The sequence below is a fragment of the Thalia democratica genome, unplaced genomic scaffold, assembly GCF_965202585.1.
Source record: "Thalia democratica unplaced genomic scaffold, ktThaDemo2.hap1.1 HAP1_SCAFFOLD_677, whole genome shotgun sequence".
Classification (NCBI taxonomy): Eukaryota; Metazoa; Chordata; class Thaliacea; order Salpida; family Salpidae; genus Thalia; species Thalia democratica.
Genome location: NW_028139671.1, coordinates 1 through 52,058, shown reverse-complemented (window position 1 = coordinate 52,058; position 52,058 = coordinate 1). Strand labels below are relative to the sequence as shown.

Genomic DNA, 52,058 nt, shown 5'->3' with positions numbered 1-52,058 from the left:
CAACTAGACTTTCTTCTGATTGCTCCTCTAGTTCTTTGATTGACCATGTTTATTCTAGTTTTGGGCGTGAGAAGCTAAATGTTAATGTTGTAGATTATGATATATCTGACCATATGCCTGTTGTTTGTGAAATTAAATGTTTAATGAATAAAAATGAATTGTGTTATCAAAAATCAGTTCAAGATTTCAGTAAGTTTGATGTTGGAGTTTTTTTAAATGATCTTAGAAGGAACTTGGGTAAATTGAAAATGAGTATTACAAAAGGTGAGGATATAAATGAGTGTTGGAATGAGTTTGAGAGTGTGTTTGGTAGCACAGTGTTTTATCATGCACCAATTAAAATTTTAAATAAAAAAGATCAAAAACTAAAAGCTAAACCTTGGATTTCAAAGGGGATTATTGTTTCAATTAAAAAGAAAAATCTAATGTTTAAGTCTGCCATCAAAGATAAAACAAAAAAATTTTCAATTACATTCAAAAAATATAGAAATATTCTGAATCGAGTTATTGAACGATCTAAAATACTTTACTTTAAACAGGTTGTAAACAAAAACAAAACAAACAGTAAAAAGTTGTGGAAAATAATTAACAATATTGTTGCTACTAAACCTATCTCTCATTCAAAAATCAATGGTGTGCTTGATGTGCATGGTAATGTTGTTGTTGAACCAAAAAAAATTGGTAATGTTATGAATAAAAATTTTGTGTCAATTGCTGATGATTTAATAAAAAAAAGAACACATGTTGCTTGTGATTATGATAAGTTTTCTATAGGTTCTGTAAAAAATGGTTTTGTTTTTAAGAATATATCAGCGAGCGAAATTGAAAATTATATTAAAACAATGAACCCTAACAAGAGTGTGCGTTCTGATGTCCCTAGTATTCGTTTTGTGAAGCTTAGTGCAAAAATAATTTCTCCCTATCTTTCTATGTTGTATAATAGTTGTGTTGAGTATGGTGTGTTTCCTAATTCTCTTAAACATGCTGAGGTAGTGCCGATTTATAAAAATGGTAAAAAAAACAATGTAAATAATTATAGACCTATTTCTCTTTTGTCTCCATTTTCTAAAATTTTTGAGTCATTGGTGTGTGAGAGACTGAGTGGTTATTTTCTGTCAAATAATTTACTGCACTGCAAACAATATGGGTTTAGAAAAAATAGTACGACTGAGTTAGCAGTAAATCAGATTGTTGAGGAACTAATTGAGGCTGGTGAAAAAAGGTAAATTGTTCTGTTTTTTTGGATCTTGCTAAAGCTTTTAACACTGTTAACCATAAAATTCTAATATCAAAACTTAAATGTTATAATATAAAATGCTCTATGTTAAATTTTATTGAAAGTTATTTAAAAGATAGAAGTCAGTCTACTGTTGTAAATAATGTTGTTTCTGAGCGTGAAATTTTGAATGTTGGGATACCTCAGGGTTCTTGTTTTGGTCCATTGTTGTTTCTTGTATATATAAATGACATATTTTCAGCTACAAATATTAAATTGAGATTGTTTGCAGACGATGCTTGTCTGAGTTATCAACATTGTGATATTGACCATGTTAATGTTGTTATAAATATGGAGTTGAAGAAAATTGATGAATGGCTGTGTAAAAATAGATTGTTTATTAATTATTCAAAGACTAAGTTTTTGCTGTTTAATAGAACTGCAAAAAAGAATGATTCAGTGTTAAGGTAAATGGTTTTGTGATTGAGCAGAGTGAAAATATTAAATACTTAGGTGTGGTATTAGACGATAATTTAAATTGGAAGGCACATTTAAAGTACCTTAAGTCTAAGCTTTCAAGAAGTTGTTTTATGATGTCAAAATTAAGATATTATTTGGATACGAGTACTTTGAAAATGGTGTATTATAGTTTGTTTTATCCTCATATCCTGTATTGTATATCTGTTTGGGGTGGTGCTGCTAGTTGTCATTTGAAACCAATTGTTTGTATGCAAAAAAGAATTGTAAGATATGTTTGTCGCGTACCTGCACTGACTCCTACAAATTCATTGTTTTTAAAAACTGGTATACTGAAATTTAATGAGGTGTTTAATTTGCAAGTTTGTAAGTTGATGCTGAATACTTTGAGAGGATTTGAGGTTGACCACAATTGTTTTACTCCAGTAAGTATGGTTCATACACACTATACAAGACATTCAAAAAATAATAATTTTGTTATTGAAAGACCTAGAACACAACTTGGCCTAAACTCCTTCAAGTATTTGGGCCCTAAGTTGTGGTCTAGTGTTCCAGAAATTTTTAAAAACCTAAAAAAAGATCAGTTTAAATATAGTTACAAAAAATTCTTGTTGAGCCAGTATACTGAGTAGGTTTAGAGTGCTGTGGTAGAATATTTTGTGTTGCATGCAGATTTTGATTAATTGCTTTTGGTTGTTATTTTTATCTGTTTCTCTTATTATATGTATGGTCAATTTTGTTTGTGTCTACTCTGATCATGATTGGCTGGTTTTGGTCTGTTGATGGGTATTGTATGGTTGTGCGTGATTGTTTTTTTTTATTGCTACTATCCAGTTTTTATTATATTTTTGATATATTTATTGTTAGCTGTATATATTAATTATTATTGCATAAATATTTTTTTTTTTTTTACTTTTATTAGACTAAAATTATTCCACCAATACAAGTTTCAGAAACTACATTTTTCTTAATAGTTTTTGTTTAATTTTTATTTATTTATTTTATTTTTTTTTCTAATTTAGCTTAATTTTTAGATTTTTTTTTCTGAGTACCATTTCAGTAAATTAGTTAATTATCAAGCTTTAAGATAGTTATTTAATGCTAATGTATTCATTATAATACTAGTTTTATGCATTTGCTCAACAGCTGATTGTGAGTTCACTTTGGTGGCGGTGATTACATGATTGGATTGTTGGTGTGATTTTTTTGTTGTAGCGCCGGTGAACACTTACTTGGGGATTTGAGCTTCATGATTTTCCCACACTTTGTGGTTTTTAGTGTTGAGATTTTAGCCTTGTGAGTGTTCTCCAAATGGCGTGTCACCAAGGGCTTTTATTTGTTTAAAAGATAGTTTTTTGTTTATTTTATTTTTGGATAGTTAAGTTAAATATTAATGGGGCAGGTAAATTACATATGATGTAAACACTCACTTTTCCCAGAAAACGTTTATCGTTGCAAGGGGTAGAGTTTGAGACTGATGTTTTTTTACGAGGGCATAGGAGGAGTAAATCACTTTTTTCAAAATTTGGTCGTATTTAACAGAATTTTAAATAAGCTACAAGATACTTTTTACAGATTTTTAAAACTCAAAATAATTTTTGAGATTAGCCGTCAAAGTTGGAGACTACAATAGGTTACTATGGGAGGCACAAACTAAAACAGCAAATCACTAAAAATCTTTCTTGTTTTATGAGATAAATGCCTCAAACTTTAAGGAATTGTTCCTTGCAATGTTTATAAAATTCATTTGGAAAAATATTTAAAAGATAAAAAAAATTTGACAAAAAACAAATTTGTAGTTATTTTAATAAAATTTTCATTTTTTTAATTCTTATATTTTGAATAGTTATCATATATATACATATATATATATTTAAATGTAACATAAAAATAAAGTTTAGAAATATATAGATTGGTTTGTTGTAAAGCTGTAGAACCTTATCTTATCTTTATTTTTTTAATTAATTTTCATTTGTTTAGACTTATTCTATAAAAATATGGCTCATTGGTTTCATAGAAATCCTTACAAAGCAACCGCTCAGCAAAAATTTGATGTCAGTAAAATTTCCATAAAGAGTGACTTCTTGAAAGTTATATAGTATGTGTTCTTTAATTATTTTTAGTAATATTTATTAATATTGTGTTATATTTAAAACTTCTTAACACTATAGTTATTTATATAGTTTTTTTTTACAAAAGAATTTGTGGAGTCTATGATATGAACTTTTTTGAAATAAGAGTTAATCTTTTTATAATCTTTTTAAAATAGTTTTTTTAAACTTTCTGTTTATTTAAATTTTAAATTGTGTTTTAAATTTTCTAAATAACAAGTAAATTTAAATATTTTAAACTCCCTAGTGATGTTAGAGAATGCTAGGATAGAACTTTTAAAAGTTCTCCAACTAACAACCACAACACCAGAACAAATAGAGGAAGTCAGTACTAAGTACATGTCCCTTATTCAAGGCTTGTTTGAGGTCCCATCAGAAAACCAACCAAAAGAAGCTAATACAACTTCAGATGACCAAGGCAATGCTAGTGATAGTAAAAGTTTGTTTTTAAAAGTTATAAATTTTATTTAGTCATTAAGACATTACCATATTTTAAGACAAATTATTCTTATTACAAACTATTTTAGACACTACTGTATTAGAATATGAACCACAGTTTTAAAATCTATTTTGGGTGAAACTCAGTAACTGTATAAATTTTTCAGTGAAATTTTTAGTCAAGAAGTCTAAAAATAATTAACTTAAAGAGTTATGTTATCAAACAATGTTTCACTCGATTAGAGACCTTCAGTAATATTTAAGTTACGGATATTAAAATAATCCATAAATGTAGAATTCTTTTAATTTAATGAAATTTTTGTATTTATCTCTTTGAACCCAGGTTGATAACTCTAATTGTGAAACTTAAAACAAAAAATTAAAAAAAACAAAAGCTATATAGATAAGTTCTAACTTAAACTATATTTATATATTAGAATGTATTTTAATTTAAAACTACAAAAAAATTTAAGTTTCACCTTATTAAATTTTAAACAAAGCCATTAGTTTTTTAAGCTATATACTTTATTATACTTATAAGTGTTCCACTTACTTCTACAAGTAATAAAAACAAAAAAGAAATTTAATTTCTCTAAAAATAGTAGGATTCATTCACAAAAACACAAGTTTTAAATCAAAGCATAGAAACTTTAAAAAACTTATCTCAGGACCTTTTTTTTTACTAAACCTAGTTACAATAGACCATTTTATACTGGGGTAAATTTTACTAAAATAATTCTTGATTAATAGTAGTCAATTTTATTTAATATTATAAAAATTTTTGGTACTAAACTTCTATACTAGTTTTAACAATTTTTAACATATGAAGACGATGATGCTAACGTACCTGCTGGTCAGAAGCAGATGTTGAATTCTTTCTTTAAGTTTAGATGGACCCAGTCTCTGCATGTTGACAAGCCTCCTTTGTAAGTTTATTTATTTGCTACATATTATGTTGTTACAAACTAAATGCTTAATATACTACCAGTTTTGTTGGTTTATCAAGTTAGACCATTTGTTTTAACTCATTTTATACACTTTGTTGTTAAAAGTTATAGAATACCAAATAATAGAAAATATTTTACATATTAATTGTATTATTTGTATATTTCCTTTTAATTACTTAAAATACTACTACTTGTAAAATTTTTTTGTTTAAGTAGTATTTAAAATACTATTTTATATAAGTTTTAAAAAACTAAAACATTTATTTGTCTATTAATTATATGGTTGCTACACACTCATATTACTAAGGATAAATCAGGCTAGTTTGAAACTTTGAATAACTCAGGCTGGCTCTGGCTAGAATTAATATATTTTAAATCTGAGACTAGTTTTTTATGACTTTAAATTTGTTCTTATATAATATGTTTTTATAGTCTTTTTGTTATCATTTTGGTGTTTTTAGGTATTTAAGCTTGAGTATTAATATTTTTTTGAAAACTTAGGCTCATAGTAGTTTTTTCAATTTTCCTATAAACTCAGGGCTGAATCAGACAAGTTTCTGCCAGATTTTTTATCTGGAGTGACACCCTGAAATTATAGTATCATGGTTGATAAAAAACTATAATCCTGAAAAACCTGGAATTTGAGAAATTGAGGAAAAACATATACTTTTGAACAATAATCACTATAAAACAATAAAAAAACCTAAATATTAAACAATTTTTACATGTTAAGTAATTAAATTTATAAAAGATACAAAAAGTTAATGATATGCGATACTTTATTTTTATCATTTAGAATTTTTTTTTACAATCACTTTTAAAGAAGCATTACAGTATACTTTCAATATTTTATACTATTTAAGACAATTTTTACTTTAAATTTAGTTTTATGCTAAAAATTGACAACAGTACTTTCAGAAATCCTGGACAAATGTTTCAAAAAACCTTTGGCAAATCTGGTAATACATAACCTTTGATAACAAATGTAGGTCAAAACTTTGTGACCATCAAAAATTTAATTTTTTTCTTTGCTTAGTTTGAGACAGACTTATTAGAAATTAAGTTTATAATTTTGTTAACATTGCCGCCTAATCTTAATAACTAGGGCTAACAAAGTTTGTCCAAAGTTTTTCTTTATATATAGTTTTTTGATAAAATTGGTCTAACTTAGGGGTGGGCAATGTACGGCCACGGGCCGGATCCGGCCTGCAGAGTGAAAATGACCGGCCCCCGAGCGTTTTTTAAATTTTTATAGGATCCGCCCTGCAGATGAAAATGACCGGCCTGCGAGCAAAGTGACACGCCCGCAAAGGGTCAGTATTAAAGTATATTTTTACAAAAATATACTTCAAAAATTTGATTTTAAAAAAATGTTTAAAAATAGCTATTCAATTTAATGTGTACTAATAGATAAACCATTTGTCATGATATTTTATATTGTTCTATTTAACTAAAAAATTAAACATAACTCATTCATTTTTGAAAAAAGTTTATTAATTAATTTCGTTTAGCGCATCCTCAGAATATTATTGATAAAAACTCATAATATTATAATGTAATTTTAGTTGTATACAATAAATTTTGAAAAGTCTAGCTAAAAATAGTTATGTCGAAAATATAAAAGTCTGTTTAGAAAAAGTTTAAAATAGAATTGAGTTGTACTAAGCTAATTTGAAGTAATTTATAAGACAAAATTGCTAAAACGAAATCATTCAAAATAGTATAAATTTTTACCTGACTCTAACTAAGTTGGGATATCCTTTTGTCATATTACCATAAGTAATGTGTTTATTTAAGTATGAGTTTTACGTACCTACTTTTGTCAATTATTATGTCATTTCTATTTATAGACATTATATAAACATCTAACGTGTTTCAATCTACATCTTAAGATGTCAGACTTCAGAAAGTTTTGTGAACTAAGAGGATTCAAAAATTGATCAGTATCCATAAAATTAGATTACAGCCGTATTCGTAACTTTTATTTAATTAAGAATCCAACCGGATTCAAATTTTGATTTAATTTAGTTTCCAGTCGGATCCGGATCAAATTAAGATCCAGCCGGATCCGAATCTAAAAAGTAATTGTCCATCTGAATGCCATTACTGCAAAAAAGTCATTATCCGGTAAACCACTAATTTGAAATGTTCTGGCCCGCCAAAGACTAAATTTTTCCAGAACTGGCCCGCCGGTTGAGGAACGTTGCCCACCCCTAGTCTAACTGATAGTAACATTAAAGTAAACAGTGCAGTAATTATATTTTTTAGTAAAAAATATTTGTAGGTAATCAGTCAAATTTTAGCTAACATAAATTAAAGTTTGCTTCAAAATAAGATCAGCCTTAATTTATGTACCATTCAAAGTTTTTTGATACAAATTTGAATTCAATTAATAATTAACAATCTATATAAGATATTAAACTATATACGACAGGGATGATTCAAATGCTAAGTTTGATATGGTGAACATGATTGTTAACGTTGGTCTTTGGTATTCTAAACATGCTGCAAAACTGGCTGCACAATCTGAGTTTGTTTTTGGTTTCGTTTTATTAAAAAAAAAATTTTAAGTAAAGGTTGTTTCAAAACAAATACATTGATTAATAAAGATCTAAGTAAATAAGATAATAAATATTTTACTATTATTTTCAAAAAGTTTTTAGTAATCCATATATATTTTATTGAATGATATTTAATTAGTTATTGTTAATCAAATACAGTTTTTTTTTTGACAAACCTAACACTGTTTGTAAAAGTTGTTTTTAATTTAAGTTTTGTTATTGCTTAAGGTTTTTTTGTAAGCTACGATAAACACATTTCTGTATAACTAAATTTAAACATTGTTCTTAGTGTTTTTAAAGATCAAAAAAGTTGTTTAATTTTATAGAATAAGTATGGAAGATGCAAAATTAATTCACACTTGTTTAAAGAAAGCAGCAGGAGTTTTTAAAGCAATAAAGGTAACTAATTATCTTTAAAATTAAATTTTAGATGGAAATTTGCTAGCTAAACATAAAATTTTTGATTTTAATTTGAGTTCAATTAGTGGAATTTTATAATTTGTAATTTAACTTAATGCTAGAAATTTCAAAACTTATATTTTGTTTTGTTCTGTTAAAAAAAATTTAAAACAAAGCTCTAGTTGGCTAAAGAGAAAAATTATTCTCACATAAAGTTATAATTACAGACAAATATGCTAAGTTTATTAACTCAAGAAAGACCAAAATCTTCTGATTTGGACGACCTTTTTTAGATGCTTACATATTTTCATCTCAAGCAGAGGCTCAAGAAGGTTTTTTAGTTATTTTCATGGATAAAGTTTGAATAATTTTATCTAAAAAGTTTATATTTTTCACATGGAGTACAAAATTTTTATTTTTTAAATTGGCATTTATAAGTTTATATAATAGTTGCTATCACAATTAGTATTTTTCCTAAATGAATTTATATCATTTTTATTTATTTATACTTCTTTAATCAAAATTAACTACTGTTAAAAAACTTTAATTCATTCTTTAAAATTTTATTACTTGGTTTTTAACATGATAAATAATTGTGTAAGCGGTGCGAATATAAATAAGTTTGTGATTGTTAACAGATTTGCTTAACTTAAGTACTTATGAATTTATATTTCAGTTACAATAGCTAGAGCTGTTGAAAAGAAACACACAGCAAAATTGATAGCTGGTTTGGCAAATGAAACATCAAAACTTTTTCAGCAAGCAGGTTTATCTTTCACATCATAGAATATTTTTACTTGTTTTAATTTTATTTAATCAGATTAAGTTAGTTTTTATGTAGCAAATGTAGTTTTTATAAGTTATTTCTTGAGTAATTGTTAATCAACTTAAAAACATTATAAACTTATATTCTTAAAAATTGTTTTGGTATTTATGCTTGTTTAAGTTATTATTTTCAAATTATCATTTTGATTTTTATAGTTCATTGCAAATTTTTCTTAAGGCAAAATTTAGTTTAAAATTTTTCCTATGAAAAAATCTATTGCAATTTTATTCCTACGAAAAAAAATCCTGCGTAAAAATTTTTTCATAAGCTATTATGTTTGTTTTTAAAAATAGTATAAACCTAAATAATATTTTAATTTAAATTCTATTTCTAAACTACTACTTATCTAAAATAATAAACTTTGAGAGAATAAAATTTGAATTTTAGGTGAACTAGGTGGATGTTTAAGGTTTAAAAGAGTTGTTTTTTTTTGGCTAAATTTTTGAACAAGAGTAAAAACCATAGATTTTATGATTTTTAGCAATAAAATATAAATGAAGTTTTGCAATTATAGTGTAAAAAAAATAAAAAGCAAATTAAATCTTTTATTTTCAGTTACAAAAGCTTGTTCAATATTATTTGCCAAGTTATCCCAAAAAAAATCTGGTGTCTAAGTTTTCTTTATAAAAAAACCTAGTGCAACATTAGTCCCATGAAAAATGTCAAGTTCAAAATTTTTCCCGTGTGGGTAAATTTTGCACTTGATTCAAAAATTGTAATGCTATGAATTAGTCTACCACTTCACAATGTTTTCAAAAATTTTCTTTAATCTTGTCAGTATGTGTTTGTATTATCATTTAAAGAAGTTCTACTTATTTTGTACCATTTTTAACATAAAGACTTGCTTGTTTTGTTTTTAAAAATCTGAAAAACTGAGCACCTATCAATAAATTAGATAAGTTTTAAAATAACATCTATTGTGATAAATTATCGGAAATAATGCGCTAATTTACACTTTATAATGCAAAAATTTAGATCAAAATATTTATGTACCAATAACATTTTAACTAAAAATCAGCTTTTTATATTCTTGGTTTTCTTTTACATTTTTTAACATGTTTTACATTAGTATTCCAGAAAATATTAGCTGGTATATAATTTATAAATCTAGTTGGAATAATTTGGTTTATAACAAAAACAGAGCTTCTGAATAATATGTACTTAATTTACTATAACTATACTTACTTTTTGGTTATTTTGTGGCTCAGTCATAAGAGCTTTTGTTAAAATTTGTAAAAACTCTGTATATATAACGCTATAAACAGCTGACAGCAATTTCAAAATAAATTTTTGTTTATATAAACTAAATGTTTCACTCTGCAACAAAAGATGCATAGAGAACTATGACAGTACTTAATTTATATACATAAGAGCATTAAAATAAAGTAAAGATTTAAAAAGAAAATTTATAACATGTTGCATTTGTAGTATCATGCTATTTTTTCAACAGATGATTCCTTAAAAATAAGAGATCAAAATATTGTTGGAAAATGGAGAAAGTATCTTCAGTTGAAACAAGCATTTTATCGTTCATTTGTAAGTAGTAGTTAGGGCTTAAGTATTTTTTATGAACTAAGTTTTGAAATCCTTTAAACTTCTAGTATACTTACTGCTTAAAAAAGACATACTGCAGGGTTGCCACAAGGTCAGGAAATCAGGAAAAGTCATGAAACACTAAAAAAAAAGACAAAAGTCAGGAAATTTAACAAAATAAAAAAAAAAGTCAGTTTTTGTCATTTTAAATTTACAAAGTTCCTTATTAAAAGTTCCAAATTATTTTCTAAAGTCTTCAAATGGTAAAAAATTAATTAAATATCTTTTAAAGTCAGACTAAAATTGCAAAATTTTCCTAGAAATTGACAAAGTTATTTAATTTCCAATGCCTTCATCTGGTATAATTTAATAAAGTATCCTTTATAAAACTGCAAAATTTTCCTATTAACATATTGAACAACTACACTACTTGAACAAGCAGTTTTTTTAGGGAACGGGTAAAAATTGCACGAAGACGAATTTGCACAAGGCCACATTATTGCACGAAGACAATTTTGCACCAAGGGGTCAATTTTGCATGAGTTAAATTTTTGCACGAGAATAAAAAAAAATAAACAGATAAAAAACTAAATGATAAATTAATAAAAAACGAAAAGAAATAAAAAGTTACTGACTGATGGTAAGGCTTAGGGGTAACAGTGATAGTGAAAATATAAATAAAAAAATAACTAATAAGAAATATAATTAGAAAAAAGAAAACAATTGTTAATTTAAAAAAAAGCTACTGACCGAGGGTAAAGAGTAAAAGTGATAGTAAAAAAAAGAATAATTAAAAAAAAAAGTTACTGACCGAGGGTAAGGGTTAGGGGTAACAATGATAGCGAAAAAATAAAAAAGTAAATAAATAAAAAAGATTTAAAAAAATTTTGCTCGTGCAATTTGTACGCTCGTACAAAATTTGACAGCTATTCAGTTTTTGTAAGCCTTTAATTATTAATTATCTGTAGCAAGGACACTTCCATAGTGAAACTGATATATACGGAAAGCTTATCTAGCATAAATTTAAAATCTAAGTGTTTTTGTTTAAGTAAATGATTGAGTTCTTTATAATTAAGCAGTTAATTTAGTATTTTATGTAACAAGTTGATGTATATACTTAACCTCTTTATATTTTTTTCAAAGTTGTTTAAGTTTCTAAAATAAGTTATAAGAGAGGTATATAAGAGAGATAGGTATATGCCATGAACTATATCTTGATTAGATGAAGAAGTTGAAGTGTCAAAAAAGAGACAGAGAAAATAAATTTTAGTACATAAGTTAAAAAAAAAGTTTTTGATTAAATTCTTTATTGTTTTAATATTTTAATTGTAAAAGTTCGTTATTATTTTAAGGTGTTGTTATTAATTTAAGGTTTTAATTGTAAAAGTTCCTTATGTGTCCTTTCGTTTGTTTATGTACATTTATGTTAGGAAATACTAAAAAAATGTGTCTTTTTTCTCACAAGCTGTATTTATAAGGTAAATATTACAAGTATTTTGCTGATAGAGCTGTTTATTGCAAATATCAATCGTACACAGATGGTTCAAGTGATGTAATGGAAGTTTGATGATTGAGTTCAGCAAAAAAACTGTTGTTTTAACCTGTAATAAAATTTGTCTGAAAGCTTTATATAGTTTCTAGTGTTAGATTATGTATTTTAAAATGAAATTAAATTAAGAGTTTGAGTTTAAAAGTCAGGAAAAAGTTAGGAAATTTTTCTTAGCTTGATCTGTGGCAACCCTGATATTGTATGCATATTTTTCTAATTATAAAGATCGAAGACACATTAAAAAAATCTTCCTTATTTTCTAATAATGTATATGATTTTTTCTAACTTTAGGAAAAAATTAAGACAAGTTCAATGTTTTTTTAAATCCTCAGTTAAGCGTTCTAAAACTATTAAAGATATATTTTTAAAAAATAAAAAGTGTTTAGCTTCAAAAAAACGATAATCTAGAAAGGTTTTTCTAACTTTACTGCACCTTGAAAGTCAAATCAAATTTTTATATGGTTTAAGAAAGTTCATTCTTACATTTTTAATCTAAGTGCATGTGTTAATTTTTGTGAATTATAATGCATTTGTCACTTATTGCCATAGCAATAAATTTATTTACACCTACAGTAACCTCTCGCTTATTTACGCACATTGTGTTCACAGAAAAAAAAGCGTAAAGATACGAGAGATCGTAAAGATACGAGAGGTACCAATATACTTACTATAATGGCTGTTTTTTGACTTGCTTCTAGTTAAAAGCAGACTGGGACTTTCCCACTTTCAACAATTTGTTTATTTCATTTATAAATTTAAAAACAAAAGATAAATCTATACATATATTAAAAAAAAAGGTTTTAAAAAGTTAATTAAGAAAATCAGTTTTAACGCGCAGTTGTGTTCTTCCAAAGCTGTAACTGGTGCTGGTGAGCATTACGAAGAATTGAAGGCAACGTGCGAAAAAATTCAACGCTTGCTGTGCAAAGCAAGTGTTACAGAAGAAGAACTTAAACTAAATAAAAAAACGTTAAATGAAAATTAGTGATATGTTTACTAAAAAAACAATTGAGATTTGTGTTAAGTGTAAGTTTATATTTATTAAGTATCACTGCTACTATTTGCAAGGGAATTTTATTTTATTACTTTTTAGATGTTTATTCATATATAGGGCAAGAGTGTTGTATTATTCATTTGTGTTTTAAACTCTCATTATTTCATTATACTTTCATTATTTAACACGGTCATGTTTCTTTCAGAATTTTAATTTAATCTCTTATTGTTAACAAACTTCTGATATACTGAGGTATAACTAAATGTTTATCAATTAATCAAGGAACATAAGTTTACAGAGTCTAAAGATATAGAGAGGTGAGTTAGCATTTAAAAACATGTTTTAAATTAAAATTAAGGAATAAACCTACTTTGTGCAATAAAAATTAAAAAATTTTGAATTTTAAAATGCTTAATTAAATGAGAGTGCGTAACGTCACGAGTGCGTTAAGATGCGAGAGGTTACTGTATATTATACTAATATTGTTTAGATTAGTATTGCTATTAAAAACTATACCTTGTATTGATAATTGTACTTGAAATATAATAATAATTTACATATTTTTCTATTTGATAAAACTACTAGTTTCCAACAATAATTTGTAATAGAAACTAAAGTTGCTGATGAATACTAATTTGTTCAAAAGTGTTTGTCAAAAATGTTTTCAGAAAAAAATTGGTACGGGTATGTATATTAAAAACTAAATTTTCCAAATTAATTTAAACTTGCAACTAAATAATAAAACTAGTATTTTATACCAACACATGCCTTAACTTGTGTTGAGATAAGAACTTAAAAAAAATTAAATATAAAATTATAATGCATGTTTGCAATGGAATAAAAAGCATGTAAAGTAGTACTTTATAATTCAATTAATTTAAATTTGTTAAAACTAACTGTTAGTCTTAAGTTAAATGTATACTAAAAACAGACAAGAAAAGTTGTACTTTAAAAATCATTAAAAAAATAATTGAAAGAATCTGGAAGAAAAACAAAAAACTTGAAACAGTTTTATAAAAACTTTTGCGAGCCCCTGTTATTCAAATTGTAATAAAGACTTTTAAACCTCACATAATTTTATTTGTTATATTTTATACTTAATGGGTGTTTATTCGGTAAAAGAATAAGTATAAAATGTTCTTTGTTTTAGTTCTTTTACTTCTAAACTTACTATTTTCATAATAAGCAGGGTTGCCACTCGGTCAGGAAAAGTCAGGAAATCAGGAAAAGTCAGGAAAAATTTGAAAAAATTACAAAAGTCAAGGAAAAGTCAGAAAAAATGGGGGGTTTTGAAAAAAGTCAGGAAAAGTCAGGAAATTTGATAAAATAAAAAAAAAAAGTCAGATTTTGTCAGTTTAAATTTACGAAATTCCTTGTTTTCCAAAGCCTTTAAGTGGTAAAAGTTAATTAAAAGTCCTTAAAGTCAGAAAAAAATTCCAAAATTTTCCTAAAAATTTACAAAAAATATTTAGTTTTATTTCCAATGCCTTCAGCTGGTATAAATTAGTAAAATATCCTTTATAATACTGCAAAAATTTTCTATTAACATATTGAACAAGTACCCTACATGAACAAGCAGATTTTGTAAGCTTTTTTAGTATTTATGATCTGTAGCAAGGACACTTCCATAGTGAAACTGTGATATATACACAAAAGTTTATCTAGCATAATTTTAGAATCAAAGAGTTTTTTGTTCAAGTAAACAATTGAGTTCTTTATAACTAAGCAGTTAGTTTAGTATTTGATGTAACAAGTTAATGTGTATACTTTACCTCTTTATAATTTTTTCAAATTTGTTTAAATTTTTTAAATAAGTTATAAGAGAGGTATAATATGCCAAGATTAAATTTACTTATTATTTGTATTTTTTGGAGAGTAACTCAAGTTTTTAAAGTATATAAGAGTATATTTATTTGTTACAAACTTTATACTAAATGATAAGAGGAAATATTTTATACAACAGATATATAGTTTACTTTTTATGTCTTTTTTTACAGTCACTTAAGTATATTCTTTTTTATTCTTTATTTTACGATTTTATATTAAATATTGGGTGTATTTTATTGAACTAAATGAACAATTTATATAAGTAAAACATGTTTTAAGTAAATACTTTTTATTACTAGATATTTTTAACTTAAACGCTAAATTTTTATCACTAGATTTATTTTACAACTTATATGCTGAATCTGACTAAAGTTTACTTTTTAGTTTAAATAAATAGCTTATTACTGATAGAGAGTAAATTTATTTTTTGTATTAAGGTGTCAGATTAGATTTATTTGTACAGAAAACTAAACACTTTATGTATTGGGTTTTTAAACTCAGACTAACCATTGTTATTTTTTTCAGATCAGCATTTAATTGTTTTTTTATATTTTAATTATGCCAAAGTTTACATATTTCAAGAATTCTTGGCTTTCTGAAAAAGATTTTTCTGAATGAAAGTTCCTTATTAATTTAAGGTTTTAATTGAAAAGTTCCTTATATGTCGTTTCGTTCATTTAGATACATTTATACTAGGAAATTCTAAAAAAATGTGTTCTTTATTGTTTTAAGGTTTCAACTGTAAAAACTTGTTATTGTTTTAAGATTTTAGTTGTGAAAGTTCGTTATTAATTCAAGGTTTTAATTGTAAAAGTTCCTTATATGTCGTTTGTTTATCTAGATACATTTATGCTAGGATTTGCTAAAAAATTGTTTCGTTTTTCAGACAAGCTGTGTTTATAAGGTAAAAATACAAGAATTTTGCTAATAGAGCTGTTTATTACAAACATCAATCATACACAGATGGTTTAAGTGATGTACTGGAAGTTTGATTATAGAATTCAGCAAAAAACTATTGTTTAGAACCTGTATTAAAGTTAGATTGGAAGTTTTATATAGTTTTAAGTGTTAGATTATGTATTTTAGAATAAGTCTAGTTTAAGAGTTTGATTTAGAAAAGTCAGGAAAACTTTGGTAAAAAGTCAGGAAAAAGTCAGGAAAAGTCAGGAAATTCTTCTCAGCTTTTTGAGTGGCAACCATGAATAAGTATTACTCATAACTAATCTCCAACATATTATTTTTGACAGAAACAAGATATAAAAAATAATACCGGCTTGTTAATTTAATGTCAGTATACATTTTCAACCACTATTTTTATATCAACTCAAACTTATATTATTTAGTTTTGAACGGTTTTCTTTAAAGAATGAATAAAAAACTGTTCATTTTATACTTTTTTAGACATCTTTGTTGTTAATTTCATGCTAACTAATATGTATATGTACTTAAATTAAAAAGGAAATATAATAAAAAAATAACTGTCATTGCAGGGTTGCCAAAAAACCTGGAACCCGTGAAAAACTTGGAATTTTACAATTTAGGCAAAAGAAAACCTGGAATTTTAAACAAATTTTACATGTATAATAATTAGATTTTAATCAGATACGAAAAAATATCAAGTAAAATAATTTTATTTGTATCATTTAGAAATTTGTTATGGAACACTTTTAAAGTAGATTTACAGTATATTTTCAATATTTTTAAGACAGTTTTTTACCTTAATTTAGTTTTAATTTAAAATTGACAAAAAAAATTACTTTTAGAAACCTGAAAAAAATTTGGCAACTCTCTTATTTTAATTTTAGTTTATGCATATTTTATTACATACATGATAACTAGGCAATTTTTTATCTTTTTTAAAAATCATAAATTTTTTTAAAGTTTTTATAAGACAGTGTTACAAATTAAAAATTGTTAGAAATTGTAAGTCATAGCTCTGCAGTTATTTTTATTAATTTGTTTTAATTGAATGAACAAAGCATACTATAACTTCTAATTGTTTTTATTTTTATTTTTTTGACACAAATTAAAAGTTAAGTATTTTTATTTTACATACTAAATAAAGGCATTGTGTTACTATGGAGTTTCATTGCTTGAACAAGAAAAATGTGGTGATTCGGTTCGTATATTTCAAGAAAGTTCTGACAGTAAGTCACTAGTTAATTTTTTATATATTTATCTAAGATTTTAGCAAAAGTTTTACGACTCTTGTAAATTAATTTTATAAATAATAAATAATTTTACTGTTTATACTAAATATTGGTGCAAAAAAATTTAAAACATTTATTTAAAAATACTCTAGAGATTAAGATTAAGCTGTTTATTAAAATAAAAAACCTAACTGATTTCTTAAACTTTCATCATTTATTGACATTTTCATCGAGTGAAACGGATTTTGCCTATGTTTTTGCAATTTAAGTATTTATAAAAATTAGAAAAGTCTAGATCATTTATAAAATGTAAAATATTTTTTATTCAACTTATTTATTATTCTGTAAATTTTAATTGCAAATTATTTTTTTTAACTCAAACTTAATTTACTGATGAGCTCGCGTTAATTTTTTTAAAGGCATTTTAATGTTTAAATTTGTAGTCATAATGTAAAACTCACTCTAACTACTTAAATATTTTAAATGTTTATTTTCAACGAAAGTTAACTTGATTAGTTAGTTATGCGTTTATAGATTTTAGTTGTTTAAAACCAGGGGGCAACGTGCGGGCTGGATCCGGCCCGCATAGTGAAAATGACCGGCCACCTGACGTTTTTAAAATTCAATGGAATCCGGCCCGCTAGGATCAATATTACAAAATTTGTTCTAGTATATTTAATATTATTGCTGAAACACTCCAGCTAGGGATTGCCAAAAATAGATGATTCCGAAGATTTAATATAAAAAGTTATTTGTTTTCCCTTAAATTGTTACGCTCGAGTAATTTTTAGTAAACAATTATTGTATTTATAAACCTATCATTAGTTTGGCCCAGGGTTATAATACATAAAAAATTCTGACTACTTAATAAGCACTTAGAATGTCATACTTCAGAAATTTTTGTTAATTAGATGAATTCAAAATATAAATTAATCGGATCCATAAAGTTAGTTACCGGCCGAATCCAAGTCTTTTTTTAATAACGGATCCGAAAAATATTATCCGGTAGGATTCGGTTACTGAGTCCGGTATATCACTAATTCTAAGTGCTCCCGCCCACCAAGGATACATTTTTCCGCATCCGGCCCGCCGTTTAAATACATTGCCCGCCCCTAATTAAAACCATGCCTTAAAAAACTGTAACATAATTAAGATCAGCATAGTTGATTTTAAAATGTTTCTACTTGCTTGCAGAAGTCAGAAATATTTGTATAAAAGTTACAAACCATATAACTAATAACAGGTTTGAATGCAACACACAAGTTGTGTTCGGAATACAAGCAAGCTAAAGGTGCTGGCTCTACAATAAAACCCAATGAGCATGCTTTTTATCTTAATTTCACTAAAGATATGACGAGAAGGTTTGAAAAAGCAAAACACGAAAATGGATTTATGTAAGTTTTTAAAAGTTAAAGTTAAGTAATTCTTTTAAGTCTTTTGATTAATGAAAATTTTAATATCATCAGTTTTAATTGTATGAATAAGGTTTGTTTTTATAAAAACCAGAACTTTTAAACCACACCTTATGGAATATATTGTTTCTTTATTATTTATTCTGCTTTATTATTTAACATTCATATTTACTTCAAATGTTTGACATAAATTTTTCTCTTTAATAAAGATATCACCAAAAAGTACCGCCAGTGTCACCATCAATGTCGTTTCAAGCAACTCACGGGTTAGTTGAGCCAATTGACTTTGAAGTTCCTGCTAAATCTTCCATGTGGAATTCTCAAGCATACGCTGGCTTCTCTATCAGTAAAAATGTGCAAGATAAAAAACACGTTGGTTTCGATATAGTTCTTTATAATTTATAACGTTAACAGTTTTTATTAAATATCTTTAAAGCTTAAATTGTCCTTTTTACCTTAAAAGTTCAGTTTTATGTGTTATAAAGATTTTTGAATATATCTTAAAAATAATAAGATAAAAACGAAAGCAAAATAAATATTTAAATTAACACAGAAATCACCTGAAAAGGATGCACCCGTGAAACCAGTGAAGGAGCCAGATATCAAAGTTACCAAGGATGCTTGCGTCATTTCTTAAATTTGAAATATATCTAACCTAATAATGTACACTTTACTTGATAAATTACAGTTTAAAATTGTGTATGGCACACTAAGCTATTATGTCTAAAAATTTACACTATTTCCAAATTATTTTTAGTTTATTATTATAAGTTTAGTTGGAAAATTAATTTTAGTTGTTAAAATGTTATAATATTTTTATTTTCATTCAACGAATATAATGTTAATATAAAATATGTATATGTTTTTTAAGATTTCAACCTTTAAATCATTTCAAAACACTTATTTATATGCATTTTGTAATGGAAGATTTTTTGTTTCGAAATCCATCTGAATTTCTTTATTCTACTAAAGGTTTTATAGCAAAACCTATTTTACTTATAAAAAATACTTTTAATGGTTATATATAACTAAAAAAAAAATTTTCTTTAACAAAAATAAAATATAATTTTAGTTATTTTGATAAAAAATTCTACTTCTTCTGAATGTTTTTAAAGCTTGTATAGGTATAATATATTCTTTTTAAACTTGTTAAAGTTTTTTTTGTGTCATCAACGAATTAGAATAGTCGATTGATGAATACATGAGACATACTTTTGAATGAAAAAGTAAAATAAAAACTTTTTTTTTCTTTTTTAAGAATCTTGATGATTCTAAAAAAGTAAAGTTAAATGTGTTTTAAATTATATTCATATGATTTATTCCAATTTGTTTTTTTTTAAGTATTTTGTCACCATTCTTTTCAATAACCACTTTCTAAAAAATATAAAGCTTATAAGTTTGCAAATGTTTTTAATAGTTTATCATAGACAAGCTAATGAATACTATTTATTACGAGATCTCCACAGTTAATTTTCTACAAAAAAATAAATGAAATTTAATTTAAAAGTATTTTAGTCTTTAGGTAGTATAATATGATATTGATGGACTCTAATATGTAAAACTGCTCAATATTTTTACATTAAGTTTTTGCAGTACATCTAGTCTTTAAATATTTACTTCTATTTAATTGACTTACTGTAGAAATAAAGTTTTTATTACCTAAACCATGAAAAGCTCATTTTTTAACCCTAATGATAGACCCTATGTAATGATTGATGCAATAAATTAACAGTTGTTTAGTATACATAGTTTGCTTTGTGAACATATATTGTAATATAAATTTAAAAACACGCTTTTAAGAGATTCTTACAATTGATTTAAATGTTTTTATACTGAAGTACTTTTTTTTCAAATACGGTAGGAATTGTGTATATTTTTATAGGTTAATCTTGAAAATTAGTTAAACATTTTTTTCCACAATCAGGATTGCCAAAAAACCTGCAATTTTAAACAACTTTTACATGTTAAGTAGTAAAATTTCGATTTGACACAAAAGATCTATCGTATAGATTTTATAAACACATTTAAGTAGATTTACAGTATCTTTTCTATATTGTTATACTATTTAACACAGTTTTTTACCATAGACTTAATTTTTGAAGTAAAAGTAGACCATAAAACGTGTTATTTATTTAAAAAATCTGTAATAAATTTTGAAAGCCTGAAGAAAATTTGCCAAACGCATTTGTCAACCCTGCTTAGTATTGTATAAGTGATTTTAAACCTATGCATATAATTTGCTGGGGTGGTTTATTATACTGATAAAATCTAGTTACAATTTAATAAAAAAAAAGTTTTATACAAATTTCTCACATACCATTTTAATACTCCTGTTTAAAATGTAAGCAAATAAAAAAAAATTAAAAGACCACTTTTTCTAAACATTTGCTCAAAAATAATCAAAACTTAACTTTTTATCAAATATTGTTTTTTAACTTGAGTTGCAATTATAAGAAAGAATTTTCAGTCAACATTTTTTTTTGTTCAAAACTTTATACCGTGCACAGCATGTGTTATAACTATTTATAAGCTAACTTTAAGAAAAATTCATTTGAAAAATATAGTTTTATAAATTCCTATATTTTATCACGAAAACAGGAGCATCAAAAATTCTCTAAGTAATTTTAAATAAAACTTAAAAACAAAATTTTAAAGTAACTAATGTTTGTCAGTATAAAAAAAAATTGTAATGCATGGTTGAAAACTTTAAAAAAAGATCTTATGCACTGTTTTTAAAGTGTGCAGTGCATACATATTGTAATGGAAGTAGTGAATTTTTATACATGGATGTTGATAATGAATTTTCTGTAGGATTTTTTATTATTAAAGAGAATTTTTATTATTTATAACAAACACAAATAATTGATATATGTTTGTATGCAATGAACTATGAACCAATAAAGTTATACAAATTTTTGTAGTAATGAAACTAAAAGGATTTATAGTTTGTTATAAAACAGGCTTAAACACTGTCGGGAAATGTTTAAAACAACTCTGCTAGAAAAGAGCTTTCAAAACTTTAAAAAAGTTGTTTATAAAAATAAAACTTACTTCTTGAATAGTTTTATTGTAAATAACTTAATGTTTTTTGAATAATATACATACATAACTCAAATAATTATCTTAAAGAGAAATAATGTGGTTCTCCATAAAAAATCTAGTAAGTTTACGTCAACTTTTATTACACATAAAATTTCAGAATCCCTCAAAAGCTTTAGTTTATTTTTATAATCTAATCGTTAGTCTCTTTTTAGTCCAGAGATTAAATTCTTAAACATTATCTTTTTATATTTTTTATTCGTTTAGTGTATTTAATGAAATTATTCAAAAAAGTCAGATTTTTATTAAATTGAGATTCAAAACTGTTTAAACTGTTAGTATTAATTATCTCTAACACTCTTTTCTCTCAGACGGTGGAACAGTCTCTTAAATATTGTTTTAACATCTGGTTCAACTGCAAGGAAGTAAAATATTTTACTTTACCTTAAAAACAGAGTCCCAACTCCCAACTTAGTGTTCCCACTAAGCCGTCAAGTTTTAAATCTACGTTTACATCTACTATTACTAAAAAAAACTCGATAGTTTCTAAACGAAACTTTGAATTCATAAAATTGCTAAATGTTTGTAGCTATAACATTGTTTATTGAACGATAAAAAAAGCGCTCAAAAGTTTGGTCTAAGGACCTGGTGAAAGGAACCTTTAGGTTATCGAGTCGTACACCACATGCTTATAAAGTTTCTTACGAGCTAATACCCATAGTTTTTTTTTATCATTTAAATGTTTAAATCTTTTGTAATAAACAATCAATTAAACAAAAAGAAAGATAAAGAAAATAAAACTAAACGAAAATTAAAGAATTTGTGTTTAATAATTTACTATGAATCTTATTAAGTAACATATTAACTAATAAATATATATACAACTTTAAATTAACTTTTAAAAGTAGATAAACAACACTAATAACAAACGTGTGAATATTTTAATTATAGGTTACAACTTTATTAAAGAAAGTAAAGTGCAGTACGCTGAAATCAAAAAAAATAATAATAGTATTTTTGTTAAAAAGGTAATTTAATTTTATTTACTAAATTTAATTAAAAAGTAAAAACAGTTTTACATTTGAATAGTTAAATAAACTATTGTCATTTCTTTTTTAAAGAATTTTAAAGAAGTTATTTTTACAATAACTGAACTTAATTTTTATAAAATATGAAAATAAATAGTGTAAAATTTATGCTTTTTATAAGATAAAAAGATAAAAAACTATAACAATTATAAAAATAATGATATTAACAACAAAAAATTTCCTTCTATTTTTAAATATTCTTTTATAATCCTTTTTTTCAATACTTGTCCAAATCTAAAACTGTAATAATAGAAAGCAAGCAAAATTTGCAAACATAAAAAAGAAGAATTTTTTCTTCAATAACCTCAAAAAAAAAAAAAAAACTTAAGTTTGCTTGGAACAGGTATCTTAGCTTACTATTTAAATATATTATTTTCTGCGAAAGTAAAAACATCTATAACTACTTTTTTACGTTTGCATACTAAAAAAGAAAAAAATGTAAGCATAACAAAAAATTAGTTTTTAAGTATTCTGAACTTAATTCAAAATAGTATTCTTAAAGAAAAATCTTATAATATAGCAAGATAGAAAATGCTAAAACCTAGATTAAACCAATGTTAATGTAACCAAACAAATCAACTTTCGAACAAAAAACAAAAAAATATAATAATTAAAATTTTGGATATAAAAATGACAAATACTATTAACTCCTTAAACAAAGTAAACAGACGAGTAAAAATGATCACCTTGAGAATCACTATTTAAAAGATAAATTTTAAGTTCATCCTAGAACTTTACAAAATGACTTATTTTTTTTTAAGTATAATGGTAGCTTAATCCATAACTTAGTTCCTTGGTAGGATAGCGATTTATGACCTATTTGGTTGCTGTTGAATCTAGGTAGGAAAAAATTTGTTTCTGAAGACCTTGTATAATAATTATGGATATAGTTTACACTTTTATAATATTTTTTACAGTTATCTAGTAACAAGTTATTGTTAAACTTAAACATAAACAGACCTATTTCATATAGAAACAAACTTTCAACATTTAATATTTTTTCTGAGTTTTTAATTTTCTTACACTATCATCATACTTCTTACAATATATGCATCTAAGTGCTCTGTTTATGAAAACATTTATATCATTTATACATTTTTATTTGCTCTTCCCAGCACAACAAGCAATATCTAACATTGCTAATAAATAAAGATTTTAAGATTTAATATAATGCTTTTTCATTTAAGAAATGTCTGGTTTTATATAATACACCCAGTTTTTTTTGTAATTTTGTTTTTATAGCTTCTATGTGTTCTGTCAATTTTAAATTTCTATCTAAAATTATTTCCAAATATTTATATAGCTATCTGTGTTTGTTATAACTGTTTTACCTATTTTAAATTAAGTTCTATATTTTTCCAGAAAATATTTTTTGATTAATGAAGAATCATACTTCTGGTTTTATTAAGGTTTAGTTTAAGTTTGTTTCCAATAAGCCAAGCTGATACCTTTTTTAGTTCTGCGTTAAAATTTTTACTGTCATTTAGGTATGTGTCTTTTGTGAATGTTTTGTATAACATTGTATCATCTGCAAAGTTGAGGACTTTAAGACTAGTTCTATTTTGTAAGTCATTTATGTGCATAAGGAATAACAACGGTCCTAATACTGAGCCTTGAGGTACTCCAACTTCACATTTCTCACAGGTTGACTCATATCCTCCAAAGCTAACGAACTGTTTCCTATATCAGTTTATTTTAAGTTTTCTTTTATGTTTATTACATTTCTGTTACACAATATTACTTATTATGAAGACAATTTTAATTTATGGCTATGATTATTTATGCTTTACATTTATTAGTATTTTTTTAAATTTTTTGTACTACAAAAATCTAAATTCTTACTTACATAGTTTAAAAATTGTATAAACGTAATAAAGACAATCACCTATCGCGAGTCTAAGCACTTTAGTTTAATTACGCATTTTAGAATTCTCATAAAGTACCATAAAAGAATTTGAGAAGTCTTTTTAGGCTTTTAAAAGATTACAGGTTTTATGGCAACAATAATGAAAGAAACATTGCAAAAAAAATTGAAGTAGATATTTTGAAAATAAACATTTTCCCATTTTTAGTTTGTGCCTTCCATAAGAAACCTATCTAACTCTATGGCTTTGCTCTTTATAGTTTAGGTGTCTTAGAACTCATTTATACCTTTAAATTAAACAAGGTACAATGTTCAGTTTTTTAAAATTCTTATGACGTAAAGTTTCATTTTAAGTCAATAAATCACTATTTTTTTACTGTATTCCTTGCCCTCCTAGATTGAACTTGTCTTGCATGGTGTAAGAGAAATATCTTTCTAGAAATTATTTCATTAAATGCAGTATAAGAAAACAGCTAAGTATATATAGATATATTTGCTAACTCTCGTTTAGTTATATTCTCTCGTTTATTTACGCACTTTTGCTATGTACACAATGTGTGTAGATTCGTGAGACATGACTGTAGTACACATTTGATAGCAACATGATAAAAACGATAATTTTTGTTTCTGATAATTTTGTTTTCATGCTATTAAATTTCTAAATTAATAATTCTTATTAAAATTCACTTTACATAACACCAATACATACTTAAATTTTACGTTTTTAATATTATTTAACTGAAATATTTCATAAAAGATTTTCTTTGTTTATTCCTGATACATCCAACATTTTAAATCTAGGATTCATTAAATTTGTAATACTATTAAAAACTAGGTCAGGAACAACAGTCCAAAACACTAGTTTATTTTTATTGAGTTTTAAAGCTAAATCGATTAATAAATAATAAACATTGAATAAATGATAAAAAAAATTTTTGATTGCAGCAGATACTATAAACGAGTATATTTTTGAATATTATTAACGTTTAAACAAAATTATATATTATACAAAATTAAAAGTTGTAGCTTTTTATGCTTTTTAAAATGAACTCTAAACATTTTGGTAATAAAAATGTTCAATGATAAAACAACTGAAAGAGTTTTTGAAAAATGATCATATCGAGACGAGACTTATAACTCGTCCTTTTCGGAAATTAGAAAATCTGGATTTAAGTTTTAATATACAATTTTTTAAACAATTTTCTTACTATTTTTTATACTTTTATAATAATCAGTTCAATCATTTCATTATCAGTTCAATCATTTTCTTGTATGAAAAAATGAGGATGGGTTAAATATGACGAAGACGATATTGCATGAAAGGTCATTTTCGCATGAAGTAAAAAAATAGAAAGATAGAAATATAATAAAAATTAAGTATAGTTTAAAAACTATAAACAAATAAATAAACAAATAAATAAACAAAAACAGAAAATAAAGTTACCGACCAAGGGTAAAGATTAGGGGTAAAAGTGATACTTAAGAAATAAATAAACAAAATAAAGAAATATTAAATTAATAAAAAAAATTTTGAAGAAAGAAAAAGCTTACCGACCAGGGGTAAAAATTAGGGATAAAAAATATTATAAAAAAACAAATAAAATTTAACCCGTCAAAAGTGACCCCTGATGCAAAAGTGTCTTCGTGCAAAAGTGACCCTTCGTGCATATTTGACACCTGCCCGAAAATATGTATAACTAAGTACTCTATTTCTCAAACAATAGGAATTACTACGGATAGTGTCATTACAGCAACTTTAGAAAGTGATAACTTCTTGTTCTTCAATTTAAAAAATTATAAGTTTAATAGAAACTTAAACATAATTTGTTTTTTATAATTATGAGGAAAAATGACTAAAAAAACATGTTTGACTTTTGATAAACTTACAGAAAATTGAAAATTTATAGTATCTTTAGTTTTTTGAAGCGTTGATAATTTCAAACAATCTTTATTTATTAAGTTTTGTTTTAATTTATCTTTAATCTAATAACAATTTTGTAAAAGTTTTATACGCGTAAGAAAAAAATTGATAAACTATTTTGATTTGATGGTTGCAAAAACTAAAAAGGTAACCAATAGGTAGTTTAATTATTTTATGGTAAACTAAAATAAACTTAAAACATATATATTTTTTTAATACGAGCGTGCAGGCTTGAATATATATAGAGTTTATTATTGAGAAAAACTGTATATTTCAATTAAGTCACCAATTATATATTTAAAAAACTTTAAAAAAGTGTTTTTTGTCATATTTTTTTTGATATATGAAACTACGATTTTTTGTTAATTCATAATTTGTTTAGTTACAAGCTTTTCAACCCTTAATAACATTTTAATCTATAGGAGTTCTGTCACCATAAAATTTGTTATTTTTGTAGATGAATATGTTTCAAAGTTTTAGTAAGTTTTCTAATAAGTTTTTTATAGTGTAACAAATAAAAGTATGGCATTTTTTATTTGTAGTAAAATATAAATAAAAGTATCAACATAAACTAATTGTATAAAAGTCTATTCATTTAAAAACAAATCATTTGAAATTGTACTTTTCAAAAAAAAAGTATGATAACTTAATAAGAATCAATATTTAAATCAAACAAAATTTATAATAAAATACTTCACGTATTTGATGTTTAAAAGTTATGAATCGGATAAATTATTATTGATATTTTAAATTTCTTTTTAGTTTTTTAGTTTTATAAGCGTTTTAAGACAGTGCTTAAAGTTAGAAAATTATACAAATCTTTTTAAATAATTTTATAAATATTGTTATAACTAAGTTTATTAACTAATTTCTAAAGCGCATCTATGCACTATCTGTTCAAATTTTTTAAACAGCTAGTTTTTATTTTACTTTTCAAACTAGTAAGTTTTGAGCTCATACTTTTAATAAAATAAACTTAAACAAATAAAAAAGCATGTTCAAAATTTCACAAAAACATATTTTTGAAAAAATAAAACAAATACAGATTTACTTATCAAACTATCAATGCACAAATTCGTAAATAAACTAAAAAAACAATTAGCAGGTGAATTTAACTATTTAAAGTTTACTGAACTTTTTTAGTTAAATCTGATTTTGGTATTATTTTATTAAAGCAACTATTTTTTTTTTTTGTGAATAAAATTTATTTCTAGGCTATATAAATTAAACAATTTAACATCATTTGGTAATAACCCAGATGTTATGATCGAATAATTATGTTAACTTCAGCTTGTCTTAAGGCATATGATAGGGCAGGCTTTGGCTCTGATGAATTTGCCTATGATCACTAGAAAACCAAAAAAGGTATATTGAAAAAAAGTATCACAATAACCTATTTCTAAGCTTTATAAACTTTGTTATACAAACTTTAAAACAATAACAAGTTTTACTTAATAACAAGTTGTTTCGAGTTTTTTGTTTAAAATATAATTATACAAAAAGTTTAGTTTCTTTTCAATACTTTTAAACGCAGTGAATTTTTAAACACTGAATTAAACATTTACATAATAGTTTGAACTTTATTATGATTGTAAATACTTTGTTTAATAATTATTATTAAAAAGTATCCGAATTCTTGCTAGTTTATATACATGTTTAGAAACAAACAAAAGCCATACATCAACAAACTATCTGTATATAACAAAATTTTAAAGTACATATACAAAACAATGCTGTTAGGTTTACTGTGATGCAATTCTATCTTACTTTAATAATTTAAATTAAAAAAAGATTCACACTCAAAAAATAATCTTAAGTATAGTCATGAACATCTACAGTTTGCTATCATTTCTAAATCGCTATCATTTCTAACCTAACCCGATCATTTCTAACCCGATCACTTCTAACCCGATCATTTCTAACCCGATCATTTCTAACCCGATTATTTCTAACCCGATCACTTCTAACCCGATCATTTCTAACCCGATCACTTCTAACCCGATCATTTCTAACCCGATCACTTCTAACTCGATCACTTCTAACCCGATCACTTCTAACCCGATCACTTCTATCCCGATCATTTCTAACCTGATCACTTCTAACCCGATCACTTCTAACCCGATTTAACACTATCATATCTAACCCGATCATTTCTAACCCGATCATATCTAACCAGATCATTTCTAACCCGATCATTTCTAACCTGATCACTTCTAACCCGATCACTTCTAACCCGATCACTTCTAACCCGATTTAACACTATCATATCTAACCCGATCATTTCTAACCCGATCATATCTAACCCGATCATTTCTAACCCGATCATTTCTAACCCGATCATTTCTAACTTGATCGTTTCTAACCCGACTATTATTAATTCGATCTGTATTAATATGTTTATGTATTATTGTGATAATGTTAAGATTTGTTTTAAAACCAAAATAACCTCAACAGAGTTGTTTTTTTTAACAAATTTTAGTTTATTTTGTTTAAAGTAAAACGTAATGTTTAGATAGCTTTAATAAAGTTCGATTTTTGATGTTTATTCTTATTGGAATTTTTTTTTCCTACGCTAGACCCACACATAAAAATATAAGCAGCTTAAACTAAATAGCACATGACAAAAATTTGTATATCTTAAAATCAAAAACTCCAGTTTTATCTATTTTTTTTAGATTAACAGCAAAAAAAAAAAAACAACACTTAGTATAAGACTAACTAACTTATTTATGATTCGAAGGAGAAAATTTTTAACAAACTTAGTTTTAATTTTATAATAAGCAACTTAAATATCAACTCAGAATTCAAAAAAAATAAAAAAACTTATGAATAAAACTTCTTCTTGTTTATACATCTACCAGATTTTCACATCCTAACTTTTAGAGTTGTGCAACCGTTTGGTATTTCATTGTTTTTTATCATTTTTTTTGTAGCTTTGCCAAAGCATAATTGAAAAATTTAAATACATTGACTAACCACTAAGTTTAAAACCTTAAGTCCAAAGCACATTAATAATACAGGTCAAATAAGCATTTATTGGAAACATTAGAAAATGATTTATTATTTACATAGGAAAAGCAATTATAATAAAATCAAACTATAGAATGAACAAAATCCTACATAGTAAATCAATGGTTCATAATTATAAAATTTGTTAAATTCCTGATAGTTTCTAATATAAATTATCTTATTTTCCTCAAGTAAGCTTTAATCAAATTTTTTCAACTTTATGTAAAGATTTATTTTGTTTAAAAGCTAACTCCACATTTAAATTGAAAGATATTTATGACTGCATGCATTTTTCAATTTATTTTCGTGGTAATTAATTATTTTAATATGGTTCAAATATTGATTATAAATTAACTGTAGTTTTTAGGTTTAAAAGCATTAGGAAAAGTATAAGTCTTCTGAATTCTAAAGTATAAATATTAAGTTTTGATAATCGTCAATGTAAGAAATATAATGAGCATTGCAGCGGTTAAAGACTAATCTTTACTTTTTCTTGAAGAGATCCTATATGGTTAGTATAAATTTTAAGTATGGAGACCAAATTGGCAAGTTGCATTCAAATTTAGGGCAAATTTAAACGAAGTACCATTTTTAAAGAGTATTAGTATGAGTATATATGAAACTTAAAATAATACAGTTAATAAAATTTAGAAACAGTAATTAGTATGGTAATTTAATTTAAAATTATCATCATTAAATTGTAAGTTCTTAAAACGAAAGTGTATACTGTTTAACACAAAGTAAAAAGTAGAGGTAAACGTTTATATTTTTTTTAAAGAGACCCTATCATTTACTAGAACTTAAATTAGATTTTCTTTCTTTTAGCCAATAGTAAATTATATTTAAAGATTAAATAAGAAATATTATATAATAAACTTAAATATAAAAGTTAAGTGTCGAAAACTTATTATTTCGATTTTTTCATATTGGTTTAAAAATATGATGTAAATAGAGCAAAATAAATTTAAATTTTTAATAAAAATTGAAATGTTTTAAATTTTTAAAATTGCCAAAATAATTTTACACGATTAATAGTAAAACCCTCTTTAACATTTTTCTTAATATCTTTTAAAATTTATTATTTTACAGGCTTCCAAAAACACAAAAACTTTTGATTATTTAGCGATCATTATATATTAATTATAAATATAAGTTAATAGATTCGTTTATACAACTCAAAAAATGAGGTATACAAAGTAAATTAATATTATGTTAAGTTAATACTAAAATAAAAAATTATACAAAAAGCATTTTTTACGTAACACATTAAATCATTATGTTTTAAAAAAATTAAAAATTGAATTTTTTTTATTTAGTTTAATTACTTTATTAAGATTTGTTGATTTTTGCATTAAATCCTTCAAACAAATAAATGTTAATAAACAACTAAAATAGGTTAGAAACGATCGGACTAGAAACGATCAGACTAGAAGTGATCAGGTTAGAAGTGATCGGGTTAGAAATGATCGGGCTAAACTGGGTTAGAAATAATCGAGTTAGAAGTGATCTTGTTAGAAATGATCGGGTTAGAAGCGATCGGGTTAGAAATGATCGGGGTAGAAATGATCGTGTTAGAAATGATCGGGTAAGAAATGATCGTGTTAGAAGTGATCAGGTTAGAAATGATCAAGTTTGAAATGATCGGGTTTGAAATGATCGTGTTAGAAGTGATCGGGTTAGAAGTGATCGGGTTAGAAATGATCGGGTTAGAAATGATCGGGTTAGAAGTGATCGTGTTAGAAGTAATCGGGTTAGAAGTGATCGGGTTAGAAGTGATCAGGTTAGAAATGATTGGGTTAGAAATGATCGGGTTAGAAATGATCGGGTTAGAAGTGATCGGGTTAGAAATGATAGCGGGTTAGAAATGATCGGCTCCCGAACATCTACTTTTCAATAATCTACAATTGTATACAAATAAATGTAAGTTTATGTGTGCTTAACCTTTAAAAGATAAGGAGCTATAAGTTTAAATAGCCAACGTGTTTTATTTTATACTAAAAATATAGTTTTAAATCACTTTTCATAAAAAAACTTTATAGTTTAAGCCTTGGAATTTTTTCAAAACTTATAAAAATAATGTTATGTAACAAAATAAATAAAGACAGCAAAAAAACTGGAGTGTAAAATCATGAATTTATTTGTTTTAATGATCCATTAAAGACTTTAATTTTTTTTTTTTTTAAATAAAAACATTGAGCCTATTTAAATACACTCAGGTAAAGTTGTATGTTAAGTCGACGGTTTTTTGCAACCTCAAAGATAATCTAGAAGTTTTTTTTTTCATGTAAATAAATTTACTAGGACTTTGATATAATTATTTTAAGAAAAATTAAATCAACGACTGAAATTATTAACAATATATAAAATTGAGGTTTTCTTAGCTAACTTTTATATTTAAGTTCTTCTGAACAACATACTAGTATAGTTTAAAATTTTTGTTTTCTTTTGTATCACTGTATAAAATTTTCTCGTTATATTTGAAATTATAAGTTTGCTTTTATGTATACAGTTGTAAAAACATAACAGCTTAAATAAGTAAAAAAAAATGTTTTTCTAGAAGCACATAGGATTTACATCTTACGATTTTATTTCTTTTTCAACTTTAAAATAAGTCTATACGCTCTCGTACTTAGTTAGCTTATTTTTTTAATTTTTAGTTAATCTGCAGTAAACCTCTCTTTTTCTTTTTTTTATTATATAATTGTTATTTTCTTATTAGAAAAATTGTTTATGTAAAAAAAATTTTCCACACAGATCAAATTAGTTAAAAGTAAATAAGTGGTATGTAGCTCTTTCCGTTAAGTCTTTCTTTACGTCTAGTTCTTCGAACATAGTTTTGAGCTTCGATATTTTTATCGTGTTAAATAAGCCTAATAATAGAGTCTAGTCAAACAGTTACTAAAGTTTTGTTTTAAGCATACTCAAAATTTTGATACATATATTTTTACTATGTTTGATAATACTAAAAGCATTTTATATAACCATCGTAAAGAAAACAAACCTTTTTAAGTATTATTTTTTATTAGTTTAGGAGCTTTATTTAAATATATTTGCAGGTTTTATTGTTTTTATTTTCGTTATAGGTAACCATATAAAAATAGCTATGTGTTATTGTTTTTTGTAAGAATGTTTTATCTTTAATACTTTTTAAAATTAAATTACAAGCTAAATAAAAATTTTCATGAGTATTGGTCTATCTTAAAAATACTAGACGTTATATAAAAGTTAAATCCAAATATATTATATTTAAGACTGAAATTTGTTTTTTTTTGAATTTTTTGTATAGTTTTGTATAGGTATAGCATCGTATACGTAATATCAAAGAAGTTGCAGCTTTTATTAATAACTGCTTAAAGAAAATTTTGCTTTAAACTTTTATTTTGTTTGCCAGTGTATCAGTTTAATTAAATTTACATAGCAGTGTTTACAGGTCTCACTCATCAAAAAACTGATAATTCGTTTTGAAAGTTTTTCCTAAAATTTTATGAACAAATATTCCAAAGGATTCCAAAACTCTTTTTCATAAGGCTTTAAATAATATTTTAAACCATATTTTAAATAACATAAGGAAATATAAAAAAACTATGGCCCCCTACCCTTTGATACGCGCCTAAGACTTTCTTTTTTTTTTTTTTGCTCTTCACCATCAATTCAATAGTATCTAGTATAAGTTTTAAATATAGCATTGTGGCTCTCCTTTTTTTTTTAATTTTGTTAGTTCGTTAAAGATTATATTATTTTGAAACTAACTAAAATCTGATTTTTTATACCTAATCAATAAAGTTCTTTTTTTTTAATACTTTAATTTTCGAAAACAGCAACAAATAGAATTTTATAAAAGTTGCTGTTTTAAAAACCAAATCTAGAACTTTTAGTATGATTAAGTATCTGTAGAAAGTTACATTTCTATCTAGTAAAAACAACTATTTTAACTGATTTTTTTTTATTCAAAAATGTGTATTCTGAGTAAAACATTCTTTTCTTAATTGTACAACTATACTTCTTTATTTAAAATGAAAAGATACTTTTACTCAATTAGAAGTTTAAAAATACTTTCTTTTGAGCTAAGTAGTGAGTTTTATTATATAAAAGGATTAATTTTTAAATAGTATTCAAAAATTAAGCATACATTTACGAATGAATCACTACAAGCACACATTTTTTTACTTTGCTTAAATGTTTTAATTTTTAGAAAAATAAATAAATAGTTTTGATTAGAATAAAAACTGAGTTATGCCAATTTAATTTTTTAACAAACTTAATCATGAGTATCTAAGTTGAAAAATAATAATAGTTAATAAATCTTTTAGAATTCATTTTAATTAGTTTATTAATTATAAAAGTGAACAAAAAAGTTTTTTAAACTGTTTTGAATATTTTTGATACCATAATAAAAGTTGAAGTAAATTAATGATTAATTTTTTCCGACTATATAAACATTGCACTCAAAAATTAAGTATGTTTTTATAAAAACTATAACGCAGAAAAACTAATTGTATTGGATTACTAAGTTAATCTTTATGTGTTACTACTACTATTAAAAAAATAAATAAAAATAATTATTTTCTTTTAAAATTTGTCTTTAGCGCTAATTATATTGACAATAAAGTAAAAAGTTTAAGTAAACTTTTGTAAATATTCTTAGTAATTTTAAATATATGTTTTTTTAACCCTATAACAGGTTTGAAGCAAATTATGTGTACAATACGAAGTTTAATGAGTACATATGGTTAAAAAAAAGTTCAATAACTTTATAAATGTTATTTAGATATTAAGCTTCGATTTTAGAGCAAACAAAAGCATTCTGCCTTCTTCTTAGTTATAATGAAAGTAAAAATAAAACAAAAAAACACTTTAACTTAATGTATAAGTCATTAATAATACCATTTCTTGAAATGTTAGACTGACTGACAATCAAACATGATCTTTAATTGTTATAGTTTGTTATAATGACAAAAAAAAGAAACTTAAAATATTTGGTTCTTGGACTTAGTGCACGAAGAACCTTTCGGTTATCGAGTCGCTCACCACGGATACCTTTTAACGTCTTGTCCGGGACACTTTCATTTCGATTTGTTGATCTAGATCAGTGTTTCCAAAAATTTTCGATTTACATTCTTAAAAGCTACATTGACAATCAGGAGGCAGTAACTAAAAAGAGGGTGAAAAAGTGAATTATTAACTAATTTATAAAAGAGCGATTACTTTTTTAATATCCGCCAAATGGAGGATTATAAAATAAGCTTTGATTTAACAACTCTAATTTAAACCTATTCAAACTTTTTTTAATTACAAGGAACTAAGTTTTAAACTTAAAATTATCTTGTAAAACTTTTTATGCTATTTGTTTTACTACTTTAGCTTACTTATGAATTACTTCAACATTATTTTTATTAAAATTAGAAAGTGCTATAACTAAATCATGTAGATTAATACTAATAGCTACAGACTTCTTAGATAAAGAGGCTAATGATACATGCCGTAAAAGAAGAAAATTAAAAAAAAATTGTACATCAACAAAAATAATACGAAGTATATTTTGTTTCAAGTAAAAATCTAAAAATTAGAGTATCAGAAAAAAATAAAAACATACAAATGACCAAGTATCACAATACTTAAACTGAATTAGTGTAAAGGTTCTAAATAAATTTTGAAGCGAAACACTATTGGTGTAAAAACTAAATAACATGTATTAGAAATAGTTTTTAGCATTCTGTGAGTTTTAAACACTTATTGATTTAAATAGTTATTTAGAAGTACACTATTAAAATTTAAAAACTATTATTGTATATAAAACATTTGCTTAGACATTTTATAATTTGTTCATAAGAATGCGCAAGACAAATTTTCAAAAAAGCATAGTATAGCTTGTGGTTTAACAAGTTTGTTACAAATATGCATTAAGTTACATATTTAACAAAAAAAGTATAAGTATATGTTGTTTAGAATAACATAAATGTCTAGTCTGTATAGGATAGATAATTTAGCACTTAAAAACATCTAGTAATTATAAATAACTGTTTGATAAGCCTTTATAATACCTATGTTTTTCAGTGACGGCTTATATAAAGTTTCTTCAAACTTGTTCTAGAAAATTAGAAATTTTTACTAATTAGATAAACATTTTCGGTATCGTGTGTTTATAATGTTCCTTCTTGACAATCTTGTAAACTTAATCGCTTTTAGTTTTTAGATATTTCTTTATTAGTTTTTATTCTGCATTTTTATTTTCATTCAAAATAATATTAAAACTCGATACGTTTAGAATAGTACAGTAACTCTTTTACAAACTAATAAAGCAAAATAAGTTTTATTTATAACGATATCTTTGTTTAAAAAAGGAAAACTTTGATGGCACATAATTAAATTATATTTTAATCAAAGCAATATGTAGTATTAAAAAATGTTTTAACTATAGAATTAATGAAAATTTATCTAAAACTTTGCTTTTTTAAACTTAAAAAAACTTTTTAAGCTTTGTGAAGTTTTTTCATAGTTATTAAACTAGGCATGTTTAAAGTATTTTAATCTGAAGTCAAAAAAACTTTAAATCAACTTTTTTAACTTCCGGGGTTTTAAATTTATTTGCTGGTAAGTACAACTATGATTTGTTCTTCGAATACATTGAGTATGGTTTGAATGTTAATACTTAATATTTTTTTTAACGTTTTCAATTGCATGAGTTAAAAAAATTACTTAGCACATTTTGTAAAAAACTTTAGTCTCTATCAAAAAAGTCTCTTTTATCAAAAAAAAGCAATGATACTGTTTAAAAAAAACCAATGAAATTTTTATTTTAAGTTAGCCGTGGTAATTAAGTACAAGAGTGATAACTAAATTTATGTGAAAGAAGACAGCTTTGAGTTATAAATGTGTGTTTGCTTACACCACGATAAAACAAATTATAATTTCAATGTGCTTCGGCAGCACAGGTAGAAAGATGAGCAAATATTTAAAATTTTGTGACATTTCGATCTGGCTTGCTTGAGTGAATTAATAATTAACTTGTACAAATACAGCGTAGATGGCTGGACAAATAAACTGAACTGCCATTTAAATTATACGCGACTAAATTCGAAGCCATCATATTTCCAACTCATCAATTATTCTTCATATGCTTCCTTGAAACTTTAAGCTCTTTCTGCCAACAGTCAGCAAAACGTAATCCAGTCACTTGACATGCAAACACAAACTTTAAACCACTTTTGTTATTTTGACTTTGTGGCCAAAACACAGCTAAATGTCGCACAAATAACTTGATAATGCCGAAAAGAGCATAATTTATTAAATTTTCATGATGCTTATGTTTAAAGTGACAGTTGTTGCTAAACTTTATGATTTTTACGTTAAACTTGTTTGTATGACAATATTTAAATACCTGAGTATTATAGCAAATGCTCAAACTAGCCTATACGATAACGTATTTTTATTGAGATTTTTGCAAGGTTTTTTTATGTTGGTAAAATACAGTTAATAAAATTGTATCTATTGTGTTTTCTTACTACGTTTACAGTTGTTGTACTTGATTTAATGCAACTCTTATTAAAAAACACAAAAGCTAAAAATTAGTCTATACTATAGTTATAAGCATCAGTAAATCGTAAACATATACAACTTTATTATTTAGTTTTTTTTTTATTAGTCTGACTACTTTACACGAAGTTACTTTAAGTTTTTTAAGCAGTAGCGGTATACTTTTTTGATAATCTATGAAACTACTTAAAACCAAATGTGTTCAAAAAATTTTACAGTTAGCAGTTTTAGTTTAATTTAAACAAATTAAACGAAAAAAACTTATGTTTTTTGAATATATGTTTTTAGAATGCGCCTCTAAGTTAATTACAAAAAGTAATAAAGCTACTTATATTTTAATTTATGTAAAAATTCAAGCAAATTAAAAACTAGTCAAAGCTAATCATATTTCATATAAAGCACAGGAAAGCAAGTTGACAGTTTAAGACCGTTTTCCCACGTTGATACGAGTAAATAACGATGGTTGTTAGGCACGATATGTGTTTTGCTCATAGCAAGTTTGGGTATCAATTTACCGGTTACTAACGAGAAAATTTTGATTCAATAATGTTAAGTAGAATTCTTTTGTCTTAAAATTTATCAAACAAGAATTTTGATATGATTTATTGCACTACTTGCCATTATTGTTTCATATTTTTTTAAATAAATTTCGACGAAGTTTTTTTTATACTATCAGTTCTACTGCTGCTTTTAAAAAAATACACTACTATTGTAAGTTTATCTTCCAATAAAATAGTGGTAGTTTATTCTAATAAAGCAAGCTATGAATGTAAAACTGGTGTTTTGCAAATAAATAATATTTACAACTAGTAATCATTATTTATGATGTAAAATTAAAGTTTTTGTTACATCCTTTTTTCAGAAAAAATCTTACTATAAAACACCTAACCGAACTTTAAGAAATTTTTAACCAACCGTTTTATATTTTATGTTAAAAAACGTATATAGTGTTATTGTTTTAAAGGATAATAAGCTTTTAATAACTTAGTTTTCACAAAGATTTTAAATCTTTTAAAAAAGTTTATGTTTTTATTCATTCAGACAGTTTGTTAGAATTATAAAAAAATAAGCTAAGTATTTTATAAATTTTTATAGTTTAAATATTAAAACTAAATAGCTAACTTTCTTTTCTGTCTAAAAAAATAAATTATTAATTCTAATTACTAAATGACGTACGACAAACTAATTATAACCTATATTTTTCAAATATTTGAAACAAGTATACTTTACCTATCTATATAGATATATCCATACAGTTTATTATAGATTCTCTTTTTAACGAGTACAAATAGTTCAAAACTGATTTCGTTATAAACGTTTAAAGAAGTTTTGTTTTTAAAATGTCTTTATATTATATTTTACTTTTAAAACATTTCTTTTTGTAAGTTTTCATAACTGTTTCATAGATCGTTGTGTACATTATAAAACTATACGATAGAATTATAATAATACTTTACTATTATTTTACGTTACTAAAAAAAATATTTGATATATATCAATCTTAAATCAATCTTGTGCTGAACAAGACATCAATTTGTGTTGGTGAAGTTGAGTAAGACTTTATAATCGAAAGCTTTTTTTCGTACGATTTTGTTAAACCAAACATTTTGAGCGCTTTGTTTGTCCTTCAATAAACTAATATGTTATAGTATTATATAGTGTCGTAGTGGAAATGTAATTTTAAATAATTTAACTAAAGTATTTTGAAAAAAAATTGCAACAACTATGTAGTGTTTAAGATAGAAAAGAATATTTTATTGCATCAAATAATGCTGTTGGTACTCATTTTCAAATATTATTACTCAAGTTTATTTATTTGGCTTTAGTTTACTGCAACTAATTTAAAAAATAGTTTTTGATAAAATACCAAAGTTCTTGAGTATTAACACTGAAGCTTTACTTTTATTACTTATTTCAAAAAAGTTTAGTTAAATACTACTTTACTTACTACGACAATACTTACGAATAACTATTAACTGTTATTTGTTTTTTTTTTAATTTCGTCTTTACATTTGCTTATTAAAAACTATTAAAATTGTATTTAAAAAAGTGATTTTTTGATTATCTAAAGATGAAAAACTCATATTTTTATGTTTTTTGCAAAGGTATTTAAAAAAATCTATCATGTAATTATTTTTATAATAAAAAAAAGCTCTCGTTAATAAAAAAATAAAACAAATTAAGCAATAAAACTTTCACAAAACTAAAAAAATTAAAGTTTAAATTAACAAATATTTTTATTAAATACAAAAAGATTTATTAATTAATATTCACTTAATTAAAACAAAAATTGAAACTTCTGATGATACATTTACTCTTAACTTTCACAGATATTTCATTTAAAAAAAATAATGTTTGTTTATTAGTTTATATATATGATAACTATTCGTATATGAAAGCTAAAATGTAAATGTCGAAATTTAGAAGGTCTATCGAGTACATGTTTAGTATTTAGACTTATATGAAAATTTATTGTAAGCTAAGTATCCGGTCAGCATGCCATTTTTCTCGACAATGAAACTCGTGAGTATAAAATATATTTGTAGTATTTTGTTTAAAATTTAACTAACGAACTAAAACAATAAGGATAATACTTTTTAATACTTTTAAAGCAACTTACGTGAATTTAGTAAGCAACTGTTATATTGTTCATAAAAACTACTTTTTTTAACCCTAGGACTAGCAAATCAGTTTTAAAAGCGTATACTTTGTTAGTAATTTTCTAAGACTTTAATCGATTTGTACATTTTAAAAAACTAATTATACTAGTTAAAAGTACTTTATTTACGTGTTTTTAAACAGCTACAAAATATGTGAAAATGCCTAAAGTACTAAGTTATATTTTATAAATGTAAATATATTTGTTAAATAGTGTTTTTTTTCTGGTTATTTTCGAGTGTTTATATTTAAACATTGTATTAAAACAAGTCAATCCATCGATGTGTTAAAACTAAAATTTTACAAATATGCAACTGGATAAGTTTTACCTGCATTACTAATATTAATTAAAATACAACACATCTAATAAAACTAAGTACAAAACTCAATGCAAACACGTATAAAAAAACCGGAAAGAAAAAGAAAGTTGAAATATTTTGGCCACGCGATGGCACTGAAGCGACCAGGTTCTCTCGGTAAACTAAAGAAAGTTTTTATTAAATATTAGATCGAGTTAAGAGCCATTGTTAATAAAAGCGTGGCCTGACAATGAGATGCATACCTGGAAAAAAAGTTGCTTGTTTGTTAGGTAATAAGCAGATATTAGATCAGAGGCTTTTGCTTATCAAACTTAAACAGTTAAATGAATTTACGGCGTGATAAAACTCGTTTGCTTTGTCTGCGCTTTTATGACCTTTGCAAACATTTGCACTGAAATTGTAGTAACTCATCGGTTCCCTTAAAGACTTTTGTTTTGTTCGAGGGTCGCTAAATATTCAATCTAATTTTTTTTTTAGAAAGAGAAATTCCGAATTTACGACTTAATTACAGAGTCGTACTTTTAACTATAAATTAAAGTTTATTACAGCTACCTTGGACTACAATTCACGCTGAAAAAATTTTGATTACCGCACTTTTGTTTAACGAATGTCAGAAAAAAAAAGGTAGTAGTTTATTTGTTCAGATAGATGAGGCTGAGTTTTTTGATATTTGCGTTCAGTATAAATTAAAAGTAATAAAACAAACTGACTTAACATGAGAAAAGCAAACATTAAAATGATACAGGGTCTCTTGTTTAATTTGTACTGATGTTTTATTTTATTTAATTACTTACGAATATGTTTATTTAGTTAGACCAAGAAACTAAACGATAAGGAAAAAAAAAGAAAAAAATTGGAAAAAAATTGAGTTGTAACTTAATATGATACAAAGTGTTATGTTTGTTGTTAGCTAAAAATATTTTTAAGCTCTACTAATCAAGTTAGTGTTGTAAAAATAATTCCTAAATAAAATGCGATTAACCAAGCATATCGTATCAATTTACATCCAATACACTAAACTTTTCAAAAAGTTTATTAAACCAGTTAAATATAAAAATATTGAAATTAATAACTAAGATAAGATACAGCTAACTTTTGTAAGTTTAAGTTTTTAATGGGATCAAAAGTTTTGACATTAGCTATTTTCCGTAGCAATTTTTTATTACGATCGTATTAAGATGTAAATGAAGGAAAATTTTAAAGACGAAAAGTTTATTACTGTTTATAATTTTGTTACCATTTCAAACTAGTAAATGTTTTGTTAAAAGTATTTTTGTTTTGTTAACAGAAGTTTTGAGTTTTTAAATTGAATACTTTAAATGATGTCTCACACCATGATGCTACCAAAACAATGGGAAAACGTTGGATTAACAACCCAACAGGTGCCATACAAGGTTGGTTCTATTATTAAAATTAAACTTAAACCAAATTAGTATGAATTGTTCCAAAGTTGTACAATAATTAAGTAAAAACTTAATTTTTAGTTCAAGAAATCACTATTTGTAATATACATTTGTAATGATACAGGTATGCTTGTTTGTATTATCATAAAGACTTTGTACTATATTTGATGTTTATTTTAAAAACTATAAATTATCTTTTATAGATGAATTTCCTCTACAGTATTAAGTTTAGCATCAACATATACGTGAAAGAGTTTGAAGTAACAAAAAGCTTTTTCTTAATTGCAATTTTTTTTCTTCCTCCTTAAAATTGCTATAATTTTTTCTTCAAATATATCACTTTAATTACAAAAAATAGTTTTTAGAATTCAATATGTAAATTTCAAGCTTTCTTTTGCTTTAACTTAAAAGCTATTTTTGACGTTAAATGTTTGAGTTATCAAATTTAAACTAGAAACTTGTATTGACTAAATTAGTCTTTCACATAGAGTATATCATACTATAAAATGTTTTAGTTATTGCTATTTTAATGACTTTTTTCAGATAAAAATATGTTTGATTTTCTATGACTATTAAGTGTTAAAAGATTTAACTAGTTGTTTAAATGGTTATAGAACTTTTTTGGAAGTATATGACTTTTAAGCATTATATCTGCTATTAAGTTTACAATACTTATGTTGTTGTTTTATAAAATAGTTTGCTATTAATTTTAAAGATGGAAAGGCTTTGAAGATTTTTAAAGAACAATTAGTACTGATTTTTCACTAGGTTAAACACTTTTGTGTATAAAAGACTTCATTAACTTTAAGACATGTAAGTGCAATTACAAGGAAGTAAGACTTTTATTTTAGTTCACAACACATAACAAAGTAAACTCAGCAAATCCTTAATTAAGCAAAACTGGTTCTACAATTTATTTGAACTGAGAGAATATTCTCAACGTGGTGTCCCGCTCATATTGAGCAATTAGCTTGTTTAAAGTGACTGATAAGCACGAAAATAACTATTTGCTTAAATTAAGCACATCACACGTCATAAGCAACCATCGCCATCCAAGCCTCCGCCTCCATCAATTAAGCACCCATCTCATTTCCCAGTGGCTACATATCACCCCATCGTCAATGTGATAATTTATGTAATTAATCCCCCACACTGCTTGTTTGCTTATGTTTGTTTGGGTAACGAAGTTATTTTGATATAATATACGACCCTTCTCAATTTAAAGCTCTCATTAAACAGCGTACTCAAGATAAGAATGGTATATTTACTCTGTTGTTTTTAAGTAATATCCAACAACTAGTTAGGTACTTTTTTTATTTACTTTACTTTTATAGATTTAACTTTTGTTATATAAAACACAGTTCTTTAAATCAAAGTAATTTTTTAACAGCTGTTGCATCTAAAATACCAAAGGTTTCCAACTTGCAAATACCAAAGGAAAAGCTGTATTAAACGTAACAAAATCTATTTTCAAATGAATAAGTTTAAATAAATATCAAATTACGGATAAATACACTGCAACGAAGGTGTGAAATTGAAACGGAAATGAAAATGGCGCCAGTTATTTATTTCACTCTACGGTGACTGAATACGCCATTTTGCAAAACGATCAGTTTCCGGTTAAAGAAGTCTTCTGAGTTGTAAAGTGTATAAACAAGCAGCTTTGGTAGCGACTTCTGTAAACATTAACACGCTTTTGGTTTTGTTTCACAACAAAATTACCTGTCGGTATTTATAACGTACACTTTGCGAACAATGTAGAGTAGTTAGTTTATTTATAACTTTATCTTAGGTATAAGTATCGCTCTTGTTACTATTAGGCTATTTTTACTTCTTGGTTGGCAATATAAGTTAAAAATTATCTTATAGTAACTTTATCTCAATCAAACAAATACTAATATTATCAATTCTATTTTTAATTATATACAAATAAAAAAAACAATTTTACATATTTGAAATTCTTCCTAACACTTAAATACAAAAGTTCGTAAGGTAATTTGATTATAAAATGAACAAACAAACAGAAAGACAATTTATTTTCAGCAATATTAAGAAATTAAGGAAGTTGCTTTAAGAAATCAACAATACCAATGAAATGACGTAATCACTGATATAAATTAAAATTGTAATTTCTGCTTGGCGCGCAAGGAAATTGATAACTTTATTTGCATTTATATTACTAATGGCACGACCAAGCTAATACGATATTATTTTTTGTTTGTTCTCTTTTTATCTTTACTAAACAATCAAAGCTCGTCGAATGATTACAATTTACTCATTTGCTTTGTTAATATTTGCTGTGTTGTATTAGTTACCAAAAGAGATTTTATTTTTTACTTACAAGTTTGTTGCGTAACGAGTTGTATGAATAAATAATATTTATGTAATAAACGTTGAGATTTGAGAAGCTTGTTTGTTAGCTTCGTTTTTGAGGTTTTCTATTTTAAGAATGTCTTTTTAATTGAGAGTCTCAAACGTTATGTAAACGTCTTTTAATGCACCAAAATTTAATTATATCTCAAAGCAGACTAGTAAATCCACAATTCGTGCTCGCATAATTCAATTAAAACTGAAATTAAACTCAGAGAATACTTGAGCATCAGCCGAAAAAGATGCTTATCTGATGTTGTTTTGAGGTTCATTAAAACTTTTCTTTCTTTTTATTTTAAACAAATCAACAAGACTCGAGATGTGACTCAATGAACGCGAAAACACAAGGATTAAAACAGACAACGACGTATGACTAATTCCTATTTGTTGTGGCTGAGCACCTTCGAGCGAACAAATCAAATCTATTCTAATGAGAATAATAAAGCTTTCTATTAAATGTGTTTCAACTACAGTTACCAGGGCGTGCACTGTTTGTTGTCATGGAGATAACCCACATCGTGACTATTGTCACACCAATCAACCATTTTATTGTCACTTTCTGCGAGTTTTTGTCTTTTGCGCCAGATTTATTGCCTTAATAAATGGCAATGCGACTTTTATTTGTCTGCTTTCCTGTGTAATAAAGCGTAGTTTGTAATCTATTTTAGAGATTTTTTCCGATTGCTGATAAATCTAAACATATTTAATTAGTCAAACTACAATAAATTTTATTATTCATTTATATTAAAAGTAATATCTTAGTCATTGTAAACTTAAGTAAAGCATATGAATAGTTTAACTATTTCCATTATAATATTACCGTTATTATTTTCGTTAATATATTATAGTTTATAATAAATAAATCACTACCGCATAAAATTATGAAACTTATTTAATTTAGTTATTTTTTTCTAATTACAAGATGGAGAGGCCAGCTTACAGCACTCCGCCTCCGGTTGAAAACACTCCGGCCAACAACGAGTGCCGAATGGTCGAACTGAGGGGATCAAAAGTGGCGTCATTTCAAATAAATAACGAACAGTTCATTTGTTTACCTCAGGTTAACTTTTTTTATTACTGTTTTTTAACAGTTACCAGCACGCAGAGTTAACACTTTTTTTTTTCTTTTGTTCTTCATTTTCAGAGGAAACGTACCTTTATTTTGGTATAGATTTTCAACAAAAAACAATTAGAAGTATGAATAAGTTAATATTTAAGGCGTTCGATTTGTTTCTGAAGCACTTGGTAGGAGGGTTGCACACAGTTTACACGAAGTTGAAAAGATTGAGTATACAACCAGTTGTTTGCAATGTTGAACAGGTCGGTTGTTTATTTAATGAATTAATATTAGAATTTCGTACAACTTATTTTGTTTGTCATCAACAATTTGTTTCTTAGGAAAAATATTGTTTTTTTAGCTTTTTTTTTTTGTAAAATGCAATCTTTTTAAAACGTTTAACAATCAAGAGTTTTATTAAGATAGTGCGCTGTCTAAATCAAAAATATTCTAAAAAGTTAAAACTTTGTAAAAACATTATTTAACAAACTCATATTTTCTGAAAAACTAGTTAAAAGTTTTATGCTGTTTAAAATATTTTTACCACTTTAAAATGCTGGCCTGTGCAAATACGGCAGAGTACGCGTTTTCAAAGTTTCAGCTAAAGCTGGCAAAGTTTGCTTTCTTAAATCAGTCACACGGCCTTTTATTTGTGCGTTGACTTTTTATTTGATCAAGACGCCGAAGCGAAGTGATTGAGCACGAAACCCGGCAGAAACCAAACATGTGTTTTGAAGGACGAGCCTCTTGAATGAAAACTTTCTCTCAAACCGCATATGAACTGAGGCGCCAAACGATTATTCAAAACTTTCTTTTCGACTCCCTTTCCGGGCCCCATTATTGCGGCGACATGGTCCCGTAGGCTTAGCTGAACTGATGCCGCGCGATAAGATCAGACGCAGGAAACGACCCGGGTGGAATTAAACAATAAGCAGATAAAAAGACTGCCGGTGTAGCTGCGGCGAGGCACGCTTGGCTTAAGTTGATTTGTTGGTTGACAACTCTACTTTTATGTTTAACGAATCTCTCTGCGTATTTGCTTCGCTTCGCCTCTGAGAATGACAGATTATTCTTTGCAAAAAAAAAAGAACTTTTTAGTGTTTGCAGCTATCATTGTGATTGGTTTGTTTACTTTGTTGAGCAAATAAACCAATTTTTTCTACCTAAACAGGTGTAACATTGCAAATGTTTAGGTTTTTCTTTGAAAAATTTGGACTACAACTTGTAGCGGGACTAAGTTTGTAAAAAAAAACGTAAAATTTGAGTTTAAAAACGTTGTACATCAATAAGTTAAGAAAGAAACTGAAATCTATAAATTAAATCAGATTATGTCGACCACAAACTAATTTGAATTTGTAAACGCAATAAATCGTGACAAAGTGCGATGGTGGCACGGCATGATGATCTGTTTGCACAACACAATATTTAAAAAATAAAATTACTTCTAACAACTTCACTATTTCTACCTGTAACAGTTGGTATATGTAAAATAATCTTAACTGTTTTTTATTTTAGTTATATTTGTTTACCCCTTAGACTATGATAAAAATAACTACTCAGCAGGAAATTAAAGACACTATTACAGGCTTACTAAGTTTTATAAAGCTATATATAAATAATGAACTCAAAATTTTATTGATTCAGATATAAATAAATTTTAAATATTTATCAAACAGGTACGTATACTAAGAGGAAAGGGAGCTATTCAACCTGGGGTAAATAGATGTAAACTAATAACAAAGAAAGACTTTGAAACTTTGTATCAAGACTGCACTACCGCAAGGTTTGTATTATACGATTAAATACAGTTTTTTAATTTTGTTTAAATTCTTTTATATGGAGAATGTTAAAGTTATGATTACAGTGCAAGTTACTTTTTTCTTTTCGTAAAACTTATTTTAAATTAAACTGGTTTGCTGATCTTATATAACTGTATTTAGATTTAAATAGTTAATGTTTCTTTTTCTTTCTTCCTTAACTGTGTAATGTTTTTTATGAAAATATTGTATAACGTGTATTGAAAAAGTTATATAAAACATATCACTACGTGTTGCAATGACATCAACTTCTGAACATGTTAGACAATAGGAGTAGTTTACACTTAATAAAGTTTACAAACAACAAAATCTTTCATCGAGTTATCAATTAGCATTACAATAAAAGCTTACAAAAGTTCGGCTGCAGGTCACTGTGGGTCAAGCTTTTCGAATAAAAATAGAACTGATTGAAATAAAATTTAAGTCATGTACTTAACTAAAATTTAAAAATACTTTTGTTTTTGTTTAATTTAGCAAGAACAATAATTAACATATTTATATGTTTTTTTGTCTCCTGCACGCGGTGTATGTTGCCAACTTTTTGCTGTTTACTTTCTTGTAAGACATCAAAAGGGATGGTGTGCAGCCAAAAGCGTGGGTCAGGGGCGGGGTGTTGCTAGTTGTGTTTTGTGAAGCAAAAAGGAGAACATCAAAGCGCGCTCAACCCAAAACAAAATCCATCAACGCAAACAAAAAGTAACAAAAATCAGTGGCTGTCGACAATGCGAGCGTGTGTGATTACTGAAGCGTTTCTCAGTTAATCTTTGAAATCATAAGTCCAATGATGATTTGAACTCACAGTGGATGTTTATCTCCAGTTCTAATTTGCGTGTCAGTTTTTTTTTTGTATTAATTAACTCTATTTTTGTATGTGCAAAACGGATATCTTGTAAATCTTTCCAGTTTACTGGCAGAAACGGGTTTTTTTATCACTCTTTTGTTTAAACTTGCTTATAAAAACAAAGCAAAAAAGTATGTATTATCAGCGTAATGAAGCAGCTTGCAATACAATACATGAACTGACCTTTTGCATTTACCGTAGCTCTCAAGATACACATCTCGAAAACAAATGTGCATTTCCGCTTACAATGCATTTCAATGATTGTAAAACCAGTTCAGGCCACTTATCGTGACTCAACCTAAGGTTAACACTCTAAAAATAATAACATTCGTGATTTGTACAACTTCATCTAATCTGAAAAAGTTTTTAAAGTTTGCACGATTATAAAAGTACTTATTAGCTATTATTTAATAATGACTATTTGTTTGTTTTTAAGCAAAAATGAATTTTTTGAGTTAATTTTGTACAATTTAAATTTTTCCATTCCACAAACAAATAAAATTAATTTTTTAAAAGACGTCTTTTAAGCAACAAAGTTTATATATTTTTTCTAAGCATCATAACAAGACTTATTGATAATTTATTACAATAAAAAAAAACAAAAAATTATTGCAAACGTTTTTTTTTTTGTAGTAGCAGCTATAAAAGTATTATTATTGTTACATTTGAAAAAAAAGAGATATTTGTTCTCCTCTTATAAAGTAGAACCCTCTATTTTCTTTTAAATCACATGTATAATATAACATTGTTAGTGTTACTTTAAAATTTTACGTAAATTAAACTGTGACTAATTTTTTTTATTTGTCAGCTTTAAATTTTTGCAAACTAAACTAAGGCTTAATCTTATCAGCTTCGCATAAAGTTTCAATTACAACTGATTTTCTGCAAATTTACATTTAAACCAGCCTAACCTAAAACCTAAAACAAAAGTGCTAATCACCGATTTAATTATCACGAAAAACCTATGTACTTAATTGTGAGGACAATTGGTTGGGGGCAAGGGTCGCGCTTCGGTATGAGTAATCGGTACGGCAAAAACAAAAAGACAAAAGTAATAGAAAACAAACTGGCTGCGGATCACAACAAACACCGAGAGATCTCACAAAAGACAAAAGTCAATTCATATCACGAGCTAGACGCGAAAGTGTTTAGGTTTCTTTCGAAGTGAACAACAAAAAATTCGCTTTATAATCAATCAGCTCATTTTGACATATTTTGTTGATCAGATTTATTTTTCAGCTGAGATAAGAAAATAATCGGTCAGTTTTTTTTTTACAAAAGTTTTCAAAATTGAGTCTCATTCAACTTTCCATCAAATTTTATTAATGTGGACACTTAAAACGGTATGAAGAAAAATAAAAGTAGCTTTAATAAGGATTTGATGGAAATAAGTTGATTTTTATTTTAAGTATACTAATTGGCAACTGAATTAATTTTATGCGTGAGTGTGACATTGAAGGTGCCGTCTTCAATAACTTTGATAAAAAGCTAACTAAAACTGTAAAGTTTTTTGATTTATTGTTTAACTTTACTAACAAATTCATACTTGTACAACATAAGTCATCGAAGAAACAGTTAACCAATTGCTCTAAACTAGTAAACAAAGAAAGTTTATTACTTCCTTGAATATATAACAATACTAATTTACATAACTTAACAACTTTTACTTTCATGCAATGTACTTCACCTTTTTCAAAATCAAGTGAGTTGGTTACTGTGGCCATTGTTTTAACATTACGAAAAAACGTTTCTTAAAATTAGGTTTTGAGTCTGCTTCAATTGTTTTAAGGACTAACGTTAAACTGATAAACACACTTCCAAATATTTTCATTGTTTTTTAGCTGTTTTTGGAAAGTTAGTCAACTATTGTTAAAACTTTTGTTAATTCTAAAGTAGAGCAAATTAAATATTCTATTATTTAGCATACTTATTGTTAGAAAAACTTTAAATCCTTGTTTTAAACATTTTTATCTAGTAAAACAATATAAATGCTCTATTGAATAATTCAAAAATCAGAGAAAATATGTTATTTTTTAACTTTTTATTTGCAATAAGTTTTAACAATAACTTAGTTTCCTTGATTTTTGAACTATTCAATAGAGCATTTATATTGTTTTACCAGATAAAAATGTTTAAAAAAAGGATTTAAAGTTTTGCTAACAATAAGTATGCTAAATAATAAAACTTTTATTTGCTCTACTTTAGAAAAGCAAAGTTTCAATTTCATCAGTATCATTTTTTTTTATTGTATATACTTTTTATATTAACCTTAGATTTATAATACACATTTGTCAATTATTTAATTTAATGTTCTGGTCGTATTTTTTAAGCTTTAAGTCCATAAAAGACCTGTTGCATTTTTTAACTTCCTAATACACAAACTATTCGAAATAAAAAACAGTCAATACGTAACGTTTTATCAGCTTAACTCTACGTACAATGGTTTTATAAATGACCAAATCAATCAAACTTCCAGAAAAAGCGCTTTCGTATAGCAATGCGATAAAGTTTAGGCGACGTAATTACCATTTAAATGAGATTTCAATAGAGGTTGGGTGAAGCAAATTAAACAATTGATTTTGCAAATGATTTACTTTACGACAGTCTGTCCATCTTAACATTGGTATTGGTGACCCTGTTCTTAAATTTAAGTGCACATTTGTGTTTTTAGTTGTAAATCCATTACTAACTGTTTCGTTTCATTTCCTTTTCAAGCTCTGAATTCAAACTTTCTTATTACACTGAATTTTATTGAACTTTGCAGCTTTTTTTCCTTTGACAATAAGTAACAGTTACCAAAAAAAAGTTTTTAGCTACCACAAAAGCCTTTTATTTTTACTAATCATGTGTTCCAAGTAAGTTATGGTTTTGTTTCTCTTCTTTTATAAAATTGCTTACGCATTTAAAGATTATTATGCTAGTTTGTATACTGTTTTATTTATTAAGCTATGATAAATAAAAACATCAGTATTTTAAGTTCTAAACCACAAGATATTGGGTCATTATCAATAATTAAAAACTTACATGTTAAAATATCTCACAGAGTATTTAATATTATTTATCAATAACTATATTAGTTTAATAAAAATGGCAAGTAAGGCTTCTGATTAAGTTGTAAACTTATGCAAACAAGCTTCAGTGCATGACGTTTTAGCATGTGCAAAGAATTTCAACCACTTAAAGGTAGATTAGCTCGTTTTATGTTAACTTATAAATGAGTTTTATCAATAATCAAACATTGAACACTTAATAGTGCATCTTAATTTTAAATGTACTTGAGTTAAGTTCAATGTTTGATCAATTTAAACGTATCAAAAAGGATTCATTTTAAGACTTTTTTATCTAGTGCTTTTTAATAATATGTATTTCCGTTTTCGAATACTTTGTAACTCACGTTCGTATATTTTATAAGAATCATTTACATTAACACGTCATTATAGAAATTATAAAACATGAGTAAAATAAAGTTATAATTTAAAACTATTTAAACTACTAGTTCAAATCTAATTACTAAAAAAAAATTACAAGACTAAAAGGAATGTTTTGAAACTGTTTATGCACTATTTAATTAAGCATAAGGGTTAGAACGTTGCCTGTAAAAGAAGCTAAAAAAGTTAATTTTTTGCCGCAACTTTAAGCTTCTACAGTCGATTGATAATCAATAAAACCCGCCCTACGAACAGAACACAACTTATGATCGACAAAACGCTTAAAATAATGAATCATTTTGACTTTTCAGCCATTTGAGCTTAAAAACAATAAACATCTCGGCATTCAAGTGGTGTACTGCACAATATTTTCTTCGTTTTTGACAGCTACTCTTCAAAACTTTGCGCGCTGCGTATTTTTATTGAATTAGCTGCAATATATGTAAAAGAAAAAATTTTTGGGTTGAGTTTTGAGGGGGCGACATCAAAATGAGCTGTCGATTTAAACGAATTACGCTTTCTTATTTTAGATCATTTCCAAGTCTGTGCTCAAAGCTCTGTATATTGGAATGCATTTATTAATTTTTACTTTACTAGCGCATTTAGAAATTTCTTTTTTGGGTGCATATATTTAGTGTCGCAATTAATTAAATAACTAAAAAGTTGTCTACTATAATTACAATAGCTTTTTTTAGAAGAGCTGAACATTAACGGTAGATGACCCCATTGGAAATTAATTGATAATTTTATCTAATCTGATCGTAAATAAATATCGTCAATACTTGTTTTTCGTTTATGAAAAGTTTTTACTTTAGTTAAAATAGAAAACGAATAGTTTTTATTATTATTATTATTTTCTAAAAGTAAAGGTATGTTATTTAAATATTTCTTATAGGCAGGTAAATAAAAATGTTTTTACAGTCGCCCGGGACGCCCCCCAAAGAGATACCCAATGTTGCCTCCGACAGACCTGAGCAATCATCATGGAAATAACATGACATCTCAGAGCAATGTAATTTTTTGTTGTGCATATTTTTGTTTTTAGAGCTTAGAATGAATTACAAAAATTGATACTTATTTTGTGTTTTCGGATATTTTATATATTTCATAATTTCGTTTATTAGAGTATGATCAACCCAGTTGACTTGTTCCAGCACAATAAGCGGTTTAGATTGGATAAAATTAGTCAGCAGGATCTCGCAAAAAATGACAGAAAAAGTTAGTTTGAGTATTAGTTTTACTATTCAGTATATGATATTAAAAAAATAGA

The 52,058-nt window shown here is 25.6% G+C and overlaps 1 protein-coding gene and 1 pseudogene across 2 annotated transcripts; both read left to right on the top strand.

Annotated features, from left to right (window-relative positions):
- Nucleotides 1-3,690: 3,690 nt before the first annotated feature.
- LOC145846842 (BRO1 domain-containing protein BROX-like) lies at nucleotides 3,691-19,115 on the top strand (annotated as a pseudogene). The gene is made up of 12 exons (XR_014370903.1): nucleotides 3,691-3,795; nucleotides 4,063-4,243; nucleotides 5,072-5,168; nucleotides 7,624-7,719; nucleotides 8,077-8,149; nucleotides 8,377-8,481; nucleotides 8,826-8,915; nucleotides 10,426-10,511; nucleotides 16,944-17,025; nucleotides 18,272-18,422; nucleotides 18,650-18,812; nucleotides 18,994-19,115. The product of XR_014370903.1 is annotated as a BRO1 domain-containing protein BROX-like (transcript).
- Nucleotides 19,116-41,159: 22,044 nt separating this feature from the next.
- LOC145846841 (dachshund homolog 1-like) lies at nucleotides 41,160-52,006 on the top strand (the record flags this gene model as incomplete). Its single annotated transcript, XM_082953427.1, has 6 exons — nucleotides 41,160-41,266; nucleotides 44,568-44,705; nucleotides 44,864-44,965; nucleotides 46,379-46,485; nucleotides 51,710-51,800; nucleotides 51,913-52,006. Coding segments are annotated over exons 1-6 (607 nt in total), but the record flags the coding sequence as incomplete, so codon positions are not given.
- Between the last annotated feature and the right edge of the window lie 52 nt (nucleotides 52,007-52,058).